This window comes from Oculina patagonica, chromosome 12, assembly GCF_052425735.1.
Source record: "Oculina patagonica isolate OP01 chromosome 12, crgOcupat, whole genome shotgun sequence".
NCBI classification, from domain to species: domain Eukaryota; kingdom Metazoa; phylum Cnidaria; class Anthozoa; order Scleractinia; family Oculinidae; genus Oculina; species Oculina patagonica.
This window is the reverse complement of record NC_135769.1, coordinates 5,326,473-5,397,778: the sequence shown is the minus strand read 5'-3', so window position 1 is coordinate 5,397,778 and position 71,306 is coordinate 5,326,473. Positions and strand designations below refer to the sequence as shown.

At 39.2% G+C, this 71,306-nt stretch overlaps 6 protein-coding genes and 2 long non-coding RNA genes across 9 annotated transcripts in view; all 8 read right to left on the bottom strand.

The window, feature by feature from the left end:
• Window positions 1-10,706, bottom strand: part of LOC144631808 (hatching enzyme 1.2-like) — a 10,818-nt gene extending 112 nt beyond the window's left edge. Inside the window, exons 1-9 of one of the 2 annotated variants that reach the window (XM_078490371.1) lie at window positions 10,417-10,706; window positions 8,528-8,664; window positions 8,332-8,410; window positions 7,571-7,691; window positions 6,692-6,867; window positions 4,920-5,144; window positions 3,909-4,062; window positions 3,335-3,452; window positions 1-1,441 (exon numbers count right to left, since the gene is read on the bottom strand). The exon at window positions 1-1,441 is cut by the window's left edge and continues 112 nt beyond it. In XM_078490371.1, the coding sequence (XP_078346497.1) occupies window positions 1,352-1,441; window positions 3,335-3,452; window positions 3,909-4,062; window positions 4,920-5,144; window positions 6,692-6,867; window positions 7,571-7,691; window positions 8,332-8,410; window positions 8,528-8,664; window positions 10,417-10,513 (1,197 nt within the window). In that variant the 5' untranslated portion in view covers window positions 10,514-10,706 and the 3' untranslated portion in view covers window positions 1-1,351. Of the gene's footprint in view, window positions 1,442-3,334; window positions 3,453-3,908; window positions 4,063-4,919; window positions 5,145-6,691; window positions 6,868-7,570; window positions 7,692-8,331; window positions 8,411-8,478; window positions 8,665-10,416 lie in introns of both variants that reach the window. The other variant, XM_078490372.1, reaches the window with a different exon arrangement.
• Window positions 10,707-19,952: 9,246 nt separating this feature from the next.
• LOC144631756 (kelch-like protein 25) lies at window positions 19,953-23,405 on the bottom strand. Its single transcript, XM_078490307.1, has one exon. The coding sequence runs from the start codon at window positions 22,929-22,931 to the stop codon at window positions 21,060-21,062; it is 1,872 nt and encodes a 623-aa protein (XP_078346433.1). The 5' UTR covers window positions 22,932-23,405; the 3' UTR covers window positions 19,953-21,059.
• A 1,494-nt stretch (window positions 23,406-24,899) lies between these two features.
• Window positions 24,900-26,994, bottom strand: LOC144632535 (kelch-like protein 28). The gene has a single exon (XM_078491202.1). The coding sequence runs from the start codon at window positions 26,992-26,994 to the stop codon at window positions 25,123-25,125; it is 1,872 nt and encodes a 623-aa protein (XP_078347328.1). The 3' UTR covers window positions 24,900-25,122.
• A 2,700-nt stretch (window positions 26,995-29,694) lies between these two features.
• Window positions 29,695-31,746, bottom strand: LOC144631759 (kelch-like protein 28). The gene has a single exon (XM_078490311.1). The coding sequence runs from the start codon at window positions 31,717-31,719 to the stop codon at window positions 29,875-29,877; it is 1,845 nt and encodes a 614-aa protein (XP_078346437.1). The 5' UTR covers window positions 31,720-31,746; the 3' UTR covers window positions 29,695-29,874.
• Window positions 31,747-33,226: 1,480 nt separating this feature from the next.
• Window positions 33,227-35,711, bottom strand: LOC144631762 (kelch-like protein 28). The gene has a single exon (XM_078490316.1). It carries the CDS (start codon window positions 35,648-35,650, stop codon window positions 33,833-33,835), a length of 1,818 nt encoding a protein of 605 aa, XP_078346442.1. The 5' UTR covers window positions 35,651-35,711; the 3' UTR covers window positions 33,227-33,832.
• A 4,164-nt stretch (window positions 35,712-39,875) lies between these two features.
• On the bottom strand, window positions 39,876-42,885 carry LOC144631896 (uncharacterized). Its single transcript, XR_013566810.1, has 3 exons — window positions 42,730-42,885; window positions 41,882-41,935; window positions 39,876-40,127 (listed from the first exon to the last, which is right to left on the bottom strand). It is a non-coding gene; the product is annotated as an uncharacterized LOC144631896 (long non-coding RNA).
• Window positions 42,886-55,639: 12,754 nt separating this feature from the next.
• On the bottom strand, window positions 55,640-59,739 carry LOC144631893 (uncharacterized). The gene is made up of 3 exons (XR_013566808.1): window positions 59,439-59,739; window positions 58,214-58,258; window positions 55,640-56,219 (listed from the first exon to the last, which is right to left on the bottom strand). It is a non-coding gene; the product is annotated as an uncharacterized LOC144631893 (long non-coding RNA).
• A 6,473-nt stretch (window positions 59,740-66,212) lies between these two features.
• Window positions 66,213-71,306, bottom strand: part of LOC144632534 (hatching enzyme 1.2-like) — an 8,772-nt gene continuing 3,678 nt past the window's right edge. The window contains exons 5-8 of the mRNA XM_078491201.1: window positions 69,510-69,749; window positions 68,397-68,550; window positions 67,734-67,845; window positions 66,213-66,351 (exon numbers count right to left, since the gene is read on the bottom strand). Coding sequence (XP_078347327.1) covers window positions 66,265-66,351; window positions 67,734-67,845; window positions 68,397-68,550; window positions 69,510-69,749 — 593 coding nt within the window. The 3' untranslated portion in view covers window positions 66,213-66,264. The remainder of the gene's footprint in view (window positions 66,352-67,733; window positions 67,846-68,396; window positions 68,551-69,509; window positions 69,750-71,306) is intronic.

Here is a 71,306-nt window from a genome sequence, read left to right as displayed (position 1 = left end):
GCCTTTTTTGAGAAAAAAAACTTATAATAAACCATTTATTTGACTTGCTCCAAGTCGGTCGTTCACAAATCAGGCTGGATGCGCGCGGGATTTGCGTGTTAGACACGCGAGGGCATCGAGAAATCGCGAGCACGACACGTGCGTCAGCTGCAAAACAACCGTCGTTCTGAGCCATTTTCACACGCGCTTAGCGCACGAGATATATTTTGGCCTCGCGATGATATAAGTAAGACTAGCAATCTGCCGCTCTCGATCTGGATAAATCAAAAATTATGCTCACTTAGAGACAACCAAAAATTCTCTCGATATCATAACGAACGACTTGGAGCAAGTCTAGCTATATAGAGCCGTTTTCACTTGAGTGTAGAAAGTAATTGGCATTTGCTTTGATTTTGCATTACTACGCTATGATTGGTTTAACAATCACTGAAGTAAAACTAAAACCAATCGTGACTTGCTCGCGTTTGTTTTCCTGCGCTTCGCGCAAGCTACATGTAATTACTTTTGATTGGTGGATTTTCCGTGCCTTTTGTGATTGGTCAGAGTGATAACTTTGGTTTTGGTTTAACGACACTTTATTGAAAACTGCTCTATCATGTAAATAGCTTTAGTAGTGTCTCTTTGTATCCTTTATTTAAACCTAGCCTAAAAAATAAAAATAAAAAATTAATTGCTTAATAAATCAAGCACGTTTTAAGTACTGTACTTTGTTAAAAAAAAAAATAGTTTACATTGGTTGCTTTTCTTATAGCAAGTTAAATTTTGAAACAAAAATGGGGGCTCGTACTCGTTTAGAAGCAAGAGCACCTTGTTTATAATTCCTTATAATATCGTAATGCTTTTATTTACGATTACATACTTGCTAAAATTCACGTTTCGACGATTGTTTCTTATTCTACACTGACCCTACACTGGGAATTGGTCTACAGTCAATTCTCTCTAAAACGGACACCGTCGGGACCGGCTCCAACTGTTCGTCTTAGAGAGGTGTCCGTCTTATAGAGTCTATAGATGTGTCCATTAAGAGAGAGTTGACTGTATATCAATTTTTCAGAAAAAAGTTATTTCTAACTTCAAAACGAGAAAAAAGATAATAAGTCATCATACTAGCTCGTTTACGAGAAAATGACACCTCTCTGGCACTGATCTCAAGCCATAAAGGAAAAGCCGCCATTTTAATGTACTACTCTCTAATCACGCGCGAAATTATGTGCAGTAAAGATGCACAATGCAATACTATCAAGCCTCCGCGCTTTTGTGAGTCCCGCGGAAATCAGTCTCGCGTGAAGGTATGTCCAGTATTAACACAGTCAACAACAACCTTCTTCATGCTAATCATCTTTTGTCATCTTTATGGTTTCAGAATAACATGATCTCCAGGGTACATCCAGTCATTGTACTTCAGCAGTATCTTTTTCTTGTTTGGTGTTTCTATTTCCACCTAGGGGAGAAAATAATGCCGTGACAATTTAAACTAAAAGCTAACTAAAAGAGTGCTGTCGATGAACAGAAATAGATCTAGAGTTCTTTGGAGTTTTCAAAGTTGAAACTGATGTTTGTTAAATATTTTGGACAACTGAGTGATAGAATCACGAGTTTTTTTGATGATATGCTTCCTCTAGACAATATAAAAGTTATCAAGTTGAAGAACAGCATATCACCCTGGCAGCCGACAGAGCGAAGAGAAAGGCCAGTTGGGAGAGTTCAACAACATTCACCGGACGAGGCACAATTCACCAGCCAAAATTGCGGCACGTATCTACAAATCTCAAATTGGATTGTTAAGCCACAGCAAACACTGCTACCAACCAGCAACAACCTTTACAGCGCGCTAAATCTATGGACTTTGTGCGACAGATGCCTAATACTTATCACGCCTACTCAGCAAAAGGAGGCGCGGTGGCCTGATCATGCTCGAGCCCTGCATGGCCGGGGTCACACTGCGTTGTGTTCTTGGGCAAGATACTTTTGTCTCATAGTGCCTCTCTCCACCCAGATGTATTAATGGCTAGAGGTGAATTGTAAGGGGAGCTTAAAAACATTAAAAATGAGGAACAACCTGCTAAAGGGAACTATCCAAACCATGCAGGTAGGATTAACACTCAATATTCCAAACCACTTTATGCGACAGAAACCACGGTTCAGTTAATTATTACACCTCCAGTTTCTTGAGGAACTAGACTGTGGCCGGATGCTTTACTTGGCTAAACTTTTTCCCGTATACCAGTTTGAAAACAGTCTGAGTAGTAAAGCAGCAATGAAAGCAGCCTTTTAAGGGAAATTCAAAAACAATAACATGCTACTTATATTGAGGTGGTCTTCCACTCAAAATATGATTTTTCTTTTCTAAAAAAGCTTTGTCAGTCGGTTTTGCTACCATTTTAAAGAACTTCACGAGAAGCATGCAATGAAATTTACTCTGTCCTTTATTAAATTCTCCAGTTGTCAAACCTCTAAAAAGAGTGTTTTGAGTCATATTTTTATTGAAAATGAGAACCTGTTAACTATTATTAGGTAATATTTAATAACATTAACTTAAAAATAGGCCAACGATTTAATAAATTTTATATGTTTTAGATTTATAACATAGAGAATGGTGTGTTTTTCCAATCCTGAAAATTTCAGAACCTTTGGTTGAAACCTTAGAAAGATATCGCTTTTGAAATATTGGTGATCTGACTGTTTGTGCTATCCGAGAAATCAAGCTTTAAAGTTTTACTAAGTTTTATTTATGTCTTTAATTAAGAGACCAATGTAGCCCTTCCAACCGTGTGTGCGTTGGGAGGGGGGGGGGGGGAGGGGGTAGCAACGGGGGTGTGGAAAGCAAGGGGATAGATTTAGAGAAATAACATTAATGTTGCCTTCAATTCAACACCAAATTACACATAAGTCATGCAAATGGTAACTTGCGATAATGGGCTTATAAAATGAAAATTGGAATGATGTTCAAGACAAAGATTGCCGTTTTCCCATTGCGTATCACTTCAAAGCTTTCGTGTAAGATATAATTGAAATATGTTGTATTGTGTTTTATTTGTAAGCACCTTTTTGATTGTAAACAACGGTTGCTATGGACGTTGCTAGGTTACAATATCGCTACCAGCGGGTAGATTTCGTAATTTAAACACACATCAATGCGAAATTAGAGCAAAATTCTTTGCAAATCCGTTTCGCAAATATTTAGAGATTGTAACCGTCTATGTTTCAAAAAATGGTCTTTCTGTAAGAAACTTAATGTTTCAGGGTAGAAGACCACCTTAACCACAATGTATAATAAAGCATGATTGTAATGCCTGATGGATAAATGATGAGCTGAACGTACGTACATACTCACCTTTTCTAACTTCCATCCATTAGGATTCCACCAGTTATACCACGTGGACTTCGCTAACCTGACACGCAGCTTCTTAAACTTTCCAATATTGGGAGAAATTACTGGAAATGTTTGTTTGCTGAAAGAACAAAGGATTCGTGATTGAGTAGAGAATTGAACCTGCGTCACTGAAAAGATTTCGGGTGGGAGAAAATTTACGAACGATGGTCGTTTACTGCTGCTACATTCAACAAATAACTAGCTAAAAACTGAATTGACAAATTTTGTTGGTTTTCTGGCTATTTCAGACTAGACTCTAAGCAGTTTTTTCTTCTTCTCAGCATTTCTTGAGAGTCGCTTATTGACAGAGTCTATACAGTTTGCCGCGAAGCCTTGCCTGGTCTATTGAACACTAGGTATACAGATTCCGTACGCTCGTTCCCAGAACTTGCTATGGAAGCCAAAAAATGAGATCCTTGTCTTAACAAGATCTGGGAAGGGCATTTTTAATTTAAGCTTACGCTAGTGTTCTCTGGTTGAAAATTATTAAGAATTTAATTCAACTACAAATTTGCTGTTGTATATGTAGACCCACCTTCCTCGTTCAAAGGGGTCTGGGACTTCGTCAGTAGATTCCAGTTCTACCTCGCCCGAGTCCCCTTTTTTACCAGCAAGGAGTATATCAACTTGGAGGTCTGTCCCGGCAAAGGACACATCAGACGTGTACACAGTGACAAAGTATAGCACCACTATCAGACAAATTATGTAAAAAAAAATGCTTTGAGAGATGGTCAGATCGGAAGAACTTCACAGATTAGATGTCAAATGTTACTGTCACGAGCTTCACTTCAAAAATTCAAGAAGCTTTAGACGTTTGGAAACCTACAAATGGTGGTCCAGTTTTGTTAAAAATTATAAGCTATAACTAGTGATATTTATATGATGCCATCAGGAACTTTAGATTTCAACTTGAACCAAGTTAGGCTGACTTTTTCAAGTTCTACCCCTGTGGCCTGGAAAAAAACTAATAAAGAATCCCCTCCGCCTTCAAGAACAATTTATTTCATATCTTCATATTGCTGTTCTAGGCGCATTTCGTGTACAAGCGAGAGAATTTCGCCAATTTTAGTACTTTTTTACTGAAAAACAGAAAAATCCCCGTGACAGTGTCCCTTTAAATAAGAGTTAAAAGGTGCATGTATAATACTAAGCAAGTTTGGTGTCTTGAAGAAGTCTAGAGCCTTTAGCTTGTGTTGAACTGATCGATTGGATTAAGAACACTCAAATCTCGTAGGTAAAAGATCGGAGAGATTTCTCCGCTTTTTTCCGCTGAGGCAGAGCTTCTAAGGTCAGGCGACAGTAACATAATTAAAAACGTTAAAATGTTTTTATTCCTCATAGTAAAAATACCCACTTTTAAATGTCTCCTCTAAATTTTTTGTTGCGCAAGTGAATACGACTGATCGCGACGGATGGCGACCTAGTGCTCATGCCCCTCACGCCTCTCAGCTATCGAGAAGACAGGGAAGATCCTAGGGAGATGACGCTCAAAACCTTTCCTTTCCTGAAGCCTTAAAAAGTGGCCGTTATACAAATGCACACTTACAATTGTTTTGAAGCTCAGGGCACTTATAAAGCATGTTTATCCTGACAACGTCTAAAGCTGAAAAGCCGCTACTCTGCCCCAGACGCATTTTGGGATCGATCCTCGCTTCTATCGTATTTTCACCATTTTTGCTGAAAAACTTGTTATCATAATGCATGATCGAATGGAAGTCGTATGGTAAGTTGCCGGTATCTTGGCGGTACGTCGCAAATTCGGACTTCCTAGCTGAAAAATACAATATATAAAATAAGTTATATTATTATTAATAGATTTAGCCAAGCCTAAAGGCGGAGCTCTCCGGTTTTTTCTCTTTGCTCTTCGTTTTAATCTATATCGACTGACCACAGAAGGAAAAAAGGAGAAAGAACAAAATTAAAAAAAAAAGGGCCCTCGATGAGTTGTACACCTGAGCCCGCGATATGGTCATGTGATTCTGGTCAGCCGTTATTTTGTTTTGACAGATTTAAGTTGATCATAATATGGATATCCAGGACGATGTCCAGTATCAAACATGCAAGCTAAGCGGACGTTAACCTATTTCTGGAGTTTGGCCGCCATGTTTGAGCGATTCCGTCGTACGTTGCAAGTACGTAGAGCGCACGCGCACGCGATCCTTTCCGCTAGCCTTTCAGATGCATGGTTTACCTATTACAATGTATGCATGCTTGTCCTTTTTCCATAGTTATGGGGCTTCGGCTCTGCGGCCCTTCTGGCCGCTGGGGAGTTCCGCTATAAATTATTTAAAAGCAATGGTCACACCACACATCTTCGCGGAATTGGCAAGAACCCGCACGCATGCGCACAGTCAGTCCGCATTACTTGAAACTTTGTGTGGTATAGTTCACTGCAACGGACGGTTGACACCAATTTTTTACAAAGTATCGTTTCTTTGTTTGTTTTGCAATATTTCCATCAATATACTGACGAAGACCACCCAAAGTGATCCGAATTGCGTTAGTACCGTATTTATTCGATTAAGCGCTCAACCTCGAACAAGCGCCCTTTAAGTAGGAAAAGTTAATAAGCGCCAACCTCGAATAAGCGCCCACTCTCAAGGTCCAAAAATTTATTTATTTATTTATTTATTTATTTATTTATTTATTTATTTATTTATTTATTTATGGATTCGTACAAGTACAGGTGCTTAACAATAGGACATAAGTCCCCTACTTGGTTAAAACACCCACACCCAGCCCCCTTAAAAATATCCCGACAAAACCCTTCCCTGACCCGACTAAACTACAAATCAAATAAATCTAAATAACACAAATACAATCTGAAATATACTAATCAACTTAACAAGTCAGACAGACAGAGAAAATATTAATACGGCGACACTTAGGACAAATTAATTTAAAGGAACGAAAATTGTCACCATCAAAAACATTTAAAAGTCTAGTAAAATAAAATGACTTAAGTTTACTTTTAAACGAGCTTATAGTGTCGGAATCTTTGATATTTTTAGGTAAACTGTTCTATATATCAAAGTTATTCTGTTGAAGTAAAAATCTCGGAAGGAAGACGTACGACAAGCGTTTGCGCCCAGGGCGCTTAATCGAATAAATACGGTATCTACGATCCAAACTTCCTGGCATGAAAAGTCCGGAATCCGGGCCAAAATTCTCAGCTAATCCGCAATCCACTGTATTCTCCAAATCCACGAATCCGCTCAATACATCGAAAAAAACCACAATCCGTGCGTTCAGTTATAGCCAAATCCGTCAATCTGCGCACCTATTAACCCCCCCCCCCCCCTCCCTTTACGGACTAACCTTCTGGAATGTTTTGGTGTAAAACAACAACATGTTGATCTCTGTCTTCTCGACTTTGCTCGTGTAAAAAGCCAATTGCGTGCATAATTTCGTGAATAGCTCGTCCTCTTGTGTCGCATCCTTGGCCTAGAGAAAGTTGCTGTCTGCCAGTACGCCGTCCAATTTGAGCCCAACATCTGTGATACGAGAAAATACGTGATCAACTTTGGTCCCCCCACAAGATGTTGTTGACTGAGCTAATTTTCCTTTTACTGCATTACCCCTTTGCTTCTCCTCCTTCTCTTCCTAGTTTCATTCATTCATTATTTCAGTCATTCGTTCATTCTTTCGTTGGTTCGTTGGTTCGTTGGTTCTTTCGTTCGTTCGTACTTACGTTCTTTTTTTTGTTCATTTCTTTCGTTCGTTCTTTCGTACATACTTTCGATCCTTCGCTAGTTCTGTCGTTTTATCCTTCCTTCCTTCCTTCCTTCCTTCCTTCCTTCCTTCTCTATAAATATTTTTCAATTTATATATATTAATTATGTTTTTAGTTAGGCAGGTTAGGTGTCCACAATTAGTAGAGGGGACTTTTCCCCTCAGCTACTACAGTTTGACATGATAATAAAGTTATTATTATTATTATTATTATTCCTTCCTTCCTCCTTTCCTTCCTTCCTGCCTCTATTTTCTCGTTAAATTGTGACAATTGCACGTATGCGTTAGCATGCCCGTTTTCTCGTCCATTCGTTCTTTTGTTTGTTTGTTTGTTTGTATTTTAGGACATTGTTACAAAATGAGCAAGAAACAGAGAACTGAACGAACATGCGCTTTTCAAAGATAAAAAAAGTTTGGTTTAATAAAGAACATCACACTTAATTTACTTTTTTAGAATCTTATTACCCTGAACCCTTGACAATTTCTATGTAGTCTTTGTCTGTGTCAGTTTTTTCTTCAAATCTGATACACGTCCTCTTGTTAAATTGTTTAACAGCTTTTCGAAAGGCCTTGACTGGTCCGGTGCCTAAAATCACAAAAACATATCTCATGAATTTACGTATACGGTTTGACTGAACCCTTAATTCTTTCCCACGAGACGTTTCTTAGGAACCTTACCTATTTTTATTGCTAATAAGGGATTTAATTTTAATATTTAATCTTGTTTTTTTTTTCAGACAAGCTTCTGGACCTTCTGTTTTGCAGGGATCGTTAAGTAGGTCACAGTCTATAAGGTCTCTAAGGATTATTACTCGTTAGATCTGTCTTTTTACATTTTAATTCTGATTCTATTGTGGTGCATTCATAGTGCCTTTTAGACGCTTTTTGGATGCTCAAGCTCCCCTGTCCACTCTTTGTTTCTAATTTATTATATACATTTTCTCTGTGGTAAGGTTAAGCCTGCTGTCGATATAAGTGACTCATCAGGCCGGAGCTTATCCCGGTTTCTCTAGCATTAAGCGACTAGGAGTATTTCTACTCCTCCCTGGATGGGATACTAGTCCATCGCAGGGTTATTCCCCAGCAGTAAATTCGCCGGTAACTATTTGTAAACCTGGGTGGAGAGAGGCACTATGAGAGTAATATGTTTTGCCTAAGAACACAACGCAGTGCCCCGCGCAAGGTCTCGAACCCGAACCGCTCGATCCGGAATTCGGCGCACTAACCATTAGGCCACCGCGCCCCCACTTTCTCTGAGGAGTAAACCGTAATATATTGGACACGCTCTCTTGCTATAGCATAATCCTGGTTGAGAAAAATAAACGAGGAACTGTTAAAAATAATCTGTCTAGTACAAGTGTTTTTCCTCTTACCAAACAATTTACTGAAGAATCCAGTGTTCAATGAATAAGGGACTCGCACAATTCTGCTGCCTTTCGAAGTCGTTCCAGGCCAGTAGAAACTATGTGATTTTGATTTCAAAATGGCACCTCGCTTGCTAATTCTTCGTGTGTGGTTTACGAACCACTTGTCCACCATCATATCACCTTCGATGAGAACTAAAGCAGAAGAAAAAAATTGCAGATTAGCACTGTTCAGTGTTGTCTTGGAATTTCAAGCTGCTGTACGCCACGAACTCTCGCGTAGGGCTTTTCACAAGTAGGGCTTTTCACAAGTTGCTCGAGATTTCCCTTAAGGTTGCTCGTAATTTCTCAAAAAGTTGCTCAAAAGTTACTTTAAAAATCCAAAAAGGTTGCTTTTGATTAGTTAATGTTGCTCGAAAGTTACCCAAAATAAATCCAAGACGCTGCTTTTTATCAAGAAAATTTCTCCAAATATATGCTTATTTCCCTCTGAAGGTAAGATTTCCAAGCAGTTTACTGACTTTAATGCAATTTGCTAAAGAGTTTTGTAATGTTTAAATGCGGAATGAGCCAAAAGTTGAAATGTCTTCCGATCTTCCTCGAAAATCTTCGCACACTTCGTAAATCTTCGGAAACGTTTGCATGGCCTTCGAACAACACTCGGACAATCTTCGGAGATCTTTGGTCTAGAAATTGCTCAAAATGCAACAAGTTGCTCGAGAGGAAATAAGTTGCTCGAAGGGGAAATAAGTTGCTCGAAGGGGAAAAAGATACTCGAGATAGTAAAAGTTGCCAAAAAGTTGCCGAGCAACTTGTGGAAAGCCCTAGTCTCGTGTGTACTATGTGTTCCTCGCGCGTCGAGTGACGCTGGCCTCTCCCGCGCGCGCGTTTCACCCGAAAACTCAAAAAAAAACTGGGAGCTCCTTTCCAGACTAAGCTCTGTTCTTACATTGTTGTTGATCTGACCTCCCACCGAGATAAACGCTTCAACCTGTTCATCCCACAATGAAAACAGATTGGTTAATAAAATATATCGTTGTCCGGACCAGACATAATTATCCGACTTGTACGACTCAATCAGGCAGTTAATCAGTTTTTCTGCTAAAAATACCACATCCCTGATTGCTCGCAGTCACTTAGCTTCAGTTAATCTGCCAACACCTTATGTTTGTCATATTCACGAGGATCAGCCAACCAACAATTTTAGCCATACGCCGTGACAATTTGGTCCTCGACTTCAGTAAATTAAAAACCTTTTTCTGAAATTGTAAATTAAAGCTTTTTTGGGATTCAAGTTGCTTGCTTCAAGGTAATTGCATGAGCTGACCGCGAAAAGCTTCATTTTGACTTTATTGGTCTTTATCACGCGAGTATTAAAACTAAAATCAACTGCTAATCAGATTGCTCTTCTACTGTCCCCGAATGATCCCGCACCGGTCCAGTATATATACATAAAGATAAATTTGATTCGCATAAAAAACCCTCTCGAGATTTTTACTCGTTTGTAAAACGACTTTAGAGAATCGCTTTTCGCCCGCAACTCCAGGTGGGTCCTAACGCGGTCAGAATCCCGTTCATTTTATCCTTTTCGCTTTCCGCTTAACATATCGGCTATAAATAGTTTTTTTCGGTCAAGTAATAAATCTCTTATTAACTTGCTCGGAACCGTAGGGGAGAATATCGGCCTTCAGTATTTTCTGTACGGTCGGTCGGTCCGTACTGTCAAAACCTTGCCGGGTCGATATTTTACCAGCACAGGTTTTGCGCTTGGTTAATAAGATGTATATTTATTGGCTAAAACTAACCGTTTGTTTAATCTTCTACTCCATTTCACTCCTGCTGTTAAGATGACAACTCAATTACAATTTGCGACTGAGCTAAACGTACACAGGTTCAGTAATGCTCTTTGGTAGTTTAAACACTTATAACAAATGATAAATAACCTACCAAACTGATTTCCATTCAAAGTTCTTGCATTTCGCTGACTGATGTGGAGGAAAATAACGGCGAAGGTCAAGGTAAAGCAAACATTGTAGACTCGCATTGCCCCAAGTCACCAAACACAGGTTCGTAACACCTTCATCTTGTTAACCTTCTTGTTTTAAGTAGAAAAAACAACTTTCCCAGCAAAACTGACTCAACCTACGTAGATTCTGAGACGAGAACGGAGTGTTTCTGAAAAACGTGGCGAGAACACAGTGGCAGAGATATAGAAATCAAAGCCATGATGATTAATGGTCGAGTAAATACGCTTTTTTATTTTCTTTTTAACCTGCTGTATAAACATTACAAAAACCAGTCGACCCAATGGGGGTGCATTTGTCTTGAAAAACAAAATTCTAGAGCTTACATTAAGTTCTAGGTCAAGTTCTAGTTTGGGATTTTGAGAAATGAGAGAAAAAAAGGTTTTTCAATAAAAAAAAACGCTGCAAAGTCTTCTATACATGTTATGAAACACCAAAGAACTGAACCAAAATCTTAGCCAAACCTTTATATTAAATAAAATTGTATTTCATTGGATAGCAATTAAACTCTTGATAAAATGTAAATTAACCTGTCCGTTAGAATTGTTTTCTTTTCTTGTCGCCCATTTGTGATCAATGTTTTTTCGTCTTTATATGAAGGATCGAAACAAATATTGGGCAAAAGCCAATTGTGAAAGGTCAGATCTGTGGTCCCTGCTAATTTAAAATCTTGTTAAAATTTAAGATTAAATATGTAACGATTTGTATTGTACTTCAATTAATTGACAAAATCGAATCAATTTTCAATTTAATTGGTGAAGTTTGGTTTGGGGGGGGGGGGGGGGGGGGGGGGGGCGCGCGCGCGGGGGGGCGGCCAGGGCGCGGCGCCCGTAGTATGGGCGGAGGGGCGGGGCAGTCCTTTCAGATACATCTAGTTCAGAGAACCAGTTTGTTTGGAAGTTTAGTGGAACCCGCGTATCCAATCACCAACGAGCCAAAAATATCTGGTTGTATTAGCGCCCTGTTTTTTTTTTAATTAAATATAAACAACAATGGTATATATATATATTTTTTTTTTAAAAGGAAAATAGACAAGGTAGGTTTTTAAGCTACGTATACCTACTAAAATGTACAAGGCAATGATAAAATTCATTTAAGTAAATTACGTTCATGCAAACCATGTTTTCCCGGGCGTGGAACACGATAAGAACGATTTACACCACCTTATTCCCAAGGCGTTTTCATTCGTTACTGATTCGGAAACATTTAGATAAAATTTCGCTCCTTCAACACCAATAAAGAGTACAATAAACATTTTACGCAATACAGTGGAACCCCGATATAACGATATGCCAAGGGAGCAGTAAAATAATATCGTTATATCGAAACTCCCGATATAACGATATAGCCGTAAAATAACCGAAAATATCGTTATATCGGGGTAAACCTAACATATACTTTTTTTTACTGAATAAAGAGGCTTAGAACACATGCAGTATCATTTCCGTACATCATCGTACAAAGCTGTTGTCAGAAACTTTAGAGAGTACTCGATTACTCAGTTACTTTATTGATTTAAATTTACTGTTTTGCTTAAATTGTGACTGTGTAGGGATAATATCGTTATATCGGGGAAGATTTTACGTTCCGTCCACTAAATTCTTATCGTTATATCGGGAATATCGTTATATCGAAGATCGTTATATCGGGGTTCTCTCCCATACATTTTACTGTAACTTTTGCCGGGACATAGAATATTCATCGTTATATCGGAAATATCGTTATATCAAGGATCGTTATATCGGGGTTCCACTGTATGACGTCAGTTGACAGTGAGTTGCAATTATCCGATTCTAAGTAGTGTTTGCAACTTGATCATCACGAATTGTTTTATCTCGTCAGTTGCAGAATCAAACACAGTAAAGAAATCATCCGAATTCAGGGAGGGGACGAGGCAATTACTATATATTGTCAATGGGTGGAGAGAAATTAATATACAATCGAAAATCGAAAACCCGCTTAATACGGACACCTGTTAATACGGACAATGGACACTTTTCCGTGTCCCGAGTGACAAAATGTCATACATTGCCAACCCCGCTTCACGGACACTGTTTATCTGTGCACTGTCAATTTTCATTGTCGCGATTATTTGGTAACTTGAAGACATTATTGGACCCTGGTCAAATAATGACAGAATTCGACGAGTTAAAACGATTTTATTACAAAGAATAGCTTAATAGGGTGACTTGCAAAGGTTTTGTCGAATCTTCAGTCCGCCTGGTTGTGCTTGTGGTTGATTAAAGCTTCCGTGCAAAGTAAATTTACCGTCTTTTTTAAATGAGTTTAGAGTTTAAGAACGGTTACGGTCAGAGTTTCAGTTACAAAGGAAACTTTATAGAAAACGTTCTGTTGCCGTTGAAATACGTTTTATTTCTTGTATCTAAAAAGTTGCGACATTTTCAAATAATTCCATTGTTGAGTTTATTAAAGTTTAGTTCGAGTGTCTGACTAGATCGTAAGGTTTTCGTAAAAACTATTAATTTCAGTCAGAGAGTTGACAGTTTGCATTTGCTGCAGTTACAGTACAATTAAACAATGTTTTGTTGCCGTAAAAACGTTTGCTTTCGTCTTTGTGTCGATAAAACATATATCCGTGACTTTTTGTCCGAGATCCCGCTTAACCCTTTCAGTGCTAAATTTCTCCAAAAACAGGGTTTTTTTCTACCGTTAAACTGAATTTTTGATGCTACGATCCTGAATTTCCTTTAACTTTGCTTAAAAAGCACTTTTCCACAATGCAGCAAGATTTTGATGAAGATATCATTGAAAAATGTACAAAATTGTACTTGGCGCATGCGCATAAGCCAAAATTTGGACTTTTTTTTTTTTTTTTTCTGCGAAATCGTTTCCATTTTTTTTTCTTGCTCCTTTTCCTTTCGTTTCTCTCGGCTTTGTTATTTCCACTTCTTTCTACTGTATCCGTCCTTCCTTTAGACCAAAAAAGTTTTGATTAAAACATTGGTAAACCCTGAAAAGAGGACCTCGATCTTTTACAGGTGTTTTGGCCTGTTTAAGCACCGATTTTGCACTAAAAAGTGATTGACTTTTTCTCGATTAGCTCTGTCAGAATGCGACCGATACGCAAAATGAATAGTTCTTTGAAAAGGTCAAACCTAGCTCTATCAGATGCTTATCACTAAAATCTTCTGACTTTCAAATTGATGACGTCACAAGTGGTTCATTGACTGCTCCTCCAAATGTCGAGAAAAGTCGACTTTAGCAGTGAAAGAGTTAATACGGACACTCCGTTAACACGGACAATTTGGCCTGTCCCCTTGGTGTCCGTATTAACGGGGTTCCATGCACTGTAATACTTTTACCAACAAGGTTAGGGCTTGAGAAGTTCTTTACAAATTCCCATTGAACACACACTAACGAAGCCAATTTCTCTGTCCCCGTACTGGTCGAAAGGTATTTTAGTTTTCTCACTCCATTTGTCCTTGTCAGGATCGTAGCATTCAACTATTACTCCTTCAGACTCGCTGCCATAGTAACCGCCGGACACGTACAGGTTGCCATCGCAACACACCATACTGCGGAAAGTGTAGCCTCTTGTGACAAGGCTCCGGATAAAATGCCACTCATCCGACCGTTCGCTGTCCCGGGGGGGGGGGGGTACTCCATATAATGGCCTATACGGGGAGGCTCCGCCCGAAAGGGGTACCTTTTTCAGGCTTCAGGTATATAAAAGGGTAGTGATTTCAGAAGTTTAGGTATATGAAAGGGTATGTAAATCCAATTTAGGGTTTTAAAAGGGCCTTGAATTAAAATATTTCGAACAGACGCACTTCATGACTGTATTATTTTAATTTATAAAGCGCAACATGAAAATGACAAGAAAACGTCCTGTTCTAAGTCTATGCCATGTCTTTTAGGTATATGAAAGGGGTACCTTTTTTCAGTAAAAGGTATACGAAAGGGGTACAATTTCTGTAAAAATGGTATATAAAAGGGTAAGGGGTAAGAGCTTGGGGCGGAGCCTCCCCGTACAATACTTTTTTGAGTGCCCCCCCCCCCCCGGGTTCGTTGTACACCTCACAAGTGTCTGACGCTCCTTTATTTCCACCAGCAATGAAAACTTTTCCGTGTGCAGTAGCTCCACTAGATAACAAGCGTGGTCGGGGGTCTGTGTCGGCCGCCTAGCAGCATTCTCGCTTCTTGAATGTCAGCCACTCTGTCCCACATGTTTTGGATCATGTCATACCTGTCGACATCGCACAGACACTTGTCCTTGATACCGCGCACTCCACCGCCAATAATTAAAGTAAATGAAGTTGTCTTTGGCTACAAGGCAAAACCTTTCTCGTAAACCCGAGACAAATGATGTAATTTTTTGCCAAACGTTTTCCTCTGGTATGTCATGGGGATCATTGGGAGGGGGAGGGGGGCGATTACTAAAGTGACAGTTTTAAGGAGAAGGGGCTGTAATCATGGCAAGCTTCACTCCGCGTTACATTTGTTTGAACAGTCTCCTTTTCTTCCTTGGTTTACTGTAGATGAAAACGCCATGTACCAGCTGTGGTTGGTTGCTAGCGCAATAAGCACATTATAAAGGGGTAAAAAACGAATGCGCGCGAAAATCTTCCGACATTGATTTTTTCTAAAACTTTCACCACTCTGAGATTATGAGAATATTAATGTTAGAAATGTAACAAATAATGACAGTCACCCAATCCGCGGAGAGTATATAGTTTAGTTTATAGACTAATAATACAGACTGATAAGCTGTCCAAAAGAAGCCCTTAAATCTAATCAAAGGCCCTTCGAGAAGCCTCATGGTAATTCGATGAAGTGCCGTCCTTCGTTTTTTTTTTCCAAATAAGCGTTCAATAAGTTAACGGTCTCGCTTCATTTTCATCCTTAACAGTTTGCCAGAGTTAAATGACAGAATAGAACTGATATGATAATACTGGTTATTACAAAACACGACAATGTGCTATTACAATTTACGACAGCTCGGAGTATTACAAATCACGGCAGCATGTTATTACAATTTGTAATAGGTGCGTTATTACAATTCACGACAACTGTTATTACAATTTACGACAGCTATTACAATTCACGACAACTGTTATTACAATTTACGACAGCTATTACAATTCACGACAACTGTTATTACAATTTACGACAGCTATTACAATTCACGATAACTGTTATTACAATTTACGACAGGTATTACAATTTACGACTTTATTACAATTCACGACAGTACATGCGTGAATAGGTCATTGTCAGCTTGTGCTCTCAGACTTAGTAGGGCGATTTTTTTATCACCAGAATTAAGTGTAATAATCTTTGATCTTTTTTCGCATTTAGGAAAATTTCTTTTGTAAATAATCAACGTCGTTCCCTGGAAGAGAAATCCTGGGAATGAGGTTGGAGAATAATTTGTTTTTGATTGACATGTGCTGAATGGCGTTTTAAAGAACCTTTCTGTCAGCATGTTTACAGTTAAATGCATGAATTAATTGCGGTTTAATATCAGAATGGAGTGAGTGATCAAGTGTTCGAGTGAGTGAAACACGTTAGCCCTGGGCATACTGTATAATACATTCTAACATCCCTTTAAAGAGGGATTTATATATCTGTACTGGAAGGGGGGTTATTTTGAGATGGAAAATGTGTTTCAAACCTTTTGATGGGTTACTTCATGTATTACTAAATTGTTTTGGTGCTTACAAGATACCAATGCACGATTCCCTCAATAGCGCGTACCGCCTTTCTATTTCGCTTGAGAAAGCAAAGTTTGATTGCTTGGTTGGTTGGGCTGAGCCGGAGAATGCTGCCTTGCGCGCCATCAATACAATTTTAGCTAATGGCTTCAGTGAACGATGTAACTCGGTCAAAATGGTAGAGTTTAATTTTACTGACCTTTGAAAAACGTCGGTAAGTTTTCCCGCCTTGGCGTTGAGGGAAAACACGTTCCCTAAGACAGGAAGAGCCGTTAAGCGCGGACCAGGCGGCATGTTCCTGAACTCGTACAACACCATCAGGTAATGCAATGTAAGCAGCAGAAGAAACAGCACAAGAACATTTTCAAGGCGGAGATAACTGTTAATCGTGAGAAACACCGCCCATACCATGTTGTGCAATAAATATTCACAGCCGTTGGTTAAATCCCTGACTTGCTGCTTTGTGCTTGTCCGCACAAAAGGCCGTAAATCACTGAAGCGATACTTTAAGTCTGTTGCACACGAATGGAAAAGCTTACTGAAGCACGATTTAGCCTCTGTTGCACAGGTAGAGTATAGGCTCACTGAAGTGTACCGGCGAGAGTAACAGAGCAGAAGTTTCTCAGGTATTTTATTTTCTCAACCAATTAAATACCTCAACCTCGTTCCCAGGGCTTTTCCCTTGGTGATTTGGAACGGCGGGAAAAGCCCTGGGAACGAGGTTGTTAAAAACCTGATACATAAAGCAAGAGTTATTTTTGCCTGCGGATGCAGACGTATTTTCGGCTGTCGTTGGCGGAGAGAAACGACAGCCGGAAGTACTTAGAACTGCATTCGCAGGCTAGGCTCGAGTTCGTACTAAAATACTTTTCCGCATTAGCAGGCTGAGTTTATTTGGTATTTAAAAATGACAGTTAATGGTTTTTGATGTCTCGACCAATTAAAAAGACGTACCTATCTTAGGTTCACAGAGCAGGAGTTTTCTAAGGCACTTAAATTTACGTGACAGTTAAAATAAAAAAAAAAAACGTGACTCCGAACTATACGACAGCCGAGGAAGGACTTCCAACTTCGAATTCGGATTTCCGACTTCCGACTTCCGACCTCCAACTTTCGACTTCAGACTTCGGACTTCCGTCTTCCGACTTTAAACTTACGACTTCTGAGTTCTTGTCACACTTCTTGTCAAAGTCTTGTACGTGACAGTTAAAATAAAAAAAAAACGTGATTCAGAACTTAGCAGGACTTTCTCGGGATTTCATAAATATAAATAGCAACATCAACAACCTTGGCATTTTTGTGAAAGCGATCGTCGTTGTTGGGGAGGTGAAAGTGTTTTCCAATATCCCTTGGCTAAACACAATCAATAACCAAACCCGAAACGCCTTCAACAAACAAGAGCAAGCCGGAAGTCCACATCCAAGTTAGGTACTAAGTACAAGAGCAGGATTTTCGTTATTATTTTTTGAGCAGCCGATGAAATTTGAGAAAAAGATGCGCCTGAGCACTTTGTGTTTCTGCTCGCCTCAAAAAGATGAAAAACGGATGATCTGACAAGATGATGATGTGGAGCGAAACAGAAACGTGCTATGCGACTTGTGTTTTTCCAGTGAGCTGAAACGTTTATTAAATCACGTCACATGCCCAGAATTAAAGTCACATTCTCACTTCATTTCCTCTTTTTGAATGTTTTCTTCTCTTTTTCTTTTTTTTTTTCATGGGAGTTGCGTGAATGGGTCATTGATAGTTTGTGCTCTCGGGCTTCGTAGAGCGAATTGTTTTTCACCACTGAAAACGGATGACGTGACACGAGTTGACGTGACGCGAAACAAAAACGTGCCGCGATACGAACTGAAACGTTTATTAAATCACGTCAAATGGCGAAATTGCATGTATCTCATACCTGCTATCAGTAAGTCACAATCTCACTTCATTTTCCTCTTTGAATATTTTCTCATGGGAGTTGCGTGAATGGGTCACTGATGGCTTGTGCTCTCAGCACAGGCAGACCACCCTATGTGTTCGTGGTTAATTATTGTTGGTGACATGAGACGAACAAAACAAATTTTGAAATTTATAAGGGTTACTAAAATAAAGCTCTGGAAATGACATATCTAAACGACATTTCGCTCTTAATATCTCAATAAAGTTTAATGAGACGTTTATGGACTCATGTGTTGTATTTCTTCGCCTGCGCGGGCCGTTTTGAGCGCCTTATTAACTGATTTAGCCGGCCGAAGGCCGGTAAGAGAGAAAGAGGAGACAAGGCTGAGAAATTCCGAACATGCCAGCCGTTTCAAATCCACCAATCAGGTTTTGAACCACGTTGGGCTGCCGCGGAATGCCAGCGCTGATTGGTGAATTTGAAACGGCCGGCACGTTCGGAATTTCTCTGGTCGCTGAGTTGAGCACCGATTATATTGAGAAAGCCGTATGCATGATTTCAGCGTGGATTTTCTCGGAAAATGTTGGAGGGATGAAGCTAAAATTCGGCGAACAGATAGAGCAACAACTCCCCGATCGATAGCCATCGTCAGACAGGCAAGATTTTCAGTAGTTTGGCGTTAATTCCGGTTTGAAGTGGAGGAGGTCGCTGCTGGCGGCCGCCGACTTGCAAGCCTTGTCTCCTCTTTCTCTCTTACGGGCCTTCGGCCGGCTAAATCAGTTAATAAGGCGCTTAAAACGGCCCGCGCAGGCGAAGAAATACAACACATGTGTCCATAAACGTTTCATAAAAATATGTCATTTCCAGAGCTTTATTTTAGTAACCCTTATAAATTTCAAAATTTCATTTGTTCGTCTCATCTCAACAACAATAATTAATCACGAACACATAGGGTTGTCTGCCTGTGCTCTCAGGCTTTGTAGAGCGATTTTTTTTACCACTAAAATAAAGTGTAATAGGCTTTGATCGAGGATACCTAAACTTTGAGCCAGGATCCGAGCCAGGATTCGAGCCAGGATCCGAGCCAGGATTCGAGCCAGGATCCGAGCGAGGATTCGAGCCAGGAATCGAGCTAGGATCCGAGCTAGGATCTGAGCAAGGATAATTAAGAATGGGACTAACTATTAAGCGCTCCGGTTAGCCTGAATGGCACTCCGGTTAGCCTAAATAGCGTTCGGTTAGCCTAACTAGCACTCTGGTTAGCCTAAATAGCGTTCGGTTAGCCTAACTAGCACTCTGGTTAGCCTAAATAGCACTACGGTTAGCCTACTTTAGCTTGGGTTGCTTGCGGTTAGCTTTAATAATAGGGTTAGGATTTCTATCTGAAAAAAGGGTGTATCCTAGCTCTGATTCTAGCTCAGATCCTGGCTTGAACCCTGGCTCGAATCCTGGCTCGAATCCTGGCTCGAATCCTGGCTCGGATCCTGGCTCGAATCCTGGCTCGGATCCTGGCTCGAATCTTGGCTCGGATCCTGGCTTTATCATTAGTTTATCTCGCTTTGATCCTCTTTCGCATTTAGGAAAATTTCTTTTGTAAATACTGATCAACCTAGTTTCCTGGAAGATTTGTTTCTGATTGACATGTGCTGAAATGCAAACGGTTCTTTCTTTTAGCACGTTTACCGTTTAACGCATAAATTAATTGCGGTTTAATATCAGAATGGAGTGAGTGAGTGAGTGAGTGCAATCAAAGTCTCAAAAGTCATTTTAATACCCTCATTACCATTCGGTAATAAAAAGTCCGGCTTCTTTACTGAATATGACTGTAGTGTCTGTTCAAAATATTGCCAATAAATCCCTCAAATCAATTTTCTCTGCTAAATATTGTTTATGTGGATCTATTGATTAAATCGATTCAACTGGGAACGTTTTTTTAACGTAAATCTAATCATTTAGCGATCACATTTGCACTCGCATAACAGCCGCAAAATGGCAGGATTCGATACCCCGTGAAAAGAAGAAATTAAAAACTTTGAAACTTCCCACGTTGATGTGTTGTTCATGTTTGTTATTTTACAAAACGAACGTCCTTAAAATGCATTGTTATGAGTATTACACCCATGTTGCAATCTGCTGCAACATGTTTAAATGGAGACGCGGACGGTCAACCTCGATCGTTTTAATAACTTTAAAGTTTTTTCAGTGAATATGTACTTTCTGTTCACGGTGTATTTATAGCCAATGGCTTGCATTAGGTCTTACATACTCTTTAATTCGCGACTAGATAGTAACTTTTTAAATAAAGTTACTATCTAGTCGCGAATTAAAGAGTATGTATGACCTAATGCAAGCCATTGGTTAGAAAAAGAATAAAATATCTGACATTGATCTTCTCGTTTCGACCTTTTAAAGATGATTTCCAGTCCGTACTGCGCAATCTCCGCCTGCAATGTTTGTGAGTCTCACAAACAGAAGAATGTTTACTAGCAAAAATAAAAATTCCGGGACAAAACTTACCTTTTTCTTCATTATTAACGTCAGATATCCTTGCAAAACAATAATAACGAGTAAAAGAAGCTCAACGGTATTTCAAACGGACGTTTTAGCTCATCGTGAATTCTTGAACGAAACGATCCGTAATGGCGAACTAAAAAACTTCATGTACGCTATCACCGAAGTGTAACGTTTCGACGAATTCAAAACAAAAATGAAAACAAACCCTGAGTCTGCGCAGTACGGACTGGAAATCATCTTTAAGTCCAGTAGTGAAGCAGTTCTCGTAAACTTGTAATTCTACTGGTCTTCTAGTATAGCAGTTGGTATTGTTGTGGGGACTAGGGGCATTATATTCCTCCTGTTGTTTGTTCTATTATTCACGTAAGACCGCGGTGAACTGGTAAATGCTAGCATAATCGGGAAAAGCCTACTACTAATTAAACCCTTTGCGTCTTAAAATTATCATTACAATTGATGAAGGAAATTATTCGTTAAAATTACTAAAATGCTTCACATTGTTACACATTTGTGTTTATCATCTCGCCTACCAGGGCGCGAGAGCCAAGTTATTGGAATGTTGCTGAGGGATGGTGTGAAAAATGTCATCGAACATGCGTGTAAGAAATAGCGTCCCCGCGACTCCAATGGAATACGAAAAGGCAATTTAGTTTTCTCCTTCCACTCGTCATTGACGGGATCATAGCATTCAATTGTTTCATTAGGGCTGCTGCCATAGCAACCACCCAGCACGTACACCTTATCATCACAGCACACCATACTGCTCAAAAAATTTGGTTTCGAGCTCAAGTTTGCAATGAAAAGCCACTCATTTGTCGTTTCGTTGTACATTTCACACGTGTTTGACGTCATTCCTTCAGGATCAAGTCCGCCAGCAACAATCAGTCGGTCCTTAGTTGCAGCTCCACAAGCAAACATTCGTCCTTCTTGAACGTCGGCAACTTTATCCCACCGGTTATTTTTCACGTCATACCTTTCAACATCGTGTAGATTCTCGAACTTGTATCGCTCCCGTACACCACCTCCAATAAAATAAATAAAATTGTCTTTGGCTACGATACAAATGCCTTCCTTTGAACCAAAATTAAACGATGATATCTCCAGCCATTCGTTGGATTCGTGATTGTACTTTGTTAGGAAGGAAACATGTTTTTTCTTTGCATAACATATACAGCTTAAGTTCTCGCAATCACGGCACCCATCAGAAACCAAAGCATAGACGTCATCTTCGTTTCTAACAAATATTTGCCTAACATATCTGCCGTCGTCCTTGTATTGTTGCCGCGTCCAGCAGTTAGACAAAGTATCATAACAACGCACTGCCGCAGGATGAAGATGAAAATAATATAAGCCGTTATTTTTCACATCCTTCAGTTCAGAATGTGCAAGTTGTAAAAAGTACAGCTTTCCATGGCAAGAGAATATTTCGCAATCCTTTAGATTTGAAATTGAATCCGCCATCACGCCTAACTCACACCACCTATGTTCGCGAGGAAAATAACAAATAACATATTTGTGCACGCAGGCTACGATAGCAGGGGTCTGTTGCGATTTTCTTGGCGTCGCAGAAACATTTTTGCGGCTTACAGCGTCCATTACCATGTTCAAACACGATTTTTTAGTTTTTACGTAATCATTTGTCAGGATATCACGGCATAGAAAGTCACGCGATACATAAGCGAGTCGAACGTGACGAAATAAGTTGGCGAAATATTTCTTTCGCTCGTCTTTGTCATGTTCAATCCATGATAAGATTATTTTAAACACATCTTCCTCGCCACTAACATGTATTTCATTACTTGAAATCCACTTTTCAGCTTCGTTGCTCGATATGTGAAAAAACGCTTCTGTTCTCGCTGCAGTCGTGAAATTTGCAAGGATGAAATTTTGGGTTTTGGAAACAAGTTCTTCGCATTGATATCTTTCTGCAAATTTACAAGTTGAAAAGCAATTTGAAGCATTCAATTTCTCCATTGCAATTTCTTCAGCTTGAGATTTTAGTCTCGGAAGCAACAAATAGTCCGCCATAACGATCAGGCCTTCGGCCATCTTTCGAGTCAATATCGGAACACTTCCTGTGTAAATAAACTCCAGCGTAGCTGCCATAACAGACTCGTTAAACATCTCAAACCGAACTACTCCTTCTTTAGCCTCCTTCATGTCGCTGTTCAGTAGCTTTTCAAAGAAAGGACTTGCCTCTGAAAGAACATCTTTATGAGCTTTGAATTCCTTGCCATCTTCGAAGACCAAAGTTACATTACATGGATGATCGAGTGTGTCTTGTGGTTGAAAGACTCGATTGAAACTTTCTTTATGTGTAGTAAAATTGTCAGAATTATCTGTTTTTGGAAAACACGCTGCCATAGGTAAAGGATTCTTGATTTTAATGTTTTGTGATGACTCACGGCGACAATACGATAAAATTTATGATCCAATATAATATCACCCGAAGTCTAATGACGTCATGAACATAAAATTAACTTAACAATTCTATATATAACTGTCACCATAAATCGTTTTATAGTTTATTATCTAATTAAAAACATGGTGTTAATATGAAAGCTTGACTTTAAGGGTTTAAAGGTCTGCTTTTAACTCTTATAGATGAACTGCAAGAACTGCAAAAATACATGCCTAAGATTTAAATGGTAACACTTGAGTGATGCAGATGATTTGTAAAGAGCCGTGTCATCGCTTTTTCATCCGTTGCATACAAATTGTCAAGTCATTTTTACGTCCGTATGAACTGGCTTTACGTCAGTGAGAACGTTAAATTGCGTGTGATAATGAAAATCGATTGTCAAAATTTAATTATTCGCCACAGTGAAAATTATGTAACTACGTTTTATTTAAGCGCAAAATAGGTATATCTAATGCATAATAAATTTAGGCGTTACAAATAGACTTTTTTGTTGCAAATTTCTATCGTTTATCCGCATATTGATAAGAAACATTTCATCTTTTATCTTAAATTGGCCTTTGACTGTAAAATTTCCACAGTATTTGATGTCCCACTGCATATGAAAGCTGTATCCCTATTTCACGCCTTGTTTCAACCGAACCGTTTTCATTTAGTTTTGGTCGATTGATTTTTACCATTTTCTACTTAATGATAATCACATTTGTTTCTTCGGTCAGCATTACTGTTTTAATTAATGTGCCAAGACTGTAAATATCTCGCTCGACATCACTGGGAATCACTAGGAAAACTCTTTTCTTGAATTCCTTTGCTTTAGACCGTGTGTGTGCTTCTTGCATTTTTGAGAAGGCTCAAAAACCCTGGTCAATTTTTATCGTCTTTTTCGTATATTGATACCTGTCCTTTTTCCCAAAAATACTTCTTCGACTTCTTGCATATCCCAGGTCGATCTAGGGAATGTTTCTCAATCTACAAGATAGAGGTAGCTCCGGTACAATCAATTACTTTCATGCAAATGTCTATTTTAGTATTAATCGTAAATTTCTTTAATGGTCATTGAAAGGGAAACATAATTGCGGGGAAAGGTACGATGGGCTTCTGGGGGAACACATTATCGGTTACCTTTGTTAACGAGTTTGCCAGGCGTCGGGTATTTGGGAAGAAACTTGAAGCCTAGGTCACAAATTTATGCTCTGTTAATCTGTTAAAAGTTGTTGATGAAATGTGTAAAGAGAAGAATGAAACAGAGACATTGTGCAAATGATCAATCACTCAAGCAACTGTTCATGCACTATATAAAACGATCCAGCAAAGTCAAAGAGTGCTGAATGTCGACTGCAAATATTGATGTTTGACAACACGGAACGATCCATGGCGATCATATTCGGCTTAAATAAATATTATTGGGGCCACGAAAATGAACAAACAGAAAAATAGATCAATAATTAATGTGTCTTTCATACCCTAGGTGCCCGAGGTTTTTTACCCTAGAACCCAGGGTATGTCTTTTATTGTTCAAATTTACTTATAAATTGATACTGATATCAAAATCAGTGGTCATTGGCATGCTTAGATTACAGTTGCCGCTGTCCAATAAGTTTTTTGTTGCAGTCCTTGTTAGAACCTTGTTACAATGAGGCAGCGTGGCCGAGTGGTTAGAGCGCCGGACTTGAAATCCGGAAGTCGCGGGTTCAAGTCCCGTTCTGACCACTAGCTGGTGTTGTTTTCGGTAGCCCCGAATTCAACTCCTCGGCTACGCTTGTAAATAGCCAACTGGTCTGCCTCCTGCCAGTTGGGATTCTTAATCATGTTTCGTTCATTTACAATATTTGTTTCAGAGTTAGTTTACAATGGCCCTGAAAAGCCCCATTCGGGGAGTGGTCAATTACATGCATATTTTTTTATTTCTTTTTTTCATATTTCTGATTGTTTCGTCACACGAGTACGAGTAGGAATTGCTTTCTTGGGCAAATTACAAATTCTTTGGGCGACGCCAAAGCTTTAATTTGTTTTGAAGGTCACAAAAGGATCCTTTAAACAGACCGTCGCTCTAATTGGTCAAGAGGCGATCATCGCTACATCTTCAATTGTACTTACATACAAAACAGTAAATTGCTTAATTCTTAGATGATTTGTTCACAGGATTAAACACTTCCGTCTGCGTACATGTCCTTCAACTTCGTCAGTGGGATCTGGCCTGGGGGACAGAGAATCTTTCTTCTGAACGCTGGTCTTATCTCTCCCTACTCTAATTGAACAAGCGTTTACACCAACTCGACACCAGTAGCTACGATGAAGTCGACCTCGCTCCTCCTTGGCGTTCAAATGAAGAGGTATTATAGCTGCCTCATTCCATTCATCCTTTTCAGGGTCATAGCATTCAATTCTTGTTTCTGGTGAGTCGCTTTTGTGCAGACAAACCACTGAATACAGCTTATCATCTGCGGATACGATTTTCCAATTGGGACGGGCGTAAGCTGGCATAAGAATTTCTGCAATAAAATGCCATTGGTTTATTGTTTCGTCATAAACTTCGCATGTTTTTGACCAAATTCCATACTGCCTTCTTCCACCAGCAACGAAAATTTTCCCGTGCGCCAAAGCTCCGCAAGCAGACTCTCTTTCTACTCGCAAGTTAGCTAACTTGTCCACCTTTCCTTTATTGAGGTCATACCTGTAAACATCTTTCAGGCTCGGGTGCCTCGAGTAAATAGGTAGTGTATTTCTGCCTCCAATAAAATAAATAAAACTGTCTTTAGCTACAATGCACATTCCTTCTTGGAAAGGTAAAGGCACCATTTCGCAAACATCTTCCCAGGAGTTTGATTCAGGCTTGTACTTCTTGATGTAAAGCGTGCGATTCCTGCTTTCCTCAGGAAATGTACGGTTTGCCGACATCAAAGCGTACATTTCGTTTTCATTTCTAACAAAAATTTGCCGCACAATTCTCTCGTCTCTGTATTGCAGCGATTTCCAAGTGTTAGAGAATGGATCATAGCATCGCAAAAGTTGTAAATATGGGTATGCATAATAGAGCTTACCATGACAAGAGACCATTGTTTCTAAAAGGCCTACGCTGAAGCGGGTTTCACCTAACCTACACAACTTGTCTTCACGAGGAAAATAGCCCAGGTTATGTTTCCCAATGCTGATCATGAATACAATGACAGCGGTTTCAAGGGACTTTCTTGGCCTAACTAAGACATTGTGATAGCTCCTAGAGTCAATCAAGTTCATAGCGTCCTTTACAAGATCCAAACACAGATCATTTGTCACGACATCTCTGGTTAGAAAGTCACGCGATACATAAACGAGTCGAACGTGACGAAATAACTCCGCGAAATATCTCTTTCGCTTGCATTTGTCATGTTCGACCCATGCTAGAATGAACTTAAACACATCTTCCTCGGCACTGACATCAATTTCATCACTTGAAATCAACATTTCAACTTCCTTGCACATGTTTGACATGTTCATAAAGAATTCTTTTTCCGTTTTCAATAAGGTGGAGAAATTTACAGCAATTAACTCCGTGGCCTTTAACAAGAGTTCTTCGCATTGATATCTTTCTGCAAAATTAAAAGTTGAAATGCAATTTGTAGCATCCAACTCCTCCATTACAATTTCTTCAGCTTGAATTTTTAGTCTCGGAAGAGACAAATAGTCCGCCATAACGATCAGGCTTTCGGCCATCTCTTGAGTCAATATCTGAACACTTCCTGTGTAAATAAACTCCAGTGTAGCCGCCATAACAGACTCGCTAAACATCTCAAACCGAACTACTCCTTCTTTAGACTCCTTCATGTCGCTGTTAAGCAGCCTTTCAAAGAAAGGACTTGCCTCTGAAAGAACATTCCTATGAACTTTGATTTCCTTGCCATCTTCGACGACCAAAGTAACATCACATGGATGATCGAGTGTTTCTATTGGCTGAAAGACTCGATTGAAACTTTCTTTACGTGTAGTAAAATTGTCAGAATTATCCGTTTTTGGAAGAAACGCTGCCATAGGTAAAAGATTCTTGATTTCAATGTTTTGTGATGACTCACGGCGACAATAAGTAAATTTTATGATCCAATATCACCCGCAGTCTAATGACGTCATGAACATAACATTATTAAACTAAACAATTCTATATATATCTGTAACCATGTAATATTCCGGTTACTTTTTTTAGGATCAAAATAGTGTTAATACAAAAGCATTACTTTAAGAGTGTTAAAGGTCTGCTTTTAACTCTTAAAGATTAACTGCAAGAACTGCAAAAATACATACCTAAGATATAAATGGTAACACTTTAGTTATGCAGATGATTTGTAAAGAGCCGTGTCATCGCTTTCTCATCCGTTGCATACAAATTGTTAAGTCATTTTTACGTCCGCATGAACTGGCTTTACGTCAGTGAGAACGTTAAATTGCGTGATAGTGAAAATCGACTGTCAAAATTTAATTATTTAAGGCACTAGAAAAAGACTTCTTCGTTGCAAATTTCTATTGCTCATCCACACGTTGATAAGAAATATTTCATCTTTCATCTTAAATTTTTACCTCTGACTGAAGAATTTCCACAATATTTGTTGTCGCACCGCATATTAAAGCTGTATCTCTGACCCTTAAAATGTTTTATTGTAATTTTTTTCATTTAGTTCTGGTCGATTGATTTTCACCATTTTCTACCAAATGATAATCACCTTTGCTTCTTCAGTAAATATTATTGTTTTAATTGATGTGCTAGGACTGTAATTATCCCGCTCGACATCTTTAGGAATCACTAATGACTCTTTTCTTGAATTTCCGAGTTCGTTAAGACCGTGTGTGTGTTTCTTGAGAAGGCTGAAGAAAACCCGGTCTGTTTCTATCGTGTTTTCGTAAGTTTATACCTGTCCTTTTTCCCAAAATATACTTCTATCAAATTCTTGCACATATTTAACAATTAATCTTTGAAATCGAGGTGAATATTCTGCCGCTATTCACCGAGATTTCAAAGAATAATTGTTTTAGTATATACACACTCAGTGATCTCAACAACAAGCGATCTCAAAGTTTTCAGAAGGAAACAATTTAAAGTCGATTTAATTGACCTCTCAATTCATGCGTGGAAAACGTACATACAAGCGGCACTAACCGACATGCGCGAAACAGTTTACAGAGTCTTCAAACATGGCAAATCTAGTTAATCTTCGATAAAATCCTCGTCACAATCTAGCAAAATGGTCCTTTAACACCACTCAAACCTGCAATCTGATCAAAAACCTGCTTGCAAAACATTTTGACCGTTGAATCAAAGCTTTTGATGTTCACTTGAATTGAAAATTGAAAGAGCAGTTGGCGAAGGATCCACCTGAAAGTTTGGATTATAAGCTTACTGAATGTCTGCAGAACTGTGGTGAAAACTGGATGTTTTCTTGCACAAAGACTTTTTCCTGAATATTTGTGGAGGATCTTGGTTGAATAACACTTGATGTTGCTGCCGATAAATCTGCGGTATTCATTTCTGCCGATGCCGGGCGAAGAGCGACTTGACGGTAAGCAATTGTTTATCGTTTTAGTACTCGAGTTGTGTGGACATTGTGCTGCAAATTGCGAAATATGTAGTCTTCTCTTACTTTGAAAACCATCAGGCCAAATTTCTTAGCCTTTTTTTGTCTTTTCTGGTTCAGCATCTTCTTGTATTCTTAGTATTTGCGATTCAGAAACGCCGGCGAAACGCGAGTTTACGCCGGCCATTTTGTTTCAGTTTGGATCAAGCATTATTCACTTCGTAGGGAGTGAATAATGCTCATTAGCCCGAGATAGCGAACCAATCAGATTGCTTGAAACACCAAGATCACTGAGTGTGTATATACTAAATATTTATATCACAGGTCGTTCTAGCGAATATATACATTTCGCCGATAAAAAGTTAAAAAATAAAACTTAACGTAAAAGCTGTTAAAATTGATGCTAAACGTTTTCGATCTGTTTGATCATCATCAGAGTGCTAAACATTTTCGATCTGTTCGATCATCATCAGAGATCGTCATTACTCTGATGATGATCGAACAAATCGAAAACGTTTAGCATCAATTTTAACAGCTTTTACCTTAAGTTTTAATTTTTGTTCTAGGGAATGTTTCTCGATCGGCAAGATGGAGGTAGCTCCGGGACAATTACTTTCATGCAAATGTATATTTTAGTATAACTCGTAAATTTTTTTGAATGGTCATTGAAGAAACATGATTGGAAAGGTACGTTGGACAACACATTATCGGGTACCTTTGTTAACGAGTTTGTGAGAAGTCGGCTATTTGAGAAGAAATTTGAAGCCTAGCTATAGGTCATGATCACATGCAATTTATGCTGACTGTTTATCTGTAAAAAGTTGATTAGGAAATGCAACATTAAGTAGAAGACTACTACAAACACACACATTGTGCAAATAATCAATCACTCAAGCAAATGTTCATGCACTGTATAACTGACTCTGCAAGTTAACTACAGAATGTAGACTACAAATTTTGATTTTTGAAAACATGGAACTATCATATTGGGCTTACATAAAAATTTCTTCAGACGTGTAAGATGAACACACAGAAATGTCTTATTATTCAAATAGAATAAAAAAATAAACGTAACATGATACATAACGAGCGGTCAGTGGCAAGCTCAGATTACAATTGCCGCTGTCCAATACGTTTTTCTCTGCAGTAGTTACAAGATTTCTTGTTTGGTCAGAAGCGTACTAGTAACTAGTTAATTTGTTGCGTGGTTTTGAACTTCTGCAGGCAACGCGAAAGCTTTGTTTTGAAGGTCACCTATTAGGGATCCGTGGTCAAGAGACGATCATCACCATATCTTCACTTCCACTTCCACGCAAACAGCAAATTACTCAATTGTAAGCTGATTTGGTTATAGGATTAAACACTTTCGTCTGCGTATGACATGTGCTTCCTGAACGCTGGCGTTACTTAGAAAACCTTTGAAAACTCGCATTGAACAAGCGTTGACACGAACTGGATAGTCAAGAGCATGTTCAAGATGACGACCTCGTGCCTTTTCTGCGTTCACATGAAGAGGCATTTTAGCTACCTCGTTCCATTCATCCTTTTCAGGGTCATAGCATTCAATTCTTGTTTCTGGTGGGTCGCTTCCGTGCAGACAGACTACTGAATACAGCTTATCATCTGCGGATAAGATTTTGCAACTGGGACGGGCGTTATGAGGCATACGCCAGCCTGCAATAAAATGCCACTGGTTTGTTGTTTCGTCATAAACTTCGCATGTTTTTGACCAACTATGATATTCATTTATCCCACCAGCAACGAAAACTTTCCCATGCGCCGAAGCTCCGTATGCATAATTTCTCTCTACTTGCAAGTCGGCTAACTTGTCCACTTGATCTTTATTAAGGTCATACCTGTAAACATTTCTCAGTCCTTTCAGGGTCCCCCTAAAGTTACCTCCAATAAAATAAATAAAACTGTCCTTAGCTACAATGCACATTCCTTTTTGCAAAGATATCGATAAAGGCATCATTTCGCACTTCAATGGTACATCTGCTTCCCAGGAGTTTGATTCGGGCTTGTACTTCGTGATGTAAAGCGTGCCTTCCCAAGGCTCGGACACCAAAGCGTACATTTCATTTTCATTTCTAACAAAAATTTGCCATAATTTTCTTTCGTCTGTGTATCGCGATCTCCAAGTGTTAGAGAATGGATCATAGCATAGCAACTGTTGTGAAGATGGGTGTGCAATATAGAGCTTACCATGACAAGGGACTAGCGTTCCAAAAAGTTCTTCGCTGTTGTGGAAGAGCTCACCTAACCTGCACAACTTGTCTTCACGAGGAAAATAGCCCAGGATATGTTTGTCAGCGCTGTTCACGAATACCATGGCAGCGGTTTCAAGGAACCTTCTTGGCCTAACAAAGAGATTGTGATGATCCGTAGAGTCAATGAAGTGCACAGCGTCCTTCACAAGATTCAAACAGCCGTCGCTGTCTTTCACGAGATTATTTGTCACGACATCTCTGGTTAGAAAGTCACGCGATACAAAAACAAGTCGAACGTGACGAAATAACTCCGCGAAATATTTCTTTCGCTTGCTTTTGTCATGTTTAATCCATGCGACAATGAACTTAAACACATTTTCCTCGGCACTAACATCAATTCCATCACTTGAAATCAACATTTCAACTTCCTTGTACATGTTTGACAAGTTCATTAAGAATTTTTTTTCCGTTTTTAATAAGGTGGAGAAATTTGCAGCAATGATCTCCGTGGCCTTTAAAACAAGTACTTCACATTGATATCTTTCTGCAAAATTAAAAGTTGAAATGCAATTTGTAACATCCAACTCCTCCATTACAATTTCTTCAGCTTGAATTTTTAGTCTCGGAAAAGACAAATAGTCCGCCATAACGATCAGGCTTTCGGCCATCTCTTGACTCAATATTTGAACTTTTCCTGTGTAAATAAACTCCAGTGCAGCCGCCATAACAGACTCGTTAAACATCTCCAACCGAACTACTCCTTCTTTAGACTCCTTCATGTCGCTGTTCAGCAGCTTTTCAAAGAAAGGACTTGCCTCTGAAAGAACATCTTTATGAGCTTTGAATTCCTTGCCATCTTCGAAGACCAAAGTAACATCACATGGATGATCGAGTGTTTCTATTGGTTGAAAGACTCGATTGAAACGTTCTTTATGTGGAGTAAAATTGGCAGAATTCTCAGTTTTCGGGAAAAAAGCTGCCATTGGTAAAAGTTGCTTGGATTTCAATGTTTTGTGATGACTCACGGCGACAATATGGTAATTTTATGATCCAATATCACCCGCAGTCTGATGACGTCATGAACATAAAATTAACTTAACAAGATATATATAACTGTCACCTTATTAAATTGTTTTATAGTTTATCATCATAAAGTATGCATGGAACACCAGTTAACTATGAAATATTCCCGTTAATTTTTTTGGATCAAAATTGTGTTAATACAAAAGTTTTAAAAATGTTCGTGTAGTGTCGAGCGGTCGAACGTGCGTGGATTCTTTAAAGAGTGTGTGAGCCAAACGGGAGTATGTTATTGTTGTCCTTAGATACTAGTAATAACCAAAGGGATTATGTATTAAAAGTGTAGATTATCACACGCAATTTAACGATCGTGCTGACGCACAGCCAGTCTATGCGAACGTAAAAATGGCTTGACAATTTATGTGCAACGGATGAGAAAGCGATGACACTCTTTACAAATCATCTGCATAACTAAAGTGTTACCATTTAAATCTTAGGCATGTATTTTTGCAGTTCTTGCAGTGTATCTATAAGAGTTAGAAGCAGACCTTTAAACCCTTGAAGCTTGGCATTCTGTGCGAGATAGGAACGCTATAAACGAACACATAGCGCTACCAAACGTTTACAATAGCATTAAGAATTTATAGCCTCGTTAAAATACTGGCTGTACGTGAGCGCGATCGTTAAATTGCGACTCAGCAAAATTTTATAAGTCACCACATTGGAAATTATTTAAGTACGTTTGATTTGCGCGTTTTATATGTATGCATAGTGCGTAATAATTTAAGGCATTACAAATAAACTTTTTTGATGCAAATTTCTATCGCACATCCACATTTTGACATAAGAAATATTTCATACTTTTATCTTAAATTTACCACTGACCGTAAAATTTCCACAACATATTTTGTCGCACCACATGTATAAGCTGTATTTCTATCGTTTATTTTCGTTTTTTCATTTAGTTTTGGTCGATTGATTTTTACCGTTTTCTACCAAATGATTATCACCTTTGCTTCTGCAGTCAATATTATTGTTTCGATTGATCTGCCAGGACTGTAAATATCTCGCTCGACATAACTAGGAAAACTCTTTTCTTGAAATCCTTTGTTTTAGACCGTGTGTGTGTGTTTCTTGTGAAGGCTGAAGAAAACCCGGTCAGTTTTTTAGCGGAGCTCCAGCGCGCGACCCGCGCCAGCGGCGGACCATGGGTAAGGAAATTTGGTAAACCCATAAAGCCGAAAAATTTGGTTATCGAGTGAATGTACGCCCGCCCGCCCGCCCGCGCCTGCAGACTCTCGGGGAGGGGGAGAGGAGTCACAAGACAACAGAATGTCATCATATCATATCCTTTCGACTTCTTGCATATTACAGATTCAAGGGAATGTTTCTCGATCCACAACATACATTATCAGGTACCTTTGTTAACGAGTTTGCTAAATGTCGGGTATTTGGGAAGAAACTTGAAGCCTGGGTCACAGTTTTATTCTCACTGTAAATCTGTTAAAAGTTAATGAAGAAATTAAATGCAACATTAAAGAGAAGACTACAAACACACACATTGTACAAATAACCAATAACTCAAGCAAATGCCCATGTACTATATAACGATTCAGCGATGTTGAAGAGCGCTGAAACTGCTAGTTAAGTTCAGAATGTCGACTACAAATATTGATGTTTGAAAACATGGAACTATCATATTGGGCTTACATAAAAATTTCCGGAGCCATGTAAGATGAACAAACAGAAACTACCATCAATCATTAATCTGTCTTATTCTTCAAATAGCATAATGACATGATATATAATGAGCGTGGCATGCTCAGATTACAATTGCCGCTGTCCAATAGTTTTCGTCTGCAGTCGTTTTTAGACCCTTGTGACAAGTCTTCTTGTTTGGTCAAACGAGTACTAGTAACTAGTTAATTTGTTGCGTGGTTTTGATTTCTTCAGGCCCACGCGAAAGCTTTGTGTTGAAGATCACGTCGGGATCCTTGGACAAGAGACGATCATCACCATATCTTCACTTCCACTTCCACGCGAAACAGCGAATCACTAAATTGTAAGCTGATTTGGTCACTGGAGTAAACACTTTAGGATAACGCTTGCGTTACTCAGAAAACCTTTAAAAACTCGCATTGGACAAGCGTTGACACGAACTGGATAGCCAAGATGACGACTTCGTGCCTCCTTTCCTGCGTCCACTTGAAGAGGTATTTTAGCTGCCTCGTTCCATTCATCCTTTTCAGGGTCATAGCATTTAATTCTTGCTTCTGGTGAGTCGTTCTCGTGCAGACAAAACACTGAATACAGCTTATCGTCTGCGGATAAGATTTTGCAACTGGGACGAGCGTAAGGTGGCATACGCGTCAAGGTCATACCTGATCCAATAAAATGCCATTGGTTTGTTGTTTCGTCATAAACTTCGCATGTTTTTGACCAAGTTCCATATTGTCTTGTTCCGCCAGCAACGAAAATTTTCCCGTGCACCAAAGCTCCGCATGCAGAATCTCTCTCCACTTGCAAGTTAGCTAATTTGTCCACTTGATCTTTATCAAGGTCATACCTGTAAACATCTTTCAGGATCCGTTGCATCGGGTAAATAGGTTGTGTATTTCTGCCTCCAATAAAATAAATAAAACTGTCTTTAGTTACAATGCACATTCTTTCTTGGAAAGATAAAGGCACCATTTCGCACTCCAATAATGATACATTTTCCCAGGAGCTTGATTCGGGCTTGTACTTCGTGAGGTGAAGCATGCCATCCAAAGGATTGAACATCAAAGCGTACATTTCGTTTTCATTTCTAACAAAAATTTGCCGCACATTTCTTTCGTCTGTGTATGGCAGCGCTCTCCAAGTGTTAGAAAATGGATCATAGCATAGCAACGAAGATGGGCGTACACAATAGAGCTTACCATAACAAGAGACTAGTGTTTCAAAAAATTCTACGCCGCCGTCGCAGGGGATTTCGCCTAACATACAAAACTTGTCTTTGCGAGGAAGGTAGCCCAGGATATGATTCCCAGTGCTGATCATGAATGCAATAACAGCGGTTTCAAGGGACTTTCTTGGCCTTACAAAAAGATTGTGATAGTTCTTAGAGTCAATCAAGTCGATAGCGTCCTTTACAAGATCCAAACAGCCTTCATTGTCTTTCACGAGATTATTTGTCACGACATTTCTTCTTAGAAAGTCACGCGATACATAACCGAGTCGGACGTGGCGAAATAACTCCGCGAAATATTTCTTTCGCTTGCTTTTGCCATGTTTGATCCATGCTAAAATGATCTTAAACACATCTTCCTCAGCAGTAACATCTATATCATCACTTGAAATCCACATTTCAACCTCCTTGCTCGGCATGTTCAAAAACTCTTCCGTTTTCGATAAGGCGGAGAAATTTGCCACAATGAACTGTCTGGCCTTTAACACAAGTTCTTCGCATTGATATCTTTCTGCAAAATAAAAACTTGAAATGCAATTTGTAGCATCCAACTCATCCATTACAATTTCTTCAGCTTGAATTTTTAGTCTCGGAAGAGACAAATAGTCCGCAATAACGATCAGGCCTTCGGCCATCTCTTGAGTTAAGATCTGAACACTTCCTGTGTAAATAAACTCCAGCGTAGCTGCTATAACAGACTCGCTAAACATCTCCAACCGAACTACTTCTTCTTTAGACTCCTTCATGTCGCTGTTCAGCATCTTTTCAAAGTAAGGACTTGCCTCTGAAAGAACATCTTTATGAGCTTTGAATTCCTTGCCATCTTTGACAACCAAAGTAATGTCACTTGGACGATCGAGTGTTTCTTGTTGCTTGTAAACGTGCTCCAAGCTTTCTTTACGTGAAGCACCATGCTCACAATGTGCGAAATCGCAAATGCCTGCCATTTAAACTACGTTTCGTGTTTTGTCCGGCAAAGGTATATACGTAACTCTTGGAGTTACTTTTTTCATGATAAATGTCTGCAGAAGCTTCCTGATGGCTGGTGACGTCATTATTTGAACTCCATGCACATCAAAGTTACACGCGTCAGGTGAAATGTTATCGTTAATGACGTAATTGACTTAAAAGGGTCACAAGGTCCCAAGAATGCAGTATATTCACGAGACAGGTTTATAAACGTTAGTGTCAACCGCCGTGTGGTGATTTAATCGCGTTAATTAGGGAAGCTATTTAGAAGAACATAATAACTAAAGTGGGCAGTAGACAACCAGGACAATTGACGATTTACGCCGAAATTTGCTCATTTCTCGGAAAGAAAGTGTTACAATGCCGGTCAAAAGGATGCTAGGCACCTATAATAATAATAACAACTTTATTAACGTGTCATATCTGTAGTAGCTGAGGGGAAAAGTCCCCTCTACTAATTGTGGACACCTAACCTGCCTAACTAAAACACGTAATTAATGTATATAAAATAGAAAATATTTATATACATTAAAAAAAAAAACCTAAGTACCTTCACCGCTATTTACTATTTACTAGCTTTGTTAACGGCAAAGAGTCCAAGGAATGCTTTAAAGAACGGTGCTACCCATTAAACGTTGTGACAAACAGCCAAACGAGCACAGTGGTAGATCCATAATGGTCTCAACAAACAGGGTTGTGGGGGGAGGGGGGGGGCTATAAACCACATTTCACGATTCACGTTAAAAAAACCTTGCATACCGAGGCTTGAAACTTTCAAGGTGAAAGTAACACCTGTTGGTTTTCGTTCATTTCAATTTTTCCAATAACAAATAATAAAAAAAAAAGAGGCGGCCCCCAAAAATGAAGCTGGCGGGGACGAGAATCATTTGAATTTTTTTACATGGCTTTACACCCATTCCACAGAAAGTGGGGCCAATAGCACTCTGAAAATCGGCCAAAATAGATGTCATGGAAAACGGTCAGCATTACATCCATACTAAAGCGAAAATAAAAAGAAAAAAATATCTAAAAAATTGACATCAAATGTTGCATATTTTCAAAAATATGAAAACTTTTATTATTTTCACTTCTTGTTTATTAAAAAAACTTTATAAAACCTATTTTTCAACGTGAAAACCATGTTTTCCTTAACTGAAAGTGTCGATTTGACCTTGCATGGGAGAATGTCTCTTCAATTAAACATAGAAATTCAACTATTTTTTCCGTTAGTCACTTACGAATGAGCGATGGTAACGGAAGTTATGGTAACGGAAGTTACAAATTTGAGGTGTTGTGTTCTCTATCTCCTTACAAAGACAGAAACCAGGATGTATTACTCTACAGATTTATAGAGGGTGGGCACCTCTTTTCTTTCATGGAACATTCTGCAGCCATCGAATCAATATGTTCGCAGAACAACAGTAACGGAAGTTACATCCTTAACCATACGGTGCTTCTTGGCCTCATTTGACTCCAAGCTGCTCTTTGTCGCTTCCAAGAAAGGGAACACGAGTAACAAAGTCGCGAACACTATTAAAATAAAAAGTCTTTAGCCCTACAGAGTGCTTTTACAGGAATTTCTCAAGTAGGCAATCAGTGATTTTATTTCAGTAACGGAAGTTACACCAAAATCTGTGGACATCAGTTTTTCAGTATCTGTTGCCCGACATTTAAAGTACACCACCAAATATTGCTGTTAGTAACAAGCTTACATACCACCAAGTTGTTTCAAACCATTACAATCTTACTAAGAAGTGGTTCTAGTGCTTTTATTGATTACCTTCTACAGTGAGGTGCCTTGCGGACAGCGTGAAAAGCGGGATTTTGGGGTATTTGTGATCTTATTATGGAAAAATAGTAAATGATACCAGCAACTTTGCACTTTGGGTAATAAACCTTTCACGTATACCCTAAGGTGGAGCTAAAAGTTTCAAGTTTCAGCTGTTTTTACGGCCACAACAGGCCTTGGACACCAAAATTGGCTATTGGCCCCACTTTCTGTGGAATGAGTGTTTACTGCAGTAGCCGTTCTCCGCGGCACAGTTTGACTGAGGAGATAATGGAAAAGAAACGCTTAACCCCGGGGGGGCACTCCCTATAATGGCCTATACGGGGAGGCTCCGCCCGAAAGGGGTATCTTTTTCATGCTTCGGGTATATAAAAGGGTAGGGATTTCACAAGTGTAGGTATATTAAAGGGTAGGGATATCGGTCATTTAGGTTTTTAAAAGGGCCTTCAATTAAATTATTTCGAACAGACGCACCTTAAGGCTGTATCATTTAAATTTATGAAACGCTGCATAAACATCCAGACTTCCTGTTTCAGGCCTATGCCATATCTTTTAGGTATATTAAAAGGGTACCTTTTTCAGTAACAGGTATACGAAAGGGGTGTCTTTTCTGTCAAAATGGTATATAAAAGGGTAAGGGGTTGGACCTCGGGGCGGAGCCTCCCCGTACAAAACGTTTTTGAGTAGCCCCCCCCCCCCCGGGCGCTTAACAGCCCTTAACGATGAAAGGAAAACTGAAGTACGTGATTAAAATAATCTTTTAAATATGAAATGTTGCCTTTTGAATCCTATCTTTGAGTAGAAATCTTCACTTTCGTTTATTTTACTTGTTTTGCTCTTTTACTCACTGAGATCGTGATCATTTGCCACCAAGATGTCGCAAAAACCGTCAGTTTTTCCTTGGTTACCGTCGGTAACTTAGCTAAACCATGCCTGATGAGGCGTTATTCTGTCGAAAAACCTGGGTTGGCTTACTTCTGATTATGCCAACATTTACTGAGGTTTACTTCACCGTTTACACAATTGAATTTTTTTACTTCACCTAGGTAAACAACTCTCGTGAAACACGGGGTAAGGGGTTAGCAAAGAAATTAATTTTCGTTACACTGGGTAAATAAAACTTGGACCCTGAGACTGGAGCCTAGGCCTTGGCGGATTGTGCAAGAATAATTTTTTGGCATAATTGGAGCAAAAAGCATAATTTTTTACACGAGAACTGCCACGGCATAATTAGCAAATTTAAGCACTTTTTGGAGCATAAATTCATAAAATTTAGTAAATATGGTGTATTTTCTACGGAAATAAAATAAATTTAGGTAGTATGTTCTTGCAATTCGTGTTTTAGCTTCGCTTGTTGTAGTATTGACAGCTGACAGCCGAGAAAAACAACAGTTTATTTAAAAAACATCATAATTTGGTGTCGTTATTGCGCGCCTCTATATACAGAATCTACGTTATTTTGTGAGCATAATTTGTGAAATCAGGAGCATAACTTGGGAACTCTGGCATAGTATTTACTTTTGGCATAATTTGGCAAAATTTCGAGCACTTGACCCCACGGTTCACTCGATGAAATTCCGTCACTTTTCATCCATTCACAGGAAAGGATTACCTTACATGCCGAGGGTCATGATAATTATCGATTAAGATCAGAAAGAGATCATTGAACTTTCTTCAGTCATTGCCGACTCTCATTAAGTTATTTTCGTTTGATCCACATTGTACCACAGGGAACCCGAACGCTGTATTGGCAAAGTTAATAATGAAAATAAAGATATGTTTGTTACCTGTGCTCCTGTGTCTTTCTTTGTCCTTAAAATGGTTGTGCTCTTGTGTCTTTCTTTGTCCTTAAAATGGTATTTGAATCGGTGCGAAAACGGTTTGAGCAAGCCTTGTCTGACGCTCCGTAAATAACGACGCAGTTAACACGTCTCGTATTTCCATTCATGTTATTAACTATTTCTTTCCATATTAACCATTAACACTCCTGGGGAGATAATCTCGTATTTCAATTTAACGGCCACGGCCTCTCTCTCTCTCTCTCGCTCTCCCGTTGAGAATTAATAGTTAATAACATGAATGGAAATACGAGACGTGTTAACTGCGTCGTTATTTACGGAGCGTCAGACAAGGCTTGCTCAAACCGTTTTCGCACCGATTCAAATACCATTTTAAGGACAAAGAAAGACACAAGAGCACAACCATTTTAAGGACAAAGAAAGACACAGGAGCACAGGTAACAAACATATCTTTATTTTCATTATTAACTTTGCCAATACAGCGTTCGGGTTCCCTGTGAGGTGTCCGTCTAAAAGTTGTCCGTCTTTCCGAGGTGTCCTTTAAGAGAGAGTTGACTGTACACCTCATGTCTGAACCTTAACAGGCAATAATGTCCACAGGAAAAATATAGAACTATCAATTTTATTTTATCCACTTTTATTAACTCGTCGTCATGTTTTCGTGGATTAGTTTGTGGTTGAGAAACTCTGATCACCTGCGAATTGGATAAGATAAAGGCTTTTCGCATCTATCGCCATGATAACCATGGCCCATAAAAACTACTTTGCAACTGCAGACCAGTCTTGTCCTTCCATCATTATAGATGCGTTTTTGGCATCTTCCTTCGTTCAGACAGTTCTTCGACTCTCTTTCAGATCTGTTACACCCTATAATGAAATATTTGAACGCAAACATAGTAAACCTTAAATTCGTACGAAGCTTTCCTTAGTACAAGACAAAAAGAAACAAGAAAGACTCTCAAGCCACTCCGGCAAGGAAAAGTATTGCTGAGTCAGTAGTAACTTAAGGATTTCATTCACAGACTTAGAGAGAATTGAATATTGGCACAAAATTTGAAAGTGCAAATTAATTTTGACTGCTGAAGGTGAATTACTCTCTCACTTCGCAGCCAAACATTTACTGGTGTAATATGGTTTTAACTTCCGAGTATGTGGAACTAAAAGCTCTTTGGCATTATTTTCCATTGCCACTATTTATTCTGCCATACAATTAGCTTCTAAAGTTTGAGGTTCGGGAGGAAATCCTCAAGTGTCATTATTTGCTTTACATTATTTTCTTGTTTATTGTGTATTAATGCTGTATTTTGAGTCTGTGGATGAAATCCCAGTATATAGACACTCAAATGAAAGCTATTAAGCAACGTTCACGTGTTTGTAGATGAAACCCTATAGCTAGTGTGTTACCATTCAAATAAAAACTGTTGAGCAGTTCTTTAATGTGATGTGGCACTGTTATTATAATTATATATGCTGTATTAGGTGCTTATAACTTTGGAGTTTGTGAATGACACCCTGTGTGTAACCATTTTAACCCTTAATGTGCTGAAATTACTCTAAAAAACACGTTTTTTATAACCGTTAATCCATTTTCTTAGCTCTACGGTCCTAAATTTCTCTAAACTTTGCTAGAAATGCACTTTCTGACACTGCAGTGAGATTTTGATGAAATTTCTAAGTATTTCTGAGTATTTTGCAATATGAAATTAGGGATTTTTCTTGACTTTTCGATGCTGGGCGGTTTCGGGAGTGAAAGAAAAATTATCACTCTTGTTCCTTGCACTGTTTATATACATTAGTCACCAATTTCCACTCAGATATTATTCTTGGCGTTCTTATATTTGTCGCCATTAAAAAATAGCTTCCGAAGAAAACGCCTGAACGAGGAACTACCATTTAGCGCCCGGGGTGGTAATTTACTTTCGGCACCTTAAGGGAGGGTGCTTATTCGGGACAGGGCGCTTATTTAATTTTTTGAGAAACAACCAATAATGTTCAAAACAAAACTTAAATAAATATTAAAATAACTAACAATAACAGAAACTGTAACAGTAGCAAATTGTTAAAAGTTCTGTTACTTTTAAAAGAATTGTTCATTTTAACAGTAAATATATACCTGTACGGTACGGTGAATGTTCATGAGTTTATCTATTCGACGTCAATGACTTAAGTAGGGACAGTTATCCACAATAGTGCGCTTATTAGAATAGGGGCGCTTGTAAGAATGGGGGACGCTTATTAGAGTGGGGGCGCTTATTAGAATAGGGGCGCTTATTGGCAAAAACACCTTCGAAGGGGGGCGCTTTTTCGGAAGGGGGCGCTTATTGAAAGGAGGGCGCTTAATCGAATCATTACGGTAAGATAGACTTTAGCAAACAGTCGATTTTAACATCATAACAAAGTATTGATTTCCACGTGCTGATAGTCACAACAAGGACTACATCGTGTATTTAAATGCAAAGAATTTCCGTTCGACCATCTCCAGTAGCTTACAGTTAATAGCCATAATGCAATACAAATTATAAGTAAACAGGCGAATAAACACTGACATTCCCTCGCTATAGTTGAGAAAAATGATATCGTTAATGTGTTTTTTTATGAACATCTAACAATACATTCCTTACTTCTCGCTCGATATTCTTCGGTATCCTCAGGATTGGTCCAGATGATGACCCCAGCTGAAAAAGAAAGGTAATGGAAGTAAGGATGTATTGCTTAAGATGATTCCATTGAAATAGATCTACCCATAGACTTTCAATCAAACTTTTTGTTTTGGTCGTTTATTTCAAGGAATCTTAAGTTTTGAAATGAAAAACTTAAAGGGGGGTCTCCGTAGTCGTTCAGGAGCCGGAAATAACCTTGTTCATACCACAAAATTTCTTAAATTTATCAGCTTCCAAAAACGTTTTATCTTGCGAGGGCAGAAAAATAGGAAGAAAGCAATGTGTGAAATACAACAGAAGATGTACTGCATTGGAGGAACAATTCAATGTTTCATAATTAAGGCACGGAATTTTAATCGATAGTGATAAAAATGTCCCAAGCACGCAGTGTTCTCGAGGCCACAATCTTCTTTTTACGAGTACTGGCTAAGTTCACGTTTCCTTTAATAATCCAATCTTTGGCATAGAAATTGGTCTATATTCATTTTAAAGAAAGTACTTGCTTACGAGAAAACAACGATTTACCACTCCCGCGAGCCAAGCCGTATAGAAAAGTTACCATTTAAATTATGTGCGCCCGCTAATTACGCGTAAAAAATTATGCGTAGTAAAGGAGGGATCACTTTATAAGACGTTATTTGATAAAACAGCTATCATTCTCTTCAAAGAAATACAAAACCATAAACAGAGTATTCAGCATCAATAAGGGGGGGGGGGGGGGGAGAGAAACAGAATAAAACAAAAACTAAATACAAACTAAAACGACAAAATTGTGGTGTTTCATGAAGAACATGAAACCAATAACTAACCTGTTGAATCAGTTATGCAAACCATCTAAACAACGAAGCACAGGAGCAAAGCAATCTTCATTGTTGAAAAGATATTCTCTTGTAGCACGTTTTCTTTCTCAGCTTGTGTCCCTCGGATACTTTCAAGACAAATGCTCTGTCTAATGATATTTTGACCAGCATTTATTGCCCAGGAGATAAATTATAGATATCCAACGAATAAGATAATGCGTTTTGCTTGTTAACCAGTTGTGGTTACGTGATTATTATTATTAAAGAAACCAATTATCTTTCGTTTTCCCTTGTTACTTATTAAGACTGACCCACCCCCATAAAGTTATAAAATATTCACGTAGCCTGTTGTAAGAAGAGTAGATTTCCTAATGGAATTTTCGGAGTCATATGAGAACAATGGTCACAAGTTGTTGAAAACTTGTGGGTGTGTCTGTAACGACGGTGGGGAGGGGCCGAAGATGACAAGGTCCAACTTTGGTTGACTAAATATGAAATGAAAAATACCTTGCTTAGTTGTTCATGACGAGAAATAGTTTCCTTAATGGGATTTTTATAAATATAAACACATAAGGCATGTATATGAGAAACATCCCGGGAAACATGTTTCATCAGGATCCAGTACCGAGAAGAGTCGAAAAAACAAGAGGGAGTAATGTTTGTGTTTGGACGACTGAGTTTGATTTGATACAGCTTTGGTACCGGCCATATCTCTTCAAAATTACCTGTTGATTGGAAAATAGATTTTTCTTTATGGAATCTGTTCAAACATTTCTAATCATTTTTTTGCAAAAAAATACTTATTCTTTCACGGACTGTGTTCGTCTGTTTTAACTTTCAAGCATTTCGTGCTAAAGCAAAAGTCAAAATTAATGCTTGCTACAAATGGTGGTCAATGAATGCGACCGCCGATCATGGTCCTCTGTAGTGGCCCATTTAACCCTCAATTTTGAATCACGTAAACTCGATGTCTTTTAGTTTTTTTTAACATACTGTTTTTCAGCACTCAAATGATAAGCGCTAAAAACTTCAATCTTCTGAGATTGAGTTATTCCTAGTTTGCCTTATTTCGTCTTTGTTTTATGCCTGTTTATGCCTTTATTTCGTCTTTGTTTTATGCCTGTTTATGGGGTCATATTTCTTAATGGTCGCTGCTTACAAGGTAACCTTGTGAAATTTGTAGTGTCATTTTTGGTGTAATAACTTAATCTAAAGCATAGTATTTTTTGTTAGAGATACACAAGTATGCAGGGCAATTTTATCGGCAGTGACAATAAAACCGGCGTTAACTTACTTCATCGCCTGTGGAACTTTGAAAGGGTTTAAAGAACTGAAGGAGAAACAAACATGAACAAAGTTAGTTGAACTATTTTTTATTAGACATCATTTTAACCGATCAGTGAAGATACCCAAAATTATCAAGTGAGCAGTGAGGCACTGATTGTTGATTGTTCGTTAAAACACAATACAAATCGATGCCATTATTTCAAGGCGAATGCGGTCCCGGATTTCAAACGGCCAATGCAACGACAAACTGCGCTAAACTTGACCACTGCAGCTCGTCAAAATGCTTACTTCTATTCAAAGTCAAACGCAATTCTTGGCTTTTTTGAGACGGTCACACAAATGGTCACCGCACAATCGAAACAACCCTTGTTTCTAAACCTACTCTGCCATATTTGAGACACCTGTTTCCCCATTAGCTATAACTACCCAATCTGGTGTCACACATCATATTATCACTGCATGTCTTAGGACGCTTTAATGTAAAGATTATCTCCAGGAAAAACGTCTTTTGGCCCAATGAACGGGTATATTCTTTTGTAAAACAAATCTTGAACGACGATTTGCATTTTTAAAAAAATCAAATAGAAAAGTGCACACAACGTTAAGTTCAGTTGAATATCTTAAACTAAAAAGCTGTGGCTGCCCCAGAACGTCGCACTTGTTCGCTCGGGGGAGTTTCGACAAACAAAAATAAACACCGTTGTTATTCACAGGAACCACTTTATTCCCGACATAACAACTTAGTACGCCTAACTAAGAATGATGACTCAAGGATTACACGGATTTAACTTCAACTACACGAATCACACTTGTGATAAGAAAACATGGCGACTACCAAAAGAAGGTGCGGTTACTTAGCAGCATGGACGGACACCAAAGCGAATAGATGACCTCCACTGACCTTACTACTGTAGAGCTGTAGTAACAAAAGCAAACAACTCAATGAACCAATTTTAATTACACGCAAAACCAGTGCCAAGCGCGGGAAAAATTGCCTCGACGTCCAAGTTCACGATTGATTTTGGTCTTGATATCACCAGGTGGATTTAGCCTAATGGTCCCTCCAGTTCCAAAAGAATGAAATGAGTTCCCTCACATGGGGGACTCAATATGAAGATTTTTGGGCCTTGTGAAGAAATGCCACAAAATAGATTAAGCCTTATTTCCACTCCAGATCCACCAAAAACTGCCAGTTTGAAACTTTAAATGTACATTTTGAGTCTTTTTGGGAAAATGCAGCTACGTGGATTCAGCCTAATGGCCACTACAGGTCCAAAAAATCGAGTGAGTTCCACACGAGAAACTGGAAATGAAGATTTTTGGTCTTTTTGATGAAATGCCACAACGCAGATTAAGCCTTATTTTCACTTCAGATCCATCAAAAACTGCCAGTTTGAAACTTAAAATGTAAAAGATGGGCCATTGTGGGAAAATGTCACCATCAGGATTCAACCTGATAGTCACTCCAGATCCAAAACAATCAAATGAGTTCCCTCACATGGGGAATTCAAATGAAGATATTTGGCCCTTGTCACGAAATGCCAGCACGTAGATTAAGGCTTATTGTCAATCCAGATCCACCAAAAACGGCCAGTTTGGGTTTTCTTGGAAAATGCAACCACGTGGATTGGGCCTTATGGTCAGTTCAGGTCCAACAAAAACTGCCACCTTGAACTTAAAATTTACATTTTGGGCCTTTTTCGTAAAGTACCACTAGATGGATTCAGGCTAATAGTCACTCCAGGTCCAAAAAAATCAAATGAGTTCCCCCACATAAGGAACTCAAATTGAATATTTTTGGCCCTAGTTAGAAAATGCGACCACCTAGATGAAGGCTTATTTTCACTCCAGATAAATAAAAATCTACCAGTTTGAAACTTGAAATGTACAGTTTGGGCCTATTTGGGAAAATGCTACCACGCAGATACAGCCTAAAGCTCACTACAGGTCCAAATCTGGAATGGCCAAGAAAGTGCCACATGGGGCATTCAAAATGAAATTTTTGGGCCTTGTGACGAAATGCCACCACAAAGATTAAAGCTTAGTTTTACTCCAGATCCAGCAAATCCTGCCAGTTTGAACCTTAAAATTTACAGTTTGGGCCTTAGTCGGAAAATGCCACCACGTAGATTCAGCCTTTTGTTCACTCCAGATCCAAAAGAATCGAATAAGAAAGTACCACATGGGGCACTCAAAATGAATATTTTTTGGCCCTTGTGATATTTTCACTCTAAATTGATCTTTGCTTAGATATAAAAAGTTGCCCTTTTTAAAACCTCCTTTTCAAGGATGAACTTTCAATGTCTTCGATTTTATTCTTTTGCCCTTTTCTTTTCACTGAGCTCGTGATCATTTGCCACCAAGATGTCTCCACACCCGTCTGCTTTTCCTCGGTTACCGTTGTTTACTGAGCTAAACCATACCTGATGAGGCGTTCATCAGTCGAAAAACCTGGGTTGGCTTACTTCTGATTATGCCAACATTTACTGAGGCTTACAGCGTTTACACGATTGAAATTTTGACTTCACCCAGGTAAACACCTCTCGTGAAAACACGGGGTAAGGGGTCAGCAAGGAAATTTATTTTTCATTACATTGGGGAAATAAAACTTGGACATTGAGACTGGAGCACCTCTTCCCGAGGGGAAGGGGGGGGGGGATACTCTCTATAGTTGATTTGCACATATTCGAGCGGATGGCCTCAGCGGTATCCGGAACGAAATGAAAAAAGATTGGGTACTAGTTTCACTTGTAGCTGGGAGTGTTTTGATCTGCTTTTTCGACAAAGAAAACGAGGAAAAACAAGCTGATATCGGAACATAATGAGGAAAGCACGTTATCTAACGCACCCCTGCCCCCTGCTGAGGACTTGTCTTTCATTCTTTTTACCCTTAAAAATCCGTGAAAATATCTTTACTCCTACAGACGTCCATTAAAAATACCTCACCCCCAAAGCAATTCACCAAAATTTTGTTTACCCACCAAAAATTTCATTACAAATGTGTTTGCCTCCACGGTTCACTCCATGAAATTCCATTTTTTTTACCCATTCGCAGGAAAGAACTACCTTATACATGTATGACAGTCTCAATGGGGTTAACCGTTAGCCGTAAAACGGCCAAAAATTTAGCCGTTAGACGTAAAAATCGAAATATTTTAACCGTTAACCGTAAAAAAAGTTAACCGTAAAAAAAATCTAACCACGAAAGTGAAAGCCTAAAAATATATTTTTAAGGCTTTTAAGACTCTTATAGATTATGCTTTTGTGTGTTTTGGTAGCGAGAATGGCCGATAGCAACCGGAAGTGTCGGAAGTGTCTGCCCAATTTGGTGTTGCGCGCGAGATGACAGACGTTTTGACAGCTCTGACAAATTTACGACCTTCTACACATTCTTTATGTATGTGTTGGCTGCCGGTTGCGATGGCTGTATTAAAAGCGGTAATAAGTCTATATCGTTCTGGAGAAGAGAAGCCTTTAGATAGATATAAGGCCAGGGTTAAAGTCGCGGAAGAGAGCAAATTATTTTCGTCATTCAAAAAACATGTCATCGAGTTTCTTGGGCTCAACGAGCAAGCTAAAAAGTACGGCTTGGGGTCATTTGACCTGAAATTTTACCGCCTGGCTAGAATCAATGACAAAGCGGAGAATTACGCCATATCGACCCAGCAGCAGCTGGAGCTGGAAATGCCCTTCTTGCTTGATACAGATGGGAAAAGCGAGCTAAACGGTAAGAAGTCAGTAATTTGAATAAAAATGGACTAGATGTGTGTATGCAATTGCTCAGATTTGATTAATTGACACGTTACTGCAGGCGGGCACATGGTCACACTTTCGTTATCGTCAGTCAAGAACCGAGCGACTGGACTCTGAAGTTTTGTAATTTCTGTATTAATTATATAGCTGTCAGTAAATCCTATATTGTCAGCGCAGCTATTTTTCCTTAATTTCTGAGAACTGTCCAATTTGGGATTAAATTTGGATAGTTTCGATTAGGACTTTCAGGTAAAATGCACAAACTGTCCAATTTAAGAAAAATTGGACAGTTTTGTCTCAGCCAATCAAATCGAAGGAAAAACGACATGTGACGGATATCAGCCAATTAGCATTAAGCATAGCGTCAGCCCGGTAAACTTCTCGCATTGTTAGTCGACAATGGCGGAATTTTTAAGGCAAGTTTGCTACGTTTTTCTATTCCTTTTGAGCTTTTCAGCAATAGTAACAACAAAGAGAAATTTTCTACGTTGTCAGAAGAGGAGATAGCTACACTAAGAAGCAAAAACTAAGAGCAAAACACCTCTAATAGTACAAAACTTGGGTGAACGTAAGTGCAGCGAAGCGAAGCAAGAAATCTGTCCGATACATGTATTCATCGCCACGAGCTAGATGCAATTCTTTGTCGTTTATGTTGAAATTCGAAAAGAAAAGACGGCCATGAAGTATGAACGAAATAGTGGAAAGGAGTATGTCAGATTCAAGAAGTTGTAAAGCTCTTCGGACACTTTGTTTACGACTTTCATTGATTGATGCAGTGTTTTCACTCACTTTGTAGCAAGCTTCGCAAACTCAGGTGAATAAAATTGCACTGTTTTGTTTAAGTTTTATTTGTGAAGACACTGCTTTGAGTGAGTTGCATGTGCTGTGTTATGCCTACTATTGTTGAATGTTTTTCCCGTTCTGGACATATAAAAAAGTTTATTGTTTACGCTGGATCGACTGACTACAAGCTATATAATTAATATGTAACCGGACTACATGCTTGTCCAATTTGGAAATAATTAGATTCAAAAAATTCCTCTGACAGCCAAATTGGACTCGGCCTACGGCCTCATCCAATTTTGGCTGCCCTCAGAATTTTTTTCATTAAATTATTTCCAAATTGGACAGCATGTAGTCCAATTACGTATACAAATTCTGTGAGAAGCCTAGTCGTATAACATTTTGAATGTAAGTTTTCGCTTGTTTTGAACTATTTAAGTCATATAAAGGTATTGTATACCACAAAATACCGGGGTAAATCAAAACGTCCAGGAATTCGATGCTGCAAAATATATGATCATAAAAATTAAATCGGTGTAATATTAAAAGCTCAGTGCCCGATTGAACAAAAAACAAAGCCGAAAGGCGATAAGTGCCTTGCAGTCGTGCTGATAATACTGCAAAATGAAGTAATGACAAACAAATTCGTACGTGGTCACTTTTATTCACACAATTCAATCAACCTTTTACAGTTCATGTAATACAGTCTGTCACTCAATGGGAAAAGGACCCTGTCGTGGTGATAAAAAGACCAGAGGACAACGTCAAAAGAAGTAACACTCAGAAGGATGAATCGAAATCATCAAGGAAAAGGAAGTCACGTAACGATGCAAAGGAGGATAGGTCGCTTGTAAAGAAACTCAAAGAAGATAGCGCGACAGCTGTGCGTAGTGTTCGTCAACAGAGTGAGCTACGTGCGTTAAATGCAGGTACAATATATTATACTTAAATTGTAACAATAACATCGGCAAATATTTGTCATATTTCGGTATAAACGAAGAAAACTTCCAGAACTCAAAAAAGTACTTTCTTTTTTTTTTTTATCAAGGATTCATGGATTTTCTGCAATCATGTTTTTTTTTTTAGTTTTGCGTGACTTAACTTCTTGTGGCAGTCAAATATAAGGCTTTTATATATCCCATGTAAAAGGAAAAGTCTGCGTTCGAGTTCCGTGCCCACCAGAATAGTGTCCTATCTCCGACTCTTAGCGTGAAGAAAATCCCCCTACTGTGAAGTGTCGTATCAAAAAACAGATCAAAACACAACACGATGACTAATGACCCGGGTGAGAAATCTAAAACTTGAACCACTCGATCTGTTATATTATAAAGCGCACTGGTTAAATGATACACCCAAGACCGTGAACAGGTTCCGCATTCCTACTGAGCGTACGAATGTTTAAAAAGAAGTCAGCATTTCGGGAAATGAAAACGTAAGATAACAATTTTTTATTAGATTTTTTAGCATATTGGAGACTCATTAGAGTTTGTACTTATAATTTTATTTAAAAGGCCACTAAGCCGTCTTTATCTTTTTGATAATTTGTTTCAGAGCTTGAGAAACTTGAAGGTTCGACAGCCATCAATGAAGCAAAAATCAAATGCGGTCTTTGCTGCAAGTCGTATTCTGTTCAACTTGATAGAACGACGACAGGAAAAATATCATTTTTCAAAACAAGTAAGTATTTTTCATGACATTACGCTTTGCTAAAAAAAGCTTCTAATTCACCTTCAAGAAATTTCGCTATAAATTTAATAACGTCCTTATTCAGGTTTTTGTGATCCGACTTCAATGAGGTAACATCTTGCATGGTATCCCACTCTGCAATCTTACAAAACGGCGAATATTTATTTAGTTTTTTTGCTTTTACATTAAAGTTTAAATTTAGTTGAATGTTCGCATATGTTCGTATTAAACTTGTATCTGTCTTTTCTTTTGTTATTGTAGCCCACTTCAATGCGTGTCAAAAAAAGAGAGGAGCCGGAGTTAAGGGAGTTAAAACATTAGAGGCCTTCTTTGCCAAAGGAGTTGCACAATCTTTATCTAAATCCTCTAGCTCTATTCTCACCGCAGCAAATGACGATGAACAGGATCAGTATGAAGGCGCGGATGCAATTGTTTCAGAGAAGTAATGACGCTATCCTATGCCTTGTTATAGTGTACGATAGTTTATGCCACAAACGTTTGTTTACCCCGTGGATGTGATTGATTATTGCTACACTTACGAGCTATTCAGCGAAGGGCGAACCTATGTTTAATAGTTTTCGATTGTCGACTAGTCAACCTTTTATAGCGGAAAGCTTTTAATTAAATGTAAAACTGAATGTCTAGGAATTAAAAGTCAATAAACATCTATTTACTAGATGCCGTAAAGAGTGGAATGCTTGCGACTTGTTCTTAATATAGTGCTATAGAATAAATTGAACCTGCAAGAGCTTGCGAGGATTAACAACTAAATCAATCGCAACAAATAAGAAATCAGTTTCACTGACGCAGCAGATGACCGCCAGCCTAGATTGACTAAGAAATTATTTCAAGAGAATAGGAGGACCTAGTCGACCTAGTGTTTTTTATTCACAGTGAAAGTGATGACTTCGACATGGGTAGTCCATTAGCTGCGGCCTCCCCAGCTAACTCGGCAGAGGAAGACGGTGGAGAAATAATAGAATGCGGGTCCGTTAAGTCCGAAAGCGAGAAAACTGAAGACTCTACCTCAAATGACGAAGAAGACACTGAGGATCTTACAGCTGATGATCTGATATCCTGCACTGTGTAAGCTTTATCAATAAACTTTGTCGCTTTTGTAACGGCTTCATTGAATAAATCTTGGCTATTCCCTGTGTTTTATTATCACAGCGCACAGTTATACGACCCTTATACTGACAGCCTACAATACCATACCAAATATAGATCTTGTGCTATATTTTAACCTCTGTGGGTCTTTAGAGGGTTGTATTTTTCCCCAAAGTAAAATATAATGTAACTGATTTCGGCTTTGTTTTGGGCTCCACAGATGCGTAGAGAGGGCTCATCCATTGGCCGAAAAGTTAAATAGACTAATCAAAGAAGGAAAAATCCCCGAGGAATGCCTGTTCTACAAGTATCTCGATAACACAACATCATTTGCCATGATCGATTCAAGCAAAGCGTCCGATTTCCACTGGGATCACGAGGTCTGTGAGTTTTTTGAAACTGTAAAGTACCTAGGTGGCCAAAGAACGAGAAATTTTCTTCGAGGCCCAGGATTTCATGGAACTGGTCGTGGGGGGAAAAAGCAGTTCACTACCTTTGCAGATTTCAATCTCTGTGGTCCATCCCATAATGTTTCCCATCATTGTAAGGCAGGTTATACAACAGACAGTGGGATAATTAAACCCCATTTGCAATCCTTTCATGTGTTTGCTAGCCATCCAAAAGCCGACATCAATTACTTAGTGAGCAGTGATCAGGTCCAAGTTATAGGAGTCTCACTAGCTATGGATGGGACAGCCCTTAAACCAGGCCTAGAATTTGATACCAGGCAGAAAAGGATTATCGGGTTAACGTATAAAGTTGACTGGAATTATGTTTGCGACAACCCTGTTCCTAAACCTGAAGAAATAAAAGCAAATCTGATTACGAGTGCCGAAGTTACCTTCATGACGTCTGTCGACAACAGCTCCACGATGCCAGTTGGTGTCCATTACCATCCAAAGTCGGTATCTGGAGAGGACATGTTATCACAAGTGCTTGGGACAGCTAAAACTGTACAAGTCTGTGATCGCTGCTTGGCTAAACAGCCTGCGAAGAACCACATCGTTACACATGATTCTGCGCAATGCAACAGTAAATGCGACAGATGCCTTCAAATGAAAGCTGTCTGTCAAGAATGCCAAAGGAAGGGCCATGTCTCTTATCTGCCTGCACTCAGGTGCTGTGAATCCTGCCTGGAGGATTCAGTACAGTGTCGAAAAGTTGCAGTCCTGGCTGTTGTTACAGATTGTGAGGAGTGCAATAAGCAGGCCCTTCTGGAAATCCAAAAGATGTCTGAAAACAACACAATGCCGCCCAAACTTCTTCTCCTGACACCTCTTCCCGACGTTGTTCACATCGGTAAAAGTCTCAAATGCAGCTGGTCTAACTGGTTCATAGATCTGAATGGACAAATGTCTAATCTTGTATTAATCCGCACGTTAAGAGACTCGACAGATTCTGATATCCGCAAACCGCTAAGAAAAATGCTCAGCTTGGAATGCGTACGAAAAAAAGATAGGATGGCAGTGGAACCAATAGTGCGACTTACGAGGCCTGAGGTGATAGAAGCGTTGAGTAAGGTGTCGCTTGTGGTACACACGCTGGTTCCGGAGAAGTATAGATTTTGGACCTCTAATCAACAAGGTGTTTGTTGCCATCCTGTTGCCATCTGCCCGGGACCTCTTGGTATTGTTTTGGCCCTTGATTACGACTTTAACACCTCTTGCTCTCGACTGCTCAAGATAAGGCTTCACCAACCAACCGATGTAGCAGAACTGCAGAATGGGTTGAAAGATTCGAGAGATTTATGTTTCAGCAGAGGTGTAGCCTATATAGCAGAGCGCGGTAATGCGTGTATAAGATTTGAAGACCTCGATGGAAAGGTTAGGCTAAACCCCAACTCCCTACGCTCACGTGCTGATTTGGAGAGAACGCTTGGTGACTATAATCTTTCGATTGATGGAACTGTCCCCACTTTACGTAAGCGTCTTGCTCAGCACTTGATGCAGCTAGAAGCCAGGGTGACGAAGAACATGTTGCAAACTAATGTACCGCTCTCGATGCCTGCAGCTCTATGTGTGGCCAGCGACGACTTGCTACTGTGTGCTGACGATGGTCACCGAGTTGTATATCAGGTTCAGCTGGAACGAGATGGAGTTACAATTAACGGAAAGTTAAGGAAACTAATTGGCTATCCAGAGGGTATTCAACACTTGGAGTCAATTGCAATCTCTGATTCCTCAGTTGTTTACTTCGTAGGCGCAAAAAGTCCTTATTGTAACGGTGGCCTGTACTGTTTTGACATGGAGTCCAGTGAGGTGACAACTGTTCTTGAAAATATGACTAACAATTGCAAAGAGATCAAGAAAGTAGTAAGATTCAAGGACACATTAGTTTTTACAGACGTTGAGGGTCGCCAAGTAAAGCGTTACAATCCATCTACCAAGAAAGTCGAAACTCTTGCCGGAGATGGGCGTGAAGGAGCGCAAGATGGTACTGGAAAATGCTGCAGTTTCGTTCAAGTGCAAGGCATTTGCTGTGTTTCAGACACACTTTTCATAACGGATGCTGCAGCGGGGAAAATCAAGATTGTGACCGGTTTGTCGGGAACAACAGACTTTTTAAAACACCTAGGCATTCTCTATGACACCTTTGGTATTACTTGCAAAGGCTGTGCCTCTCAGCCAATTACACCAGAGCAGGTCAGTCAGAACTTGAACAAAGTTCATGAGTACATCAAAACTACGGTGAGGAATGTCAAAGAAACAAACAACCTCAAGGATGACTCAGCAACGAATGGTCCTCAAGGGACTGTGTCCCAGAAGACACAAACTTCTATCGAGCTTCTACTGAATGGTGTCAAGGGCCTCATGAGCAAAATCGCAATGGTGAATCCAAATTACAAAGATACCATTGATTGGAAACGTTACTTACCACAATAGTAGAGAATTTACACGCGGTTTCTCATTTCAAACACGATACATTTGATGCCCTCCAATATGCCACAGACTTCGGTACCATATCAAAGGAATCGTTGAAGCGGATAACGAAATGGTGGGCGAAATACTTTACACATCCATCGTCGTACTACCCAGTGCCACAGACAGGAATGTCATTCCAGGATGTACAGTTCATGACTCCTCTTCCTCCTGAGGCGCTTTCTAAAAAGGAGGAAGAGACCATGAAAGAATGGCTGGAGAACTACCGTCCTGTACGTCAGAGAACCGTGAGGAGCGAGACAACTTAAGATAAGGCAGGAGCTCTTCCTCCGGCAGTGTATTCAAATTCAAATCCTAACGCCACTACAAGGGTCTACTTTCCAGCTGACCAAGTTGAGCAAACGCCCACTGCCTCCTCTGAGATCAGCTCTATTGTAACCAATGTGTCTGTGTTGAGTTTTGTAAGTGATGCCAATGTTCCACAACTCACCCTCGCGTCAACTGCTGATTTTAGCCAGGTAGAGGAGTACGAAAGCGATTCGGATGACAGCGACAATGAAGTCGATATTGAGTCAGAGGAACTGCTCATTGGTAAGCCAATAATGACAAGATCTGGAAGACAAGTCAAGGTCTGGACACGGTTTGATGTTTAGACGTGCGCAAAATGGTAAGCCACACAGTAATTTAAAACCTTGTAATTCATTTTGAATTGTTGCTATTTACAGTGAAACACATACAATTAAATATCTATCTTATTTTGGTATCCGTTATATTTTTCTACTGCTGTAAAAGCACTAAAATTGTACTTTACTGAGGGTATATACAAAACTTATAATTCTTTTTCAAAAAAAGAATAATTTTTCATCTCAAAATGGTCCAAAGACCGGCTTTAAGTATGTTTTACAACAATGGAAATTAATATTAAACTTCTAAAAAACAATAGCAATTAATTTCTAACTTCTGTTAACCGTAATGGAAATAAATTAACCGTTAGCCGTAAAAAAGCCAAAAATTTTACCGTTAGCCGTAAAAGCCACCACCCCATTGAGACCCTCATGTATGTGATGTAAGTCTACTGACTTTGAGAGCTTGACAATTATCGATCAAAATCAGAGACAGAGATCATTGAACTTTCTTCAGTCATTGTCGATTCTTATTTCAGGGGCGTAGCCAGCTTTTTGAAGAGTTGAACGCCTGGCCATCCGCTTTTTAAGAGGTTGGCGGGAGTAGGGGGGAGGTCCACCGGGGAAGGTTTTGAGATCAAAACCCAAGGAAATACTTCCTTCTTCCGACGACTTTTGGGTGATTCTGTGTCTATTTCGACAGCTTCTAAATTCTAACATTTCATAATAAGGAATTGCGCCAATTTTCGCTTGTTCATAAAAAAAACGCAGTTTATTTAACAGCACGTGCCGTTGTGCGTTTGCCTGTCACCTGGCTATTGTTATTGTAACCCAGACGGCTCCATAGTTTGCACTTGCTCAAGTTGATGAGCCTTGATCTCACTAGGAATGGGTAGCTGCAAGATGTACGATGCTAAGAAAATTGCTTTCTATTTTATCTTGAAAGTGCAACAGCTTGAATTTTTTACTATTGTACATTTTAAAAATACGAGTAGGCCGAAACATTTGTAGGCCCGGGCTTACGGGTCTATGGGCTACCTACGCCCCTGCATTTTATTTTGATCTAGATTTTACGTACACCTCATGTCAGGACCTTAACAGGCAATAATGTCCACAGATATAATATAGAACCATAGTTCCCTCTACTAACTATAAAAGAACCATCATTTTTATTTTAACAACTTTTATTTAATCGACGTCATGTTTCAGTTGACTTCTCGAACATACAAACGATGTTCGCATCTATCGCCTCGATAACCATGGCTGAACGAAAATACTTGGCAAAGGCAGACCAGTCTTGTCCTTCCATCATTATAGATGCGTTTTTGGCATCTTCCTCCATTCAGACAGTCCTTGGACTCTCTTTCAGATCGTTTACACCCTAACATAAGATATTTGAACGTAAACATAGTAAAAAACAAAAAGAAACAAGAAAGACGCACAACTCACTCAAGAAAAACTATTTTTGACTCTGTAGTAACTTATATATTTAATTCACATACTTAGAAAGAATTGAATGCTGGCACAACATTTGAAAGTGCAAATTAAGTTTGACTGCTGAAGGTGAATTACTCTCTCACCTCGCTGCCAAACATTGACTGGTGTAATATGGTTTTAACTTCTCAGTATGTGGAACTGAAAGCTCTTTGGCATTATATATTTTCTGTTGCCACTATCTCTTCTGCTATACAATGTTGTTCTAAGAGGCGCCTGAAGGGGTAAAATTGGAACTGGGATTTGGACAAATATTATTTTGGAAAATGGAATTTGGGTCACTGGGACTGGGATTTGGTCACTGGGAATGGGAATCAGACAGAAAAACAATAGAACTAGGACTGGGATTTTGAAACTTTGGGAAGACGATAGGCTTGGTAATGGGATTTGGGCAAAATCTGGGCTGGAAAAATGGGATTTATACCCGTCTGGAACGATTTAACGACAAAAAAACGCTGGGTAGATTATGAACCGGGCCCAGGCCCCGCCCCCTTAACAAGCTGCTTCTAACGTTCAAGTTTGCAGATGAAACCCTATAGCTAGTGTGTGACCATTCAAATGAAAACAATTGAGCAGCACTTTCATGTGGCTTTCGGGTTGCCAGAACCTCTTATCTTTAGCAATATATTTTTATATAATAATTCTGTAATTTAATGATAAGGAAATAAAGAGGATGTCGTTGTTGTCGTTGTTGCACTGTTTATTATGCTGTTGAAGGTGCTTCTTACTTTGGAGTTTGTGGATGAACCCTTGTGAATGACCACTTAAAAGAAAGCTATTTAGAAGTTATTTCATGTGAAACAGCACTGTTTATTATGTGGTTACTTTTGAGTTTGTGGATAAAAATTTTATGTGTGACCATTCAACTTACAGCTGTTCGGCGATAACTTCTTTTGGCACTGCTTGCTTTTAGTATTTTACAAAATGAAATAAGGGATTTTTCTTGATTTTGGATTTCAGGAGTGAAAGGAAAACAATCACTGTCGTTCAGTGGATTGTAGATATATGTTAGTCACTAAATCCCACTTGACAGTGAGTTATTTTCTTGACGTTCTTATATTTGACGCTATTAAAAAAAATAGCTTCCGAAGAAACGCTGGAACAAATTTCCAGCCGCAAATAGTCACGAAAAGGACCAAATCGTGTATTTAAATGCAAAGAATTTGTGTTCGAACATCTCCAGTAGCTTCCAGTTAAGTCGCGGGGGACTCTTGCACATTTATAAGGTATAATAAATTTATTGGCCAAATTTCTTGAGGGGGTGTTATCTTGTAAAGCTTTAATTCGCTGAATTTTGAACATCGATTCCGCTAAAATTTATCAAGGATATTAGAGGATGATGGAATTACCTCATGATTGCCGTTTTACTGAGAGATGACCGTCTACTGTGATGTTACAAGCCCTTCAAAGTTTAACAGCAGATAGTGCGATTTTGTGTCCCCGTTTTCAGCTAGAATAGTACACCAAATTAAAAGACTATATAACCTAGTGATAAACAACGTGTGATATATTCAAAGCTGCCAATCTAATAATGATAATTCGCTATGTTCCAGCGGACGGGACATAAAGCTGAGAACAATAACGTGAAATTACTTATACGATGAACTATGTTCTCACGAATATATATTTCGTTTGTTGTCGGCTTCACTCGTTGCAGCTCGTGCATACTCTTTTAAAACAAACATAAATAATGATTTCAAGTGTCCTGAGCGACCTTAATAGCCATACACAATGTAATGCATGGCGATTAGTAAAATAACCCACACAAGTGGTAATTCAAATTATAAGAAACCAAGCGAATAAAGCCTACAATCCATCGCTAGTTGAAAATAATGATATTGTTTATGTGTTTAAATGAACATCTAACAATAATTTCCTTACTTCTCGCTCGATACTCTTCGGTATCTTCAACTACGGACCAGAAGACTGAAAAAGAAATGCAATGGAAGTGATGATGTATTACTTAAGATGATTCCATTGAAATAAAGCTGTCCATAGATTCAAGGGGTTTATCTCGTGAGGGCAAAAAATTAGGCTGAAAGCAATGCGTGAAATATACAACAGAAGATGTACTGCATCGAATCATGAAACTCAATAATTTAACCCTATCCAGACCGTGGGGGGGGGGGGAGGAGGAGGAGGGGGGGCGGAAAGTGCCCGCGCTGATAATTTAACAAACTCCAAACTTTGCGAGTTTTACTTAAATTTATCTGGGAATAATTTAGAAGGATCGGTTGATGTATCGGGAACTTAACGTTACCAAGGCAACGGCATTTTGACAGACAGTTTTTCCCAAATTTGTAATTTTTGTGTTTCTATTAATGAAAATTAACTTTAATGCAATTATTTTTTCCCGTTTTAGGTGTCTTCTGAACCGTTTTAATGATTTTGGGTACTTTTCAGTAATTTTGGGCAGTTTTTTGACGTTTTAGAAAATTTTTGAAATCCAAGATGGCGGATTCAAGATGGCGGCTGTTTTTAAATCATGATGTAATTGTCACGTAATGTGGCGTCATCATCCCACGTGACGTATATCCCCACCCCCTCCCCGAAAAGATCCAAAAAAGCCCATTCTGAATAGGGCTAACGTATGTTTCATGATGAAGGCACAGACTTTTAATCGACAGTGATTAGATATGTTCCAAGCACGCTGACAGTGTTCTCGAGGCCACAGCCTTCTTTTTCACGAGTACTGGCTAAGCATACATTTCCGGTAATAATTCATTCTTTGGCATAGAAATTGTTCTATATTAATTTTATAGAAAGCACTTGTTTGCGATAAAACAACGATTTGTCTCTCGTGCAAGCCAAGCCGTGTAGAAAAAGCCACCATTTAAATTATGTGCGCGCGCTATTTACACGTTAAATTCTGCATAGAAAGGAAGCGCAATGCAATATTAAGGAATTACTTGATAAGACGTTATTTAATAAAACTATCGACCTCTTCAAAGAAAAACGAAACCATGAACAGATTTTACAACATCGACAAGGGGGGTGCAGGGGGGGGGGGGGTGAAAGAGAGAATCAGAATAAAACAAAAACCAAAAACAGACTACAAAAGACAAAATTGCGGTGTTTCATGAAGAACATGAAACCAAGAACTAACCTGCATCAGCTATGCAAACCATCCAAACAATAAAGCACAGGAGCAAGGCAGTCTTCATCGTTGAAAAGGTCTTCTCTCGTAGCTCGTTTTGTTTCTCAGCTTGTGTCTCTCGGATACTTGCGAGACAACTGCTCTGTCTAATGATATTTTGACCAGCATTTATCGCCCGGCAAATAAATTATAGATAACAAACGAATAAGATAATGCATTTTTGCTTGCCTGCGTTACGTGATTATTATAAAAGAAAACCAATAATCTTTCGTTTTCCCTTGTTACTTATTAAGACGGACCCACCCCCATAAAGTTATAAAATATTTACGTAGCCTGTTGTAAGAAGAGTAGATTGACTATAAATGGAATTTTCGGAGTCATATGAGAACAATGGTCACAAGTTGTTGAAAAGTGGTGGGTGTGTCTGTAACGACGGTGGGCTGGGCCAAAAAAGACAATGTCCAACTTTGGTTGACTTAATATCATGAACGAAAAATACCTTGCTTAGCTGTTCTTGACGAGAAATAGTTGCCTTTATGGGATTTTTAAAAATAAACACATACGGCATGTATATGGGAAATATCCGGGGAAGCATGTTTCATCAGCACCCAGTACCGAGAAGCATGAGAGTCGAAAAAACAAGAGGGAGTAATGTTTTTTTGGACGACTGAGTTTGATTTGAGACAGCTTTGGTACCGATGATATGCCTTCAAAATTACCTGTTGAGAGGAAAATAGATTTCCTTTATGGAATTTGTTTAAGCATTCGTAATCACTGTTTTCTAATTATCTCCTGTGTTCATCTGTTTTAATTTTCACGAATTTCATAAAAGAGCAGAATTCGAAGTTAATCTTGCTACAAATGGTGGTCACGAAACTTTATATCCTATCATTGATACAACACAAGTTTAAGAAATTCAATTAATGTGATTTTCATGGTCCCATTCTGTGGCCCATTTTATCCTCAATTTTGTATTACGTAAACTAGCCGTCTTCTAGTTACTTTTTTAACATGCTGTTTATAGAACTCCTTTTTCAGCACTACCCCAAAACTTCAATTTCTAATTAGCATTTTAGTTTGTTTTATTTCGTCTTTGTTTTATTCCTGTTTATGGGGTCATATTTTTTTCCAGCTTACAAGGTAACGTCGTGAAATTTGTAGTGTCATTTGTCGTATAATAACATATTCTGGAGCATAGTATTTTTGGTAAGGGATACACAAGAATACAGGGCAGTGACAATGAAACCGGCGTTAACTTAGTTTATCGCCAGTGGAACTTTGTAAAGGCCTTAGGAACTGAAGGACTAACGAAGTTAGTTGGAGATACCCAAAATTATCACTGAGTGAGCAGTGAGGCACTTACTGTTAATTGTTCAATACAAATCGATGCCATTATTTCAAGGCAAATGTGGCGCCGGATTTCCCGCGGCCAATGCAACGACAAACTGCACTTAACTTGACCATTTCCAATTTGGATAGCCGCTTGTGATGATGCTTAGTTCTATTCCCAGTCCAACGCAATTATTGACTTTTTTGAAACGATTAGTTGATTGGTAATTATTTGCAAATAAAAATCATTGTCATGTGAGGGTGTTAAACAAACACTGCTTCTCTGCTTCTTCTCGCCCCTCGTACTTACATTATCAATAAAAACCAAATTAAAAAATAAAATTTGAATGCATTTTCCGGCTTTATTTATTGTTGGTAACGCATTGTGCAATACATATCGCTGAAACTAAAGCGCAATTACTCGCAATTCGGTGACACAAATGATCATCGCACAATCGAAATATTCTAAACCTACTCTCGGCCATATGTCAGACAACTTTTTGCCCATTAGCCTACCCACTACTACAATCTAGTCTCACATATCATATTATCACTGCATGTCTAAGGACGCATTCGTGTAAATAGTGTCTCCAGGATAAACGTCTTTTGATCCATCGAACGAGTATATTCCCAGTTGTAGCACAAATCTTGAACGACGATTTCTATTTTTAAAAAGTGCAAAGTTAAGTTCAATTGAGTATCTTAGACTAACACCTAAGCAATTACAATTGCCAATGACAAATAAAGCAACTCAATATGAAGATTTTTGGACCTTGTGATGAAATGCCACAAAATAAATTAAGCCTTATTTTCACTCCAGATCCACCAAAAACTGCCAGTTTGAAACTTTAAATGTACATTTTGAGTCTTTTGGGGAAAATGCAGCTACGTGGATTCAGCGTAATGGTCACTCCAGGTCCAAAAGAATCGAGTGAGTTCCACCACACGAGAAACTCAAAATGAAGATTTTTGGCCATTTTGATGAAATGCCACAACACAGATTAGGCATGAGCTATAGGATAAGTGGAGTTCGTCTATAACTAACCACTAAAGTCATCTTTTTTCTTTCGTTGTTCGAATTAATTTTAAAACACATGGGTAACCAAACTTTTGTTGAACCGAGAAGTGGTCTCCTTTGGAGACCCCCCAGGTGGGCCACCTTTACCTTCCTTATAAGGTGATGGCCACCTTTGGATCTTACGAGCTTCACACGATCGAAGGGATTATTTTCCTACCCATGGTATTATACGCATAGTACCAAATGAAAATCAGCCTAGCTGTAGGCATACCTACCCCCGAAGGAAATGGTTTTCGTTTCGGGGAGTGGGCACGGGCACTGCAATTGCAAATTAGTTAGCATCCAGGACTTCTCGGTTCAATAAATGCTTGGTTACCCATGTGTTGTGAACTAATTCAAACAACGAAAGAAGACGAAGACTTAAGTGGTAAGTTATTGGCTTTATATTTAGACGAATTCCACTTATCCTATAGCTCATGCTTAAAATGTAAAAGATGGGCCATTGTGGGAAAATGTCACCATCAGGATTCAACCTGATAGTCACTCCAGATCCAAAACAATCAAATGGATTTCCTTACATGGGGAACTCAAATGAAGATATTTGGCCCTAGTGAGGAAATGCGACCACGTAGATTAAGGCTTATTGTCACTCCAGATCCACCAAAAACTGCCAGTTTGGGTTTTGTTGGAAAATACTACCACATGGATTGGGCCTTAAGGTCAGTCCAGGTCCAACAAAAACTGCCAACTTGAACTTAAAATTTACATTTTGGGGCTTTTTCGTAAAATTTCACTAGGTGGATTCAACCTACTGGTCACTCCAGGTCCAAAAAAATCAAATGAGTTCCCCGACATGGGGAACTCAATGGAATAAGAAAGTGCCACATGAAGCACTCAAAATGAAGATTTTTGGCCCTTGTGACGAAATGCCACCACAAAGATTAAGGTTCCAGAACCAGCAAAACCTGCCAGTTTGAACCTTGAAATTTACATTTTGGGCCTTTGTCGGAAAGTGCCACCATGAAAATTCAGCCTTATGTTCACTCCAAGTCCAAAAGAATCGAATAAGAAAGTGCCACATGAGGCACTCAAAATGAAGATTTTTGGCCCTTGTGATATTTTCACTCTTAAATTGATCTTTGCTTAAATATGAAAAGTTGCCCTTTTTGAAACCCCCTTTTCGAGGAGGAACTTTCACTGTCGTCGATTTTACCTCTTTTGCCCTTTTCTTTTCACTGAGCTTGTGATCATTTGCCACCAAGATGTCTCGACACCCGTCTGCTTTTCCTCGGTTACCGTTGGTTACTGAGCTAAACCATGCCTGATGAGGCGTTCATCAGTCGACAAACCTGGGTTGGCTTACTTCTGATTATGCCAACATTTACTGAGGTTTACTAAGGCGTTTACACGATTGAAATTTTGACTTCGCCCAGGTAAACACCTCTCATGAAAACACGGGGTAAGGGGTCAGCAAATAAATTTATTTTGCATTACATTGGGAAAATAAAACTTGGACACTGAGACTGGAGTACCCACCACCCGAGGGGGGTGGGGACACTTTCTATAGGTGATTTGCACATATTCGAGTGGGATCGCCTCCGCGGTATCCGGAACGAAATGTAAAAAAAGACTGGGTACTAGTTTCACTTGTAGTGGTAAGTTAGTGTTTTGATCTGCTTTTTCGACAAAGAAAACGAGAAAAACAAGCTGATATCGAAACATAACGAGAAAAGCACGTTATCTTACGCACCCCTGCCCCCTGCTGAGGACTTTTCTTTCATTCTTTTTACCCTTAAAAATCCGTGAAAAAATATCTTTACCCTAAAGAAGTCCATTTAAAATACCTCACCCCCAAAGCAATCCACTAAAATTATGTTTACTCGACAAGAATTTCATTACAAATGTGTTTGCCTCCACGGTTCACTCCATTGAATTCCATTTTTTTTACCCATTCGCAGGAAAGAACTACCTTATACATGTATGTGATGTAAGTCTACTGACTTTGAGAGCTTGACAATTATCGATCAAAATCAGAGACAGAGATCATTGAACTTTCTTCAGTCATGTTCGACTCTTATTTCAGCGGCGTAACCAGCTTTTTGAAGAGTTAAGGGTCTGGCCATCCGCTTTTTGAGGGGTTGGCGGTGGTGGGGGGGGAGGTCCACTGAGGAAGGTTTTGAGATCAAGACCCAAGGAAAAACTTCCTTCTTCCGACGACGTTTGGGTGATTCTGTGTCTATTTCGACAGCTTCTAAATTCTAACATTTCATAACAAGGAATTGCGCCAATTTTCGCTTGTTCATAAAAAAACGCAGTTTATTTAACAGCACATGCCGTTGTGCGTTTGCCTATCACCTGGCTATTGTAACCCAGAAGGCTCCAAAGTTTGCACTTGCTTGATGAGCCTTGATCCCACTAGGAAAGGGTAGCTGCGAGATGTATGATGCTAAGAAAATTGCTTTCTATTTTATCTTGAAAGTGCATCAGCTTTAATTTTCTTCTATTGTGAATTTTAAAAATACGAGTAGGCCGTAAAATTTGTAGGCCCCGTCTAACGGGCCTAAGGGCTAGCTACGCCCCTGCATTTTATTTTGATCTAGATTTTACGTACACCTCACCTTAACAGGCAATAATGCCCACAGATATAATATAGAACCATAGTCCCCTCTACTAACTATAAAACAACTATCATTTTCATTTTAACCACTTTTATTTAATCGACGTCATGTTTCACCCTCCGACTTCTCGAACATACAAACGATGTTCGCACCTATCGCCTCGATAACCATGGTGGGCCGAAAATACTTGGCAACGGCAGACCAGTCTTGTCCTTCCATCATTATAGGTGCGTTTTTGGCATCTTCCTTCGTTCAAGCAGTTCTTCGACTTTCCTTCAGATCGGTTACACTCTATAAAGAGATATTTGAACATTAACATAGTAAAGAACAAAAAGAAACAAGAAAGACGCTAACGTCACTCAAGGAAAAGTATTTTTGACACAGTAGTAACTTATATATTTCATTCACAGACTTAGAAAGAATTGAATGTTGGCACAAAACTTGAAAGTGCAAATTAAGTTTGACTGCTGAAGGTGAATTACTCTCTCACCTCGCTGCCAAACATTGACTGGTGTAATATGGTTTTAACTTCTGAGTATGTGGAACTGAAAGCTCTTTGGAATTATTTTCTGTTGCCACTATTTATTCTGCTTTACAATGTCGTTCTATTAAAGAGGCGCCTGAAGGGGTAAAATGAGAACTAGGATTTGGACAAATATTGTTTTGGAAAATGAAATTTGGGTCACTGAGACTGGGATTTGGTCACTGGGAATGGGAATCAGACAGAAAAACTGAATAGAACTGGGACTGGGATTTGGAAAATTTGGAAAGACAATAGGCTTGGTAACGGGATTTGGGCAAAATCTGAGCTGGAAAAATGGGATTTATACCCGTCCGGAACGACAAAAAAATGCCGGGTAGATTATGAACCGGGCCGAGGCCCCGCCTGGTTAACAAGGTGCTTCTAACGCTCGAGTTAGGGACGGACCATTATTTTCTTGGGAAGGGGATGAAAAATTTTCCTTTGCAAATTTTTTTTTTTAGTTTATGCACCTCTGCAAACAATTTTTTTCGAAATTCTTACTATTTTTTTATACATATCGTGTTTGCAAACAATTTATTTTGTCTTTCCAGGCCCTGCAAACAATTTTTTCAATATTTTTCATCCCCCCCCCCCCTCCAAAAAAAATGGTTCATCCCTTAGTAGATGAAACCCTGTAACTAGTGTGTGACGATTCAAAAGTAAACTATTGAGCAGCACTTTTATGTGGCACTGTTTATTATGCTGTTCAAGGTGCTTCTAACTTTGGAGTTTGTGAATGAAACCCTTGTGAATGACCACTTAAAAGAAAAGGAAAAGAGGTTGTCGGAAAAAAGCACAAATTTGCATACGACAAGACCGAAAGGTAGAAGGGTAGAAGAAGAGAGCTAATGCACGAACTGAATACCAATCTGTAATAACGACATGACAAACGCAAATCTGCACGTTTTCTTTCTTTTCAGACATTTGGAAACAAGGTACTTTTAGCCATGTTGAATTTTAGTTGAAAGAAGCTACAAAAACAGGCGTTTGGGCATGGAGAAGAGGTTCCCAGCGGGATTTTCCTTCCTTTCCCCGGGCTACACTCTTTGGGACCCTGTCCTTCTTTTCCATGTTTTCAATGTTAATAATCGTCTGTGTGGGAGTCCTACTGGTTTTGTTGGTAATTGACGCTTGGACAACCAGAGCGGAAGTCATCTTCAGAATCAAGTGAGACATACGATATGGGGTGTCAATGAAGTGCTCAGTGAATCTTTTTTATTGCTTTCTCATTTTCTACTCCATATACATTTGCAATAATTTCTTTACCCAACTAACGCTTACAACGAACAACATATATTAATCCTCGAGGTAAAGAAGTGGTGCCGATGGACCGTGACCTTGCCACATTTATGAAGCATTAACAGTAACACTGTCCCCAGCATAGAGGTCTCTTCCACCGAACGTGTACGTTTGGCCATCCTTCTTGATAGTGATCTGAAAAAAAATTGCAAAAGAAACACATGATATTACAGTCGAACCTCTCCTTAAAGCCCCATCCCTATTATAAACAGTCCACCTGAACCGAAAGAGACAAAAGTTCATATAATCTCTGCCTCTGTAATACGGACACCTTTATAATACGGAGACTCTTCTCTGCCCTTTTGGTGTCCGAATTGAGGAGCGCCTTAGAGGGTCGGACAGCAGCTCTCGCAAGGTGGCACATGAATGGCTCGCTACCCTTCGAGAATACAATAGAACAAAAAAGAGAAGCAATGTCCCAAGCCCCAAAAACAATAGCAACTGCTACACTTGAGGACCAGTAGAATTACAAGCTGACGAGAGCTGCTACACTACTGGTGCCGTGTGGATTGTGACAAGACACTTGACTGTCACAGAACCTCTCTTTACCGTGAGTACATTTTGATATGGTACATGAGATGGGGACCAGAGACGAATTGTTCGAGCTACTTATCAAAATACGTTGCATCGGTTCCCTTGATGGATATTTTGCACTCTAAACTGTTGCTCGTAGCATGTGTTGAACCTGCAGGTATATTCTGCAGGCTATAGTTAGCATATCGCCGGGTACAGGTTGCCGGGGGGGGGGGGCACTCCCATACATGAGCTATATAGGTATGTGCCGCTGTGGAGGGTATGGTTTTCAAGCAGCTTAGTCTGGGATAGGGTATAGAAATCAGTGAGTTTTGGTCTAAAATAGGGGATCATTTGCCGGAAAACTGATCAGTAGTATGAGGAATTAAGTCCAGAATAGGAATAGAAACTCGGAAAGGGAAGAGACCTTCTTAAACGTAAAAAATCATCGCGGCAACGTTGTTGACAGATGGTTTTTCATTTAAAACAAAAATAGTGACACAGTTCTTAAAATGGCAAGTCTGGGATAGGGTAGCGATTTCCGGTGTTTAGCTATAGTCTAGTAAAGGGTTGCGAAATCAACTGAACAGGGTCTGGTATAGGGTAAGGGTTTCGAAGTCCCAGCGGCACACCTCCACCCAAAAATATATAGAGTACCCCCCCCCCCAGGACAGGTTGCAGGTTGCATGTTTCCTGTTGCCTGTTGCAGATTGTACATTGCATGTTGCAAATAGGTTAAAGATTATTAAAAGACGAGTTTCAAAGTAAACATGGCTAAACATAGCCCAAACAATTGGACTACCTTTTCTGAATCAGGTGACATAATTTTCTTCCAAACCGGGTCGCCATTCTCTTCCTAACTGAACATTATCGTTATAAAAAGTGTATCAACCGTCTGCTATACCTACAAGCTACAAAACGTTTTACATGGTTAATTTTACATCAACACTTTGTGGAATTTCGTTCTTTGTTTAAATAACTGGAAAGAGCTGGCATCACTGTACCTGATCAAACGACCACCCATCAAAATAACTTCCATCTGGGTTCTCCTGCAATCTGACTTTCAGCTGTCGAATGGGACCAACATCCTTGAACGCCACAAGATAATGATCTGTCCTAATGTGAGAAAAAATTAATGACAAGTGATCTTCACTTATGAATGCCATATACACCTCTATAAGAAGGACACCTCTTTAAGACGGACACCTGGTGTTGGTCGCATCCCTGTCGTTTTTAGGTCATTTTACTGTAAGTAAACTTCCTATAAGACGGAAACCTCTCTAAGACGGACAGTTGGAGCCGGTCCAGACAGTATCGGTTTTAAAAAAAGTTGACTGTACTTAACCCTTTTAACCCTTTCCGACAGCCGGGTTGCTAAAAAGCTGATTAACCGACACTAATAAATGATTCAAAGTTGATCAAGGTTTATTTTGGTATAAAAGTGTTTTCATTGCTGATGTTTGGCCAAAAATTCTCTTACTTTACACGTGTTTTTATGACCTATTTTGGGTGCACTAAATGTTTATCTAAAAAATGCTATTTCGTACGAGGTTACACTTATAAATGCAGTTAGATATTTGCACTCAACTCAACATCCTTTATTTTTGTTTTTAAGTAATAATTTACTCAAAAAATTAAATTAATTTATACATAATTTATTCCCTTACTTTCCAGATTCAAAGTCGTCGTAGTGACCACCTTTCGCAACACTACTCTCCCCAGACCTCTTTCCACCATCACCGATCAGCTCGAGGTATAAGAAGGAATCAGTGCCGTCCCACCAGCCATCACCAGTTTCTACTGTCACCTCCATGTTTTTATCTAAACAATACACAGCAAGATGAGCTACAAAGCTTCTACCCTTTTATCTGCCAGTTTTTCCAAGATTACCCACGTTTTGGTCATGTTGAACTCTTTTAATCCACCATACGGAAAAGATGGCGACTGGTATTTTTACCCAGATTTCTTAGTGCACGAAAAACCTTAAAACGCTAACTAAAACACACACACGAGTTCTAAAAACTTCAAACCGAACAATGTTATTGGTTCAGAGACAAATTTCTCAAAAGTGTTTCAAAAACAGTATAGGAAAAAAGACCTTACACTCCTAATAGATAAAAAGGTAAAGTCTGTGTCCGAGCCATGAGGCTCATACAGCCGGAGCTTATCCCGGTTTCCGTAGCATAAAGCGACTAGGAGTAGTGCTACTCCCCCCTGGATGGGATGCTAGTCCATCGCAGGGTTACCCCTCAGCAGTAAATTCGCCGGTACCCATTTGTACACCTGGGTGGAGAGAGGCACTGTGAGAGTAAAGTGTCTTGCCCAAGAACACAACGCAGCGCCCCGGCCAGGCCTCGAACCCGGGCCGTTCGACTCGGAGTCGAGCGCGCTAATCGTTAGACCAACACGCCTCCCACACTCCTAATAGATACTGAGTGTAAATGTGACATATGCTGCAAGGCCGCTATAAATTTTTAATAACATTTTACACTTCTTCTATTTTAAAGTCTATATTCTATTGTCATTTATTTATTCATTTATTTATCTATTTATTTATGTTCGAATGAGATTAAATTTCGAAATATTTATAAATGTGACACTTAAATGAAGTCCTTGTTATCATATTATTATTATTTTCTTTGTGCCTATAGGCCTCGTAATAATTTGTTAAATAATAAAGAAGGATATCTGGATATTGCCTTTGTGAAAGAGAGAAAACGTCGTTGAGCGATAATTAAGATCTATAAACAGAAACATAGCTTTGTATCTTATTGACTTACATAAATCGTTATTCCCCGGACAGTTGTACAACTTATTAATCTTCATGATGTCTTCGGCTGACATGGCGTTTTGGTTACCAAGCACCATATTAGGATCTGACCTCGCTTCCATGGTGATCAGGCCTTCTGATTTAGCGAAGGCTGTCTTCTCGTATTGCATGATGGACTTGAGATCGTAAGAAAAACCCAAATTGTCCATAACCCCAGGTTGATATTTCTTCATGATTTCGTCCTTCCCCCCTGTGAAATAAATTACATCACCTGTAAGCGGTTTACAGGGATGGCGCAGTGGTGAGAGCACTCGCCTCTCACCAATGTGGCCCTGGTTCAATTCCCGGACTCGGCGTCATATGTGGGTTGAGTTTGTTGTTAGTTCTCGTCCTTGCTCCGAGCGTTTTTCTCCCGGTCTCCGGTTTTCCTTCCCTCCACAAAAACCAACACTTTCAAATTCCAATTCGATCGGGAATACACGGCCCCACAAGCTTATAGCTTTAATCCTCACTGTGACTTAAGGCGATTTATTTTATTTATCTATTTTATTTATTTACAGGATCGTAAAGTTACAGTCTTTTCAGTAGTGTAGCAGCTCTCGTAAGCTTTTAATTCAATGTTTCTGTTGTTTGTTCTATATAGCTGAAAGGGTAGCGAGTCATTCATGTGACACCTTGGAAGAGCAGATCAATTTAGGTTTCTGGGAAACTGCTCACCTACCCCTCCCCAAACCTAACATTAACCCTTACTTATCGCTTTGGGCAAAATGTTATGTTTGGGGAGGGGGTAGGTGAGCAGTTTCCCAGAAACCTAAATTGATCCGGAAGAGCTGCATCCGACCTTTTTGCTAGGTTTAATTGGAATTAAATTCATTTTACACAAATTAGGAAAATTGTAGAAAATGATTAAGGACCCAGAAAGGAAAGCTTCTTAGTAAAACACTAGGACAAAAAGTTGTTCGCGACGAAGTTGTTTGCAAAATAATATTTCACAATTAAGAGTTGTATGTAATACGTCCGCCATTTTCGGGTACACCTTCGGTACACAAACATGGCAGCCAACATAAAATAAGCACTTTGCACTTCATAGAGATTCGTGTTGTCCCCGAATAGAAAGCCTGCTCGCAGGCTAAGCACTTCGTGGTTCTAAATCCAGTGTGCAACATTGTTTTAAAATGTTGTTCCGGAGTTGCATCAGTTTCACCTTTAAGTGCGCTTGCCGTGCAAAAAAGGTCGATTTTGTTTTAATGTTACGTTATAGAAGCAACATACACAGACATAGAACATCACAGTCGATTGGCGGAAGAGTAAAAATATTGAGTTTTGTACCTTTCGAAAAACATATACCGTATTTTCTCAAATAATCGCCCCCGGCGTTTATTTCAAACTTGGCTTCGTGAACCCAGCGTTTATTTAAAGCCGGCGTTTGATCGGGGCCCGGCGTTTATTAACTGACTGCAATTTTCTGCCAATTTTTCAGGGTGATTTATTGTTACCGATCTTCGAGACCAAGGGGTAGTTTGTGAGGGCGTGACGGTTTTTCTCTTCGTTCTGCCCCGAAAAAGTGTCCCTGGGTATCCAAAGGTGATTATTTCCCAAAGGTGCACTATTACGGATTAAATAGTTTATGTTGCAATCGAGATTTGTGACAAACAGAATATATTGACTTGTTAGCTTGACCTCAAATAAACGCCTGGACCTCAAACAAAAGCCCCCGGCGTTTATTTAAAAACTAGCAATTTTGACCCGGCGTTTATACGAGACCGGCGTTTAATATAATCGGGGTCCGGCGTTTAATCGAGAAAAT

Bases quoted from the DNA above. Each gene is read 5' to 3' on its own strand.
- LOC144632535 (XM_078491202.1), bottom strand. From the start codon at position 26,994: ATGGCAGCGTTTCTTCCAAAAACGGATAATTCTGACAATTTTACTACA.
- LOC144631759 (XM_078490311.1), bottom strand. From the start codon at position 31,719: ATGGCAGCTTTTTTCCCGAAAACTGAGAATTCTGCCAATTTTACTCCA.
- LOC144631756 (XM_078490307.1), bottom strand. From the start codon at position 22,931: ATGGCAGCGTGTTTTCCAAAAACAGATAATTCTGACAATTTTACTACA.
- LOC144631762 (XM_078490316.1), bottom strand. From the start codon at position 35,650: ATGGCAGGCATTTGCGATTTCGCACATTGTGAGCATGGTGCTTCACGT.